This window comes from Sceloporus occidentalis, unplaced genomic scaffold (genome assembly GCF_023333645.1).
Source record: "Sceloporus occidentalis isolate IW3139 unplaced genomic scaffold, rSceOcc1.0.p SCAF_196, whole genome shotgun sequence".
NCBI classification, from domain to species: Eukaryota; Metazoa; Chordata; class Lepidosauria; order Squamata; family Phrynosomatidae; genus Sceloporus; species Sceloporus occidentalis.
In genome coordinates, this window is record NW_028317176.1 from 1,305,029 (window position 1) to 1,376,596 (window position 71,568).

The following is a 71,568-nucleotide window of genomic DNA, read 5'->3' on the forward strand; positions in this document are numbered from 1 at the left end:
GAACTTTATTGGTAAGCATGTGTTCACAAATTATGCATATTGATTTTAAACCTCCAGAATCCCCCTTTGAGTGCTATGCGAATAAACATAAAATACTAAGACTTTACTATCATGTCTTCTGCTGCCATAGAATACAAAGGTGTTTCCTCACAATTACCACACAACTTCTTTTAAGCTAATATACATTGGACCCCTCTGTCTGATCCCATAAACTTTTTAGGCATCCATTTTCTGATTATGGACAAATTAAATCTACATTAAAGAAAGTCATTACAGCTATTAACAGTACTATCAATGGGGTTTCTAGCATTGTGAAATACAGATCTGCAGGTGGGACAGCATTTTTAATTGTACTGAGAAAGTCGGATCATAGTTTAAAAAATAAGTAGAAAATAAATTTACATGCATTCATAGTAATGATTTTTTCTATTTAAGTTCAAAATGTATTTGCTACTGTAATGTTGTCCTGTATTCCCAATATGTTGAATGTAACCTGTAAAACTGTAACATATTTTGAATTTTTTCCTATGGAGTTATTTTTCAAAAGTAGGTGTTCTCTGAATCATGGGCTTCTGCATATACTATGTATTTCCAAGTAAGAGTCTTCTTTGGTATGTTTTTGCTAAACCTAACTGTAAATTATGTATTGTAAATACATTTGTTTGAATTAAACTGTAAACAATGCCTGTTTCCATGTTTTATTGCAGTGTTTGGATATGCATACTTACTGGTGTATATCTTTTAGAAAAGCTTTGGAGTATCCTGAACAGAATTGTTCATAAGGTTTGCGAATAGTCCTGGCCCAGTGTTCCCATACATGAGAAGTACACTATCTACCAGGCATGTAGGAATGGCTAATTGTGTGGGTCTTTGTTTTTCTGAAGAATCTTTGGTTTCATTTCCTTGGGCAGGTTTCCTCAATGGAGGTGGTGAAACGTCAGCACTAAAGTGGGCAGCAACACTGGCAGATAAGTCTGTGGAAAGGTTACACTGTTGCATGTATTACACTAGTCAAGTATATGGTCTATACCTAGTTTTGACATGGGGCTTACACATCTTAATGGGTGTATATTTAGTTTGACTTCAAGGAGTAGTTCTTAGACAACCATTAACTTTGCAGAGAGGCCAGGCTACACAAACATTATTTGTGCGTAAACCTTATTTTCCTTGATATTAAAATTAGTGTTGATTGATACAGGTCTGTCCTGTAACACATTTTACACAATCCAGTACACAAACATTTTCAATATTCAAATGGGGCTGTGCATCAAAATGCAGGTGAATGGATATCTGGACTTGGGAAAATAGCACAAACAGAACAATATTGGCATAGAAAATCAATTACAGATTTCTTTTCCTTTTTTCTGGTCTCACCATGGCACAAATCCTGTTGAATGACTTGCAACAAGTAACCTCTTCTGCATATCAATGATTCAAGTATGACATTATTCTGTATGGTTTCCTGGGTCATTAGGAAGGACATCAAAGGTATGCACCTAAATTACTGTTTACATGCATTTGCCAGACTTATGCACAACTGAGGGAGGGATTGAGTCTATTAGATTCCATGGTCTATGCTACAGAAGTGCTTGTTTCTGAATATTTCAATTTTAATCTTTCGACATACTAAATTTAGATGACCTGTTAGATGCAACTAGTTTGAGTGCAACTTCGAGGCTATAGGAAATCCATCACACAGTATCTGTATAATGTGTAATGCATAATAGTCAGAAAATGTAGCGGATGCTGGAGGTCCTTTGGGACTTTGTGGAAGCTGCAGTAGCACAATCATGATATATTATATCATACCAACCTTGGTAAACTAAAAATCATTGTGTAGAGGGCTATTGTAACGTTTGGCCACTTACTATGAGGTCGTGGACAAATATGCTGTGTGAAGTAGAATTTTTCGACAGCAGCGTCGCAATATGCCATTTAGGAATGACCAATATTTAAGTTTACTACCACCTTACAAGCACTTTTTCAATTATCTTAAATGTTTACTAGTGGTACAAGCATTGTTATAGCTTGAATACAAAAACATACAAATTGAGCTGAATGTTTATGCCTTACCTGTAGCCTTCACCTCTTACACCCAAAACCACCTACGAACCCAGCGTTTGGAGGAAAGGTTGGATGATACCATTCTATATGGGCGCGTACACTCCACTGTATCTATGCATTTACATTTATAAAATATTTACCCAGCTTTTAATATTAACCAGAGTTAAACTGAACTGCAAAACGGTGATAGGGCTGCTCATAAGCTATGAGCAGTAACCCATGGTAGAAACATCAAAATTAAGATGCCAATTTTGGAGAGACTTTGGTTTTTCCTAGAGAATTATTTAGCCGATTTGAAACATGGTGCCATTAATTTTAACAGTACCCAATGTGCAGTATGTGTGTGTATGTATAGAAACCCTGTATGTGAAAAGACAAATATAAAATAAAAACCAAAACGATTTAGAGGAACGGCAAAGAGGATTAAGAAAAAAAATTCCTTCCCAGACACCAGGTTTTAAAATTTTAATAAAATTAGCACATCTGTCGTATCTTGATATTTACATTGGTAGTGGTACATCACTAATTGCCTTGTTATATATTGGTCTCATATCATCTAAATGTTACATGGAGTGGTACACCCTAACATATATACCTTGAAGTGGGAAAAGTTAGTTTGGTCTCTTGTTTGCGCGGGGATTGTTCATATACTTTCTTTAACAGATGTGTTCAAGCCATCTGTCCATGAGTCACATGCAAAGCCATGAGTAAAAATTATATTGAAAAACGACTACGGTTTATCTAATGTATTTGGATATGGGGGTATCCCTTTTTAACATTTTAACCCATCAGGTACATAGAAGACGGCTTCAAGGCACAAAGCTTCTCAGTCGTAAGACTTTTTGATTAGGTTCCACAATAAAGCCCATGTGATTTAGGATTAACGTAGGAAGACATTTAGAAGTTGTGTATGTGGAAGGAAAGGCCTGTGTGTCTATTGCTTTACTCGACAGATGTCGCAGCCTTGTCTTGTGGAAAAGTGAATCTCTGGCAATAGGGTTGTCAGCAGGTGTAAGGTAAGCAAAATGAGCTCTCTTGAATGGTTTCAGGATCCACAAAGATTGAGAGGAGCAGCAAAGAAAGTGAAGAAAAAAGTTTGTACCATCTTATGCCTTCTCTATCAGATCCCTTCAAGAGACAAAATATCGGACCTTTGCTGCCTAGGAAGACCTTGATAATAGGTGTTACTTTTGAACCTTGAGACCCGTGAATCATTTAGACGCAAAGGGTTTGGACAGAAAACACTGCTAATTTGAAATGTATGTGGTGAGGGGAAAGTTGTCTCTCTGCTTTGTGATTCACAGGTGGCAGACCATTATGACCCGAGTCAGTCTTGGAGAGGTGTGTTTTTTCCTTATTCCTTTCTTCCATTTCATGACTGTTGCAACAATGTATTTAGATATGTGGGTATCTCTTGTGAACATTTTAACCCATCAGGTACATAGAAGACGGCTTCAAGGCACAAAGCTTCTCAGTCGTAAGACATTTTGATTATGTATGTTCCACAATAAAGCCTGTGTGATTTAGGATTGAAATAGGAAGACATTTGGAAGTTGTGTATGTGGAAGGAAAGGCCTGTGTGTCTATTGCTTTACTCGACAGATGTCGCAGCCTTGTCTTGTGGAAAAGTGAATCTTGGTCAACAGGGTTTTCAGCTGGTGTAAGGTAAGCAACATGAGCTCTCTTGAATAGTTTCAGGATCCACACAGATTGAGAGGAGCAGCAAAGAAAGTGAAGAAAAAAGTTTGTACCATCTTATGTAGGAAGACATTTGGAAGTTGTGTTTGCGGAAGGAAAGAAAGGCCTGTGTGTCTATTGCTTTACTCGACAGATGTCGCAGCCTTGTCTTGTGGAAAAGTGTATCTTGGACTACAGGGATTTCAGCAGGTGTAAGGTAAGCAAAATGATCTTGCTTGAATAGTTTCAGGATCCACACAGATTGAGAGGAGCAGCAAAGATTTGTGGATCCTGAAACTATTCAAGAGAGCTCATTTTGCTTACCTTAGGCTAGGTTTCCACTTGGGTTTTTGTCCGGCGTTTTTTTTCTTGATGAAAAACGCCAAGAAAACTGCCACTGCATTTTCCTGCGTTTTGGCGTTTTTTTCTGGAGTTTTTTCTGGCGTTTTAGCCTTTCTGTGGAAATTGCTTTTTTTGACCTTAGGCAGTTTTTCCAGCCTTTACAAGTTAGAAGTTTCACCCAGCTAAAAGGGATTAGGATAAATGGCAAGTATCTGCCCTCTCCTGATGTCATTTACTTGGTAGACCCTTTTGTCACTTTTCTGTGGTTTGTAAGGCATGCTTTATTCCGAATGTCTGCTCCTCTGGGAAGATTGGCCCCAAATGATGGTGCAAATTGTTTGCTGTTGCTTTTGGCACGCAGGATCCGGTCGCGTATGTTTGTTTGTAATGGCATGTTTGTTCCAAATGGTGTAAAATTCAATATGAACCAGTCCAGGACTTTGTTTTGTGTGAAACTGTTTGTTTTCAGCCTATTTCTCGTAGGACACACAGATACTGGGTCCATCCTCTGCATTGTAACTGTGGAAAAAACGCCAAGGCAATAAACCCACATGGCTTTTTCATGGCGTTTTTTCTCTCCCATAGACTTCTATTGGAGAAAAAAAGCCAAGATTTCTTGCAAAAAACGCCAGAGTGTGAACATGCTGCAGTTTTGAAAAACTGCCACAGAGCCCAAAAAAGCAGAAAAACGCCAAAGAGGATTGAAAAAACGCCAAACAGAAAAACGCCAAGTGGAAATGGCATTTTGCGATTTCCTATTGAATTACAGCTAACATCTGGCTGCAGCCGTTTTTCACAAAAAAAACGCCAGGTGGCGCTATTGGCGTTTTTATAGGCGTTTTTAGCAAAAAAAAACCAAATGGAAACCTAGCCTTACACCTGCTGAAATCCCTGTTGCCCAAGATACACTTTTCCACAAGACAAGGCTGCGACATCTGTCGAGTAAAGCAATAGACACACAGGCCTTTCTTTCCTTACGCAAACATAACTTCAAAATGTCTTCCTACATAAGATGGTACAAACTTTTTTCTTCACTTTATGTAGGAAGACATTTTGAAGTTATGTTTGCGTAAGGAAAGAAAGGCCTGTGTGTCTATTGCTTTACTCGACAGATGTCGCAGCCTTGTCTTGTGGAAAAGTGTATCTTGGGCAACAGGGATTTCAGCAGGTGTAAGGTAAGCAAAATGAGCTCTCTTGAATAGTTTCAGGATCCACAAAGATCGAGAGGAGCAGCAAAGAAAGTGAAGAAAAAAGTTTGTACCATCTCCTCAATCAGCATGTTTAGGAAGCTTTGTTTAGCAGTATTTGAAAAGAAGGTTCTTTGGGGAATTGAACAGATAGAGGAGACATGAATGAATATTGTTTCTGAGATGATGGCAAAAGCCAGTGTATCTTGTACTCAACACATGTGGCAGCAGTGTTCTGGGAGAGATGTGTCCCATGCCCTTAATATTAGAGCGTTGTGAGGTAAGCATATTGTACTGTTATGATCTCTTTCACAAGTCACTTTATTTAATTTGGAGCAACAAAGTTGATGGTAGGCATCACACGCTACACAGTCTGGTTTTTGCTGTAATTCCTTTTGAAAATGCCTTCTCTCATTTCATCACAAAATGATGTGCACCCAATCATGTGTACCTAACATTTCAAAAGGTCCATGAATTGTCAGTTGTGTCTCTTGTTTGTGCGGGGAATGTTCTTATGCCTTCTCTATCAGATCCCTTCAAGAGACAAAATATCGGACCTTTGCTGCCTAGGAAGACCTCGACAATAGGTGTTACCTTTGAACCTTGAGACCCGTGAATCATTTAGACGCAAAGGGTTTGGACAGAAAACACTGCTAATTTGAAATGTATGTGGTGAGGGGAAAGTTGTCTCTCTGCTTTGTGATTCACAGGTGGCAGACCATTATGACCCGAGTCAGTCTTGGAGAGGTGTGTTTTTTTTCTTATTCCTTTCTTCCATTTCATGACTGTTGCAACAATGTATTTGGATATGTGGGTATCTCTTGTGAACATTTTAACCCATCAGGTACATAGAAGACGGCTTCAAGGCACAAAGCTTCTCAGTCGTAAGACATTTTGATTATGTATGTTCCACAATAAAGCCCATGTGATTAAGGATTGAAATTGGAAGACATTTAGAAGTTGTGTATGTGGAAGGAAAGGCCTGTGTGTCTATTGCTTTACTCGACAGATGTCGGAGCCTTGTCTTGTGGAAAAGTGAATCTTGTGCAACAGGGTTTTCAGCTTGTGTAAGGTAAGCAACATGAGCTCTCTTGAATAGTTTCAGGATCCACACAGATTGAGAGGAGCAGCAAAGAAAGTGAAGAAAAAAGTTTGTACCATCTTATGTAGGAAGACATTTAGAAGTTGTGTATGTGGAAGGAAAGGCCTGTGTGTCTATTGCTTTACTCGACAGATGTCGCAGCCTTGTCTTGTGGAAAAGTGTATCTTGGACTACAGGGTTTTCAGCAGGTGTAAGGTAAGCAAAATGTTCTTGCTTGAATAGTTTCAGGATCCACAAAGATCGAGAGGAGCAGCAAAGAAAGTGAAGAAAAAAGTTTGTACCATCTTATGTAGGAAGACATTTTGAAGTTATGTTTGCGTAAGGAAAGAAAGGCCTGTGTGTCTATTGCTTTACTCGACAGATGTCGCAGCCTTGTGTTGTGGAAAAGTGTATCTTGGGCAACAGGGATTTCAGCAGGTGTTAAGGTAAGCAAAATGAGCTCTCTTGAATAGTTTCAGGATCCACAAAGATCGAGAGGAGCAGCAAAGAAAGTGAATAAAAAAGCTTGTACCATCTCCTCAATCAGCATGTTTAGGAAGCTTTGTTTAGCAGTATTTGAAAAGAAGGTTCTTTGGGGAATTGAACAGATAGAGGAGACATGAATGAATATTGTTTCTGAGATGATGGCAAAAGCCAGTGTATCTTGTACTCAACACATGTGGCAGCAGTGTTCTGGGAGAGATGTGTCCCATGCCCTTAATATTAGAGCGTTGTGAGGTAAGCATATTGTACTGTTATGATCTCTTTCACAAGTCACTTTATTTAATTTGGAGCAACAAAGTTGATGGTAGGCATCACACGCTACACAGTCTGGTTTTTGCTGTAATTCCTTTTGAAAATGCCTTCTCTCATTTCATCACAAAATGATGTGCACCCAATCATGTGTACCTAACATTTCAAAAGGTCCATGAATTGTCAGTTGTGTCTCTTGTTTGTGCGGGGAATGTTCTTATGCCTTCTCTATCAGATCCCTTCAAGAGACAAAATATCGGACCTTTGCTGCCTAGGAAGACCTCGACAATAGGTGTTACCTTTGAACCTTGAAACCCGTGAATCATTTAGACGCAAAGGGTTTGGACAGAAAACACTGCTAATTTGAAATGTATGTGGTGAGGGGAAAGTTGTCTCTCTGCTTTGTGATTCACAGGTGGCAGACCATTATGACCCGAGTCAGTCTTGGAGAGGTGTGTTTTTTTTCTTATTCCTTTCTTCCATTTCATGACTGTTGCAACAATGTATTTGGATATGTGGGTATCTCTTGTGAACATTTTAACCCATCAGGTACATAGAAGACGGCTTCAAGGCACAAAGCTTCTCAGTCGTAAGACATTTTGATTATGTATGTTCCACAATAAAGCCCATGTGATTTAGGATTGAAATAGGAAGACATTTAGAAGTTGTGTATGTGGAAGGAAAGGCCTGTGTGTCTATTGCTTTACTCGACAGATGTCGGAGCCTTGTCTTGTGGAAAAGTGAATCTTGTGCAACAGGGTTTTCAGCTTGTGTAAGGTAAGCAACATGAGCTCTCTTGAATAGTTTCAGGATCCACACAGATTGAGAGGAGCAGCAAAGAAAGTGGAAGAAAAAAGTTTGTACCATCTTATGTAGGAAGACATTTGGAAGTTGTGTTTGCAGAAGGAAAGAAAGGTCTGTGTGTCTATTGCTTTACTCGACAGATGTCGCAGCCTTGTCTTGTGGAAAAGTGAATCTTGGGCAACAGGGATTTCAGCAGGTGTAAGGTAAGCAAAATGATCTTGCTTGAATAGTTTCAGGATCCACACAGATTGAGAGGAGCAGCAAAGAAAGTGAAGAAAAAAGTTTGTACCATCTTATGTAGGAAGACATTTGGAAGTTGTGTTTGCGGAAGGAAAGTAAGGCCTGTGTGTCTATTGCTTTACTTGACAGTTGTCGCAGCCTTGTCTTGTGGAAAAGTGTATCTTGGACTACAGGGTTTTCAACAGGTGTAAGGTAAGCAAAATGTTCTTGCTTGAATAGTTTCAGGATCCACAAAGATTGAGAGGAGCAGCAAAGAAAGTGAAGAAAAAAATTTGTACCATTTTATGTAGGAAGACATTTGGAAGTTGTGTTTGCAGAAGGAAAGAAAGGCCTGTGTGTCTATTGCTTTACTCGACAGATGTCGCAGCCTTGTCTTGTGGAAAAGCGAATCTTGGGCAACAGGGATTTCAGCAGGTGTAAGGTAAGCAAAATGATCTTGCTTGAATAGTTTCAGGATCCACAAAGATCGAGAGGAGCAGCAAAGAAAGTGAAGAAAAAAGTTTGTACCATCTTATGTAGGAAGACATTTGGAAGTTGTGTATGTGGAAGGAAAGGCCTGTGTGTCTATTGCTTTACTCGACAGATGTCGGAGCCTTGTCTTGTGGAAAAGCGTATCTTGGTCAACAGGGTTTTCAGCTGGTGTAAGGTAAGCAACATGAGCTCTCTTGAATAGTTTCAGGATCCACACAGATTGAGAGGAGTAGCAAATAAAGTGAAGAAAAAAGTTTGTACCATCTTATGTAGGAAGACATTTGGAAGTTGTATATGTGGATGGAAAGGCCTGTGTGTCTATTGCTTTACTCGACAGATGTCGCAGCCTTGTCTTGTGGAAAAGTGAATCTTGGGCAACAGGGATTTCAGCAGGTGTAAGGTAAGCAAAATGAGCTCTCTTGAATAGTTTCAGGATCCACACAGATTGAGAGGAGTAGCAAAGAAAGTGAAGAAAAAAGTTTGTACCATCTTATGTAGGAAGACATTTGGAAGTTGTATATGTGGATGGAAAGGCCTGTGTGTCTATTGCTTTACTCGACAGATGTCGCAGCCTTGTGTTGTGGAAAAGTGTATCTTGGACTACAGGGTTTTCAGCAGGTGTAAGGTAAGCAAAATGTTCTTGCTTGAATAGTTTCAGGATCCACAAAGATCGAGAGGAGCAGCAAAGAAAGTGAAGAAAAAAGTTTGTACTATCTTATGTAGGAAGACATTTTGAAGTTATGTTTGCGTAAGGAAAGAAAGGCCTGTGTGTCTATTGCTTTACTCGACAGATGTCGCAGCCTTGTCTTGTGGAAAAGTGTATCTTGGGCAACAGGGATTTCAGCAGGTGTAAGGTAAGCAAAATGATCTTGCTTGAATAGTTTCAGGATCCACACAGATTGAGAGGAGCAGCAAAGAAAGTGAAGAAAAAAGTTTGTACCATCTTATGTAGGAAGACATTTGGAAGTTGTGTATGTGGAAGGAAAGGCCTGTGTGTCTATTGCTTTACTCGACAGATGTCGCAGCGTTGTCTTGTGGAAAAGTGTATCTTGGGCAACAGGGATTTCAGCAGGTGTAAGGTAAGCAAAATGATCTTGCTTGAATAGTTTCAGGATCCACACAGATTGAGAGGAGCAGCAAAGAAAGTGAAGAAAAAAGTTTGTACCATCTTATGTAGGAAGACATTTGGAAGTTGTGTATGTGGAAGGAAAGGCCTGTGTGTCTATTGCTTTACTCGACAGATGTCGCAGCCTTGTCTTGTGGAAAAGTGTATCTTGGACTACAGGGTTTTCAACAGGTGTAAGGTAAGCAACATGAGCTCTCTTGAATGGTTTCAGGATCCACAAAGATTGAGAGGAGCAGCTAAGAAATTGAAGAAAAAAGTTTGTACCATCTTACGTAGGAAGACATTTTGAAGTTGTGTTTGCGTAAGGAAAGAAAGGCCTGTGTGTCTATTGCTTTACTCGACAGATGTCGCAGCCTTGTCTTGTGGAAAAGTGAATCTTGGGCAACAGGGATTTCAGCAGGTGTAAGGTAAGCAAAATGAGCTCTCTTGAATAGTTTCAGGATCCACACAGATTGAGAGGAGTAGCAAAGAAAGTGAAGAAAAAAGTTTTTTACCATCTTATGTAGGAAGACATTTGGAAGTTGTGTATGTGGAAGGAAAGGCCTGTGTGTCTATTGCTTTACTCGACAGATGTCGCAGCCTTGTGTTGTGGAAAAGTGTATCTTGGACTACAGGGTTTTCAGCAGGTGTAAGGTAAGCAAAATGTTCTTGCTTGAATAGTTTCAGGATCCACAAAGATCGAGAGGAGCAGCAAAGAAAGTGAAGAAAAAAGTTTGTACCATCTCCTCAATCAGCATGTTTAGGAAGCTTTGTTTAGCAGTATTTGAAAAGAAGGTTCTTTGGGGAATTGAACAGATAGAGGAGACATGAATGAATATTGTTTCTGAGATGATGGCAAAAGCCAGTGTATCTTGTACTCAACACATGTGGCAGCAGTGTTCTGGGAGAGATGTGTCCCATGCCCTTAATATTAGAGCGTTGTGAGGTAAGCATATTGTACTGTTATGATCTCTTTCACAAGTCACTTTATTTAATTTGGAGCAACAAAGTTGATGGTAGGCATCACACGCTACACAGTCTGGTTTTTGCTGTAATTCCTTTTGAAAATGCCTTCTCTCATTTCATCACAAAATGATGCGCACCCAATCATGTGTACCTAACATTTCAAAAGGTCCATGAATTGTCAGTTGTGTCTCTTGTTTGTGCGGGGAATGTTCTTATGCCTTCTCTATCAGATCCCTTCAAGAGACAAAATATCGGACCTTTGCTGCCTAGGAAGACCTCGACAATAGGTGTTACCTTTGAACCTTGAAACCCGTGAATCATTTAGACGCAAAGGGTTTGGACAGAAAACACTGCTAATTTGAAATGTATGTGGTGAGGGGAAAGTTGTCTCTCTGCTTTGTGATTCACAGGTGGCAGACCATTATGACCCGAGTCAGTCTTGGAGAGGTGTGTTTTTTTTCTTATTCCTTTCTTCCATTTCATGACTGTTGCAACAATGTATTTGGATATGTGGGTATCTCTTGTGAACATTTTAACCCATCAGGTACATAGAAGACGGCTTCAAGGCACAAAGCTTCTCAGTCGTAAGACATTTTGATTATGTATGTTCCACAATAAAGCCCATGTGATTTAGGATTGAAATAGGAAGACATTTAGAAGTTGTGTATGTGGAAGGAAAGGCCTGTGTGTCTATTGCTTTACTCGACAGATGTCGCAGCCTTGTCTTGTGGAAAAGTGAATCTTGTGCAACAGGGTTTTCAGCTTGTGTAAGGTAAGCAACATGAGCTCTCTTGAATAGTTTCAGGATCCACACAGATTGAGAGGAGCAGCAAAGAAAGTGGAAGAAAAAAGTTTGTACCATCTTATGTAGGAAGACATTTGGAAGTTGTGTTTGCAGAAGGAAAGAAAGGTCTGTGTGTCTATTGCTTTACTCGACAGATGTCGCAGCCTTGTCTTGTGGAAAAGTGAATCTTGGGCAACAGGGATTTCAGCAGGTGTAAGGTAAGCAAAATGATCTTGCTTGAATAGTTTCAGGATCCACCCAGATTGAGAGGAGCAGCAAAGAAAGTGAAGAAAAAAGTTTGTACCATCTTATGTAGGAAGACATTTGGAAGTTGTGTTTGCGGAAGGAAAGAAAGGCCTGTGTGTCTATTGCTTTACTCGACAGATGTCGCAGCCTTGTCTTGTGGAAAAGTGTATCTTGGACTACAGGGTTTTCAGCAGGTGTAAGGTAAGCAAAATGTTCTTGCTTGAATAGTTTCAGGATCCACAAAGATTGAGAGGAGCAGCAAAGAAAGTGAAGAAAAACGTTTGTACCATCTTACGTAGGAAGACATTTTGAAGTTGTGTTTGCGTAAGGAAAGAAAGGCCTGTGTGTCTATTGCCTTACTCGACAGATGTCGCAGCCTTGTCTTGTGGAAAAGTGTATCTTGGGCAACAGGGATTTCAGCAGGTGTAAGGTAAGCAAAATGATCTTGCTTGAATAGTTTCAGGATCCACACAGATTGAGAGGAGCAGCAAAGAAAGTGAAGAAAAAAGTTTGTACCATCTTATGTAGGAAGACATTTGGAAGTTGTGTTTGCGTAAGGAAAGAAAGGCCTGTGTGTCTATTGCTTTACTCGACAGTTGTCGCAGCCTTGTCTTGTGGAAAAGTGTATCTTGGACTACAGGGTTTTCAACAGGTGTAAGGTAAGCAAAATGTTCTTGCTTGAATAGTTTCAGGATCCACAAAGATTGAGAGGAGCAGCAAAGAAAGTGAAGAAAAAAATTTGTACCATTTTATGTAGGAAGACATTTGGAAGTTGTGTTTGCAGAAGGAAAGAAAGGCCTGTGTGTCTATTGCTTTACTCGACAGATGTCGCAGCCTTGTCTTGTGGAAAAGCGAATCTTGGGCAACAGGGATTTCAGCAGGTGTAAGGTAAGCAAAATGATCTTGCTTGAATAGTTTCAGGATCCACAAAGATCGAGAGGAGCAGCAAAGAAAGTGAAGAAAAAAGTTTGTACCATCTTATGTAGGAAGACATTTGGAAGTTGTGTATGTGGAAGGAAAGGCCTGTGTGTCTATTGCTTTACTCGACAGATGTCGGAGCCTTGTCTTGTGGAAAAGCGTATCTTGGTCAACAGGGTTTTCAGCTGGTGTAAGGTAAGCAACATGAGCTCTCTTGAATAGTTTCAGGATCCACACAGATTGAGAGGAGTAGCAAAGAAAGTGAAGAAAAAAGTTTGTACCATCTTATGTAGGAAGACATTTGGAAGTTGTATATGTGGATGGAAAGGCCTGTGTGTCTATTGCTTTACTCGACAGATGTCGCAGCCTTGTCTTGTGGAAAAGTGAATCTTGGGCAACAGGGATTTCAGCAGGTGTAAGGTAAGCAAAATGAGCTCTCTTGAATAGTTTCAGGATCCACACAGATTGAGAGGAGTAGCAAAGAAAGTGAAGAAAAAAGTTTTTTACCATCTTATGTAGGAAGACATTTGGAAGTTGTGTATGTGGAAGGAAAGGCCTGTGTGTCTATTGCTTTACTCGACAGATGTCGCAGCCTTGTCTTGTGGAAAAGTGAATCTCGGGCAACAGGGTTTTCAGCTGGTGTAAGGTAAGCAACATGAGCTCTCTTGAATAGTTTCAGGATCCACACAGATTGAGAGGAGTAGCAAAGAAAGTGAAGAAAAAAGTTTGTACCATCTTATGTAGGAAGACATTTTGAAGTTATGTTTGCGTAAGGAAAGAAAGGCCTGTGTGTCTATTGCTTTACTCGACAGATGTCGCAGCCTTGTGTTGTGGAAAAGTGTATCTTGGACTACAGGGTTTTCAACAGGTGTAAGGTAAGCAAAATGTTCTTGCTTGAATAGTTTCAGGATCCACAAAGATTGAGAGGAGCAGCAAAGAAAGTGAAGAAAAAAATTTGTACCATTTTATGTAGGAAGACATTTGGAAGTTGTGTTTGCAGAAGGAAAGAAAGGCCTGTGTGTCTATTGCTTTACTCGACAGATGTCGCAGCCTTGTCTTATGGAAAAGCGAATCTTGGGCAACAGGGATTTCAGCAGGTGTAAGGTAAGCAAAATGATCTTGCTTGAATAGTTTCAGGATCCACAAAGATCGAGAGGAGCAGCAAAGAAAGTGAAGAAAAAAGTTTGTACCATCTTATGTAGGAAGACATTTGGAAGTTGTGTATGTGGAAGGAAAGGCCTGTGTGTCTATTGCTTTACTCGACAGATGTCGGAGCCTTGTCTTGTGGAAAAGCGTATCTTGGTCAACAGGGTTTTCAGCTGGTGTAAGGTAAGCAACATGAGCTCTCTTGAATAGTTTCAGGATCCACACAGATTGAGAGGAGTAGCAAAGAAAGTGAAGAAAAAAGTTTGTACCATCTTATGTAGGAAGACATTTGGAAGTTGTATATGTGGATGGAAAGGCCTGTGTGTCTATTGCTTTACTCGACAGATGTCGCAGCCTTGTCTTGTGGAAAAGTGAATCTTGGGCAACAGGGATTTCAGCAGGTGTAAGGTAAGCAAAATGAGCTCTCTTGAATAGTTTCAGGATCCACACAGATTGAGAGGAGTAGCAAAGAAAGTGAAGAAAAAAGTTTTTTACCATCTTATGTAGGAAGACATTTGGAAGTTGTGTATGTGGAAGGAAAGGCCTGTGTGTCTATTGCTTTACTCGACAGATGTCGCAGCCTTGTGTTGTGGAAAAGTGTATCTTGGACTACAGGGTTTTCAGCAGGTGTAAGGTAAGCAAAATGTTCTTGCTTGAATAGTTTCAGGATCCACAAAGATCGAGAGGAGCAGCAAAGAAAGTGAAGAAAAAAGTTTGTACCATCTTATGTAGGAAGACATTTTGAAGTTATGTTTGCGTATGGAAAGAAAGGCCTGTGTGTCTATTGCTTTACTCGACAGATGTCGCAGCCTTGTGTTGTGGAAAAGTGTATCTTGGGCAACAGGGATTTCAGCAGGTGTTAAGGTAAGCAAAATGAGCTCTCTTGAATAGTTTCAGGATCCACAAAGATCGAGAGGAGCAGCAAAGAAAGTGAATAAAAAAGTTTGTACCATCTCCTCAATCAGCATGTTTAGGAAGCTTTGTTTAGCAGTATTTGAAAAGAAGGTTCTTTGGGGAATTGAACAGATAGAGGAGACATGAATGAATATTGTTTCTGAGATGATGGCAAAAGCCAGTGTATCTTGTACTCAACACATGTGGCAGCAGTGTTCTGGGAGAGATGTGTCCCATGCCCTTAATATTAGAGCGTTGTGAGGTAAGCATATTGTACTGTTAGGATCTCTTTCACAAGTCACTTTATTTAATTTGGAGCAACAAAGTTGATGGTAGGCATCACACGCTACACAGTCTGGTTTTTGCTGTAATTCCTTTTGAAAATGCCTTCTCTCATTTCATCACAAAATGATGTGCACCCAATCATGTGTACCTAACATTTCAAAAGGTCCATGAATTGTCAGTTGTGTCTCTTGTTTGTGCGGGGAATGTTCTTATGCCTTCTCTATCAGATCCCTTCAAGAGACAAAATATCGGACCTTTGCTGCCTAGGAAGACCTCGACAATAGGTGTTACCTTTGAACCTTGAAACCCGTGAATCATTTAGACGCAAAGGGTTTGGACAGAAAACACTGCTAATTTGAAATGTATGTGGTGAGGGGAAAGTTGTCTCTCTGCTTTGTGATTCACAGGTGGCAGACCATTATGACCCGAGTCAGTCTTGGAGAGGTGTGTTTTTTTTCTTATTCCTTTCTTCCATTTCATGACTGTTGCAACAATGTATTTGGATATGTGGGTATCTCTTGTGAACATTTTAACCCATCAGGTACATAGAAGACGGCTTCAAGGCACAAAGCTTCTCAGTCGTAAGACATTTTGATTATGTATGTTCCACAATAAAGCCCATGTGATTTAGGATTGAAATAGGAAGACATTTAGAAGTTGTGTATGTGGAAGGAAAGGCCTGTGTGTCTATTGCTTTACTCGACAGATGTCGCAGCCTTGTCTTGTGGAAAAGTGAATCTTGTGCAACAGGGTTTTCAGCTTGTGTAAGGTAAGCAACATGAGCTCTCTTGAATAGTTTCAGGATCCACACAGATTGAGAGGAGCAGCAAAGAAAGTGGAAGAAAAAAGTTTGTACCATCTTATGTAGGAAGACATTTGGAAGTTGTATATATGGATGGAAAGGCCTGTGTGTCTATTGCTTTACTCGACAGATGTCGCAGCCTTGTCTTGTGGAAAAGTGTATCTTGGGCAACAGGGATTTCAGCAGGTGTAAGGTAAGCAAAATGATCTTGCTTGAATAGTTTCAGGATCCACACAGATTGAGAGGAGCAGCAAAGAAAGTGAAGAAAAAAGTTTGTACCATCTTATGTAGGAAGACATTTGGAAGTTGTGTATGTGGAAGGAAAGGCCTGTGTGTCTATTGCTTTACTCGACAGATGTCGCAGCCTTGTCTTGTGGAAAAGTGAATCTTGGGCAACAGGGATTTCAGCAGGTGTAAGGTAAGCAAAATTATCTTGCTTGAATAGTTTCAGGATCCACACAGATTGAGAGGAGCAGCAAAGAAAGTGAAGAAAAAAGTTTGTACCATCTTATGTAGGAAGACATTTGGAAGTTGTGTATGTGGAAGGAAAGGCCTGTGTGTCTATTGCTTTACTCGACAGATGTCGCAGCCTTGTCTTGTGGAAAAGTGTATCTTGGACTACAGGGTTTTCAGCAGGTGTAAGGTAAGCAAAATGATCTTGCTTGAATAGTTTCAGGATCCACACAGATTGAGAGGAGCAGCAAAGAAAGTGAAGAAAAAGGTTTGTACCATTTTATGTAGGAAGACATTTGGAAGTTGTGTTTGCAGAAGGAAAGAAAGGCCTGTGTGTCTATTGCTTTACTCGACAGATTTCGCAGCCTTGTCTTGTGGAAAAGTGAATCTTGGGCAATAGGGTTGTCAGCAGGTGTAAGGTAAGCAACATGAGCTCTCTTGAATGGTTTCAGGATCCACAAAGATTGAGAGGAGCAGCTAAGAAATTGAAGAAAAAAGTTTGTACCATCTTACGTAGGAAGACATTTTGAAGTTGTGTTTGCGTAAGGAAAGAAAGGCCTGTGTGTTTATTGCTTTACTCGACAGATGTCGCAGCCTTGTCTTGTGGAAAAGTGAATCTTGGGCAACAGGGATTTCAACAGGTGTAAGGTTAGCAAAATGATCTTGCTTGAATAGTTTCAGGATCCACAAAGATCGAGAGGAGCAGCAAAGAAAGTGAAGAAAAAAGTTTGTACCATCTCCTCAATCAGCATGTTTAGGAAGCTTTGTTTAGCAGTATTTGAAAAGAAGGTTCTTTGGGGAATTGAACAGATAGAGGAGACATGAATGAATATTGTTTCTGAGATGATGGCAAAAGCCAGTGTATCTTGTACTCAACACATGTGGCAGCAGTGTTCTGGGAGAGATGTGTCCCATGCCCTTAATATTAGAACGTTGTGAGGTAAGCATATTGTACTGTTATGATCTCTTTCACAAGTCACTTTATTTAATTTGGAGCAACAAAGTTGATGGTAGGCATCACACGCTACACAGTCTGGTTTTTGCTGTAATTCCTTTTGAAAATGCCTTCTCTCATTTCATCACAAAATGATGTGCACCCAATCATGTGTACCTAACATTTCAAAAGGTCCATGAATTGTCAGTTGTGTCTCTTGTTTGTGCGGGGAATGTTCTTATGCCTTCTCTATCAGATCCCTTCAAGAGACAAAATATCGGACCTTTGCTGCCTAGGAAGACCTCGACAATAGGTGTTACCTTTGAACCTTGAAACCCGTGAATCATTTAGACGCAAAGGGTTTGGACAGAAAACACTGCTAATTTGAAATGTATGTGGTGAGGGGAAAGTTGTCTCTCTGCTTTGTGATTCACAGGTGGCAGTCCATTATGACCCGAGTCAGTCTTGGAGAGGTGTGTTTTTTTTCTTATTCCTTTCTTCCATTTCATGACTGTTGCAACAATGTATTTGGATATGTGGGTATCTCTTGTGAACATTTTAACCCATCAGGTACATAGAAGACGGCTTCAAGGCACAAAGCTTCTCAGTCGTAAGACATTTTGATTATGTATGTTCCACAATAAAGCCCATGTGATTTAGGATTGAAATAGGAAGACATTTAGAAGTTGTGTATGTGGAAGGAAAGGCCTGTGTGTCTATTGCTTTACTCGACAGATGTCGGAGCCTTGTCTTGTGGAAAAGTGAATCTTGTGCAACAGGGTTTTCAGCTTGTGTAAGGTAAGCAACATGAGCTCTCTTGAATAGTTTCAGGATCCACACAGATTGAGAGGAGCAGCAAAGAAAGTGGAAGAAAAAAGTTTGTACCATCTTATGTAGGAAGACATTTGGAAGTTGTGTTTGCAGAAGGAAAGAAAGGTCTGTGTGTCTATTGCTTTACTCGACAGATGTCGCAGCCTTGTCTTGTGGAAAAGTGAATCTTGGGCAACAGGGATTTCAGCAGGTGTAAGGTAAGCAAAATGATCTTGCTTGAATAGTTTCAGGATCCACCCAGATTGAGAGGAGCAGCAAAGAAAGTGAAGAAAAAAGTTTGTACCATCTTATGTAGGAAGACATTTGGAAGTTGTGTTTGCGGAAGGAAAGAAAGGCCTGTGTGTCTATTGCTTTACTCGACAGATGTCGCAGCCTTGTCTTGTGGAAAAGTGTATCTTGGACTACAGGGTTTTCAGCAGGTGTAAGGTAAGCAAAATGTTCTTGCTTGAATAGTTTCAGGATCCACAAAGATTGAGAGGAGCAGCAAAGAAAGTGAAGAAAAACGTTTGTACCATCTTACGTAGGAAGACATTTGGAAGTTGTGTTTGCGGAAGGAAAGAAAGGCCTGTGTGTCTATTGCTTTACTCGACAGATGTCGCAGCCTTGTCTTGTGGAAAAGTGTATCTTGGGCAACAGGGATTTCAGCAGGTGTAAGGTAAGCAACATGAGCTCTCTTGAATAGTTTCAGGATCCACACAGATTGAGAGGAGCAGCAAAGAAAGTGAAGAAAAAAGTTTGTACCATCTTATGTAGGAAGACATTTAGAAGTTGTGTATGTGGAAGGAAAGGCCTGTGTGTCTATTGCTTTACTCGACAGATGTCGCAGCCTTGTCTTGTGGAAAAGTGTATCTTGGACTACAGGGTTTTCAGCAGGTGTAAGGTAAGCAAAATGTTCTTGCTTGAATAGTTTCAGGATCCACAAAGATCGAGAGGAGCAGCAAAGAAAGTGAAGAAAAAAGTTTGTACCATCTTATGTAGGAAGACATTTTGAAGTTATGTTTGCGTAAGGAAAGAAAGGCCTGTGTGTCTATTGCTTTACTCGACAGATGTCGCAGCCTTGTGTTGTGGAAAAGTGTATCTTGGGCAACAGGGATTTCAGCAGGTGTTAAGGTAAGCAAAATGAGCTCTCTTGAATAGTTTCAGGATCCACAAAGATCGAGAGGAGCAGCAAAGAAAGTGAATAAAAAAGTTTGTACCATCTCCTCAATCAGCATGTTTAGGAAGCTTTGTTTAGCAGTATTTGAAAAGAAGGTTCTTTGGGGAATTGAACAGATAGAGGAGACATGAATGAATATTGTTTCTGAGATGATGGCAAAAGCCAGTGTATCTTGTACTCAACACATGTGGCAGCAGTGTTCTGGGAGAGATGTGTCCCATGCCCTTAATATTAGAGCGTTGTGAGGTAAGCATATTGTACTGTTATGATCTCTTTCACAAGTCACTTTATTTAATTTGGAGCAACAAAGTTGATGGTAGGCATCACACGCTACACAGTCTGGTTTTTGCTGTAATTCCTTTTGAAAATGCCTTCTCTCATTTCATCACAAAATGATGTGCACCCAATCATGTGTACCTAACATTTCAAAAGGTCCATGAATTGTCAGTTGTGTCTCTTGTTTGTGCGGGGAATGTTCTTATGCCTTCTCTATCAGATCCCTTCAAGAGACAAAATATCGGACCTTTGCTGCCTAGGAAGACCTCGACAATAGGTGTTACCTTTGAACCTTGAAACCCGTGAATCATTTAGACGCAAAGGGTTTGGACAGAAAACACTGCTAATTTGAAATGTATGTGGTGAGGGGAAAGTTGTCTCTCTGCTTTGTGATTCACAGGTGGCAGACCATTATGACCCGAGTCAGTCTTGGAGAGGTGTGTTTTTTTTCTTATTCCTTTCTTCCATTTCATGACTGTTGCAACAATGTATTTGGATATGTGGGTATCTCTTGTGAACATTTTAACCCATCAGGTACATAGAAGACGGCTTCAAGGCACAAAGCTTCTCAGTCGTAAGACATTTTGATTATGTATGTTCCACAATAAAGCCCATGTGATTTAGGATTGAAATAGGAAGACATTTAGAAGTTGTGTATGTGGAAGGAAAGGCCTGTGTGTCTATTGCTTTACTCGACAGATGTCGCAGCCTTGTCTTGTGGAAAAGTGAATCTTGTGCAACAGGGTTTTCAGCTTGTGTAAGGTAAGCAACATGAGCTCTCTTGAATAGTTTCAGGATCCACACAGATTGAGAGGAGCAGCAAAGAAAGTGGAAGAAAAAAGTTTGTACCATCTTATGTAGGAAGACATTTGGAAGTTGTATATATGGATGGAAAGGCCTGTGTGTCTATTGCTTTACTCGACAGATGTCGCAGCCTTGTCTTGTGGAAAAGTGTATCTTGGGCAACAGGGATTTCAGCAGGTGTAAGGTAAGCAAAATGATCTTGCTTGAATAGTTTCAGGATCCACACAGATTGAGAGGAGCAGCAAAGAAAGTGAAGAAAAAAGTTTGTACCATCTTATGTAGGAAGACATTTGGAAGTTGTGTATGTGGAAGGAAAGACCTGTGTGTCTATTGCTTTACTCGACAGATGTCGCAGCCTTGTCTTGTGGAAAAGTGAATCTTGGGCAACAGGGATTTCAGCAGGTGTAAGGTAAGCAAAATTATCTTGCTTGAATAGTTTCAGGATCCACACAGATTGAGAGGAGCAGCAAAGAAAGTGAAGAAAAAAGTTTGTACCGTCTTATGTAGGAAGACATTTGGAAGTTGTGTATGTGGAAGGAAAGGCCTGTGTGTCTATTGCTTTACTCGACAGATGTCGCAGCCTTGTCTTGTGGAAAAGTGTATCTTGGACTACAGGGTTTTCAGCAGGTGTAAGGTAAGCAAAATGATCTTGCTTGAATAGTTTCAGGATCCACACAGATTGAGAGGAGCAGCAAAGAAAGTGAAGAAAAAGGTTTGTACCATTTTATGTAGGAAGACATTTGGAAGTTGTGTTTGCAGAAGGAAAGAAAGGCCTGTGTGTCTATTGCTTTACTCGACAGATTTCGCAGCCTTGTCTTGTGGAAAAGTGAATCTTGGGCAATAGGGTTGTCAGCAGGTGTAAGGTAAGCAACATGAGCTCTCTTGAATGGTTTCAGGATCCACAAAGATTGAGAGGAGCAGCTAAGAAATTGAAGAAAAAAGTTTGTACCATCTTACGTAGGAAGACATTTTGAAGTTGTGTTTGCGTAAGGAAAGAAAGGCCTGTGTGTTTATTGCTTTACTCGACAGATGTCGCAGCCTTGTCTTGTGGAAAAGTGAATCTTGGGCAACAGGGATTTCAGCAGGTGTAAGGTTAGCAAAATGATCTTGCTTGAATAGTTTCAGGATCCACAAAGATCGAGAGGAGCAGCAAAGAAAGTGAAGAAAAAAGTTTGTACCATCTCCTCAATCAGCATGTTTAGGAAGCTTTGTTTAGCAGTATTTGAAAAGAAGGTTCTTTGGGGAATTGAACAGATAGAGGAGACATGAATGAATATTGTTTCTGAGATGATGGCAAAAGCCAGTGTATCTTGTACTCAACACATGTGGCAGCAGTGTTCTGGGAGAGATGTGTCCCATGCCCTTAATATTAGAACGTTGTGAGGTAAGCATATTGTACTGTTATGATCTCTTTCACAAGTCACTTTATTTAATTTGGAGCAACAAAGTTGATGGTAGGCATCACACGCTACACAGTCTGGTTTTTGCTGTAATTCCTTTTGAAAATGCCTTCTCTCATTTCATCACAAAATGATGTGCACCCAATCATGTGTACCTAACATTTCAAAAGGTCCATGAATTGTCAGTTGTGTCTCTTGTTTGTGCGGGGAATGTTCTTATGCCTTCTCTATCAGATCCCTTCAAGAGACAAAATATCGGACCTTTGCTGCCTAGGAAGACCTCGACAATAGGTGTTACCTTTGAACCTTGAAACCCGTGAATCATTTAGACGCAAAGGGTTTGGACAGAAAACACTGCTAATTTGAAATGTATGTGGTGAGGGGAAAGTTGTCTCTCTGCTTTGTGATTCACAGGTGGCAGACCATTATGACCCGAGTCAGTCTTGGAGAGGTGTGTTTTTTTTCTTATTCCTTTCTTCCATTTCATGACTGTTGCAACAATGTATTTGGATATGTGGGTATCTCTTGTGAACATTTTAACCCATCAGGTACATAGAAGACGGCTTCAAGGCACAAAGCTTCTCAGTCGTAAGACATTTTGATTATGTATGTTCCACAATAAAGCCCATGTGATTTAGGATTGAAATAGGAAGACATTTAGAAGTTGTGTATGTGGAAGGAAAGGCCTGTGTGTCTATTGCTTTACTCGACAGATGTCGGAGCCTTGTCTTGTGGAAAAGTGAATCTTGTGCAACAGGGTTTTCAGCTTGTGTAAGGTAAGCAACATGAGCTCTCTTGAATAGTTTCAGGATCCACACAGATTGAGAGGAGCAGCAAAGAAAGTGGAAGAAAAAAGTTTGTACCATCTTATGTAGGAAGACATTTGGAAGTTGTGTTTGCAGAAGGAAAGAAAGGTCTGTGTGTCTATTGCTTTACTCGACAGATGTCGCAGCCTTGTCTTGTGGAAAAGTGAATCTTGGGCAACAGGGATTTCAGCAGGTGTAAGGTAAGCAAAATGATCTTGCTTGAATAGTTTCAGGATCCACCCAGATTGAGAGGAGCAGCAAAGAAAGTGAAGAAAAAAGTTTGTACCATCTTATGTAGGAAGACATTTGGAAGTTGTGTTTGCGGAAGGAAAGAAAGGCCTGTGTGTCTATTGCTTTACTCGACAGATGTCGCAGCCTTGTCTTGTGGAAAAGTGTATCTTGGACTACAGGGTTTTCAGCAGGTGTAAGATAAGCAAAATGTTCTTGCTTGAATAGTTTCAGGATCCACAAAGATTGAGAGGAGCAGCAAAGAAAGTGAAGAAAAACGTTTGTACCATCTTACGTAGGAAGACATTTTGAAGTTGTGTTTGCGTAAGGAAAGAAAGGCCTGTGTGTCTATTGCTTTACTCGACAGATGTCGCAGCCTTGTCTTGTGGAAAAGTGTATCTTGGGCAACAGGGATTTCAGCAGGTGTAAGGTAAGCAAAATGATCTTGCTTGAATAGTTTCAGGATCCACACAGATTGAGAGGAGCAGCAAAGAAAGTGAAGAAAAAAGTTTGTACCATCTTATGTAGGAAGACATTTGGAAGTTGTGTTTGCGGAAGGAAAGTAAGGCCTGTGTGTCTATTGCTTTACTCGACAGTTGTCGCAGCCGTGTCTTGTGGAAAAGTGTATCTTGGACTACAGGGTTTTCAACAGGTGTAAGGTAAGCAAAATGTTCTTGCTTGAATAGTTTCAGGATCCACAAAGATTGAGAGGAGCAGCAAAGAAAGTGAAGAAAAAAATTTGTACCATTTTATGTAGGAAGACATTTGGAAGTTGTGTTTGCAGAAGGAAAGAAAGGCCTGTGTGTCTATTGCTTTACTCGACAGATGTCGCAGCCTTGTCTTGTGGAAAAGCGAATCTTGGGCAACAGGGATTTCAGCAGGTGTAAGGTAAGCAAAATGATCTTGCTTGAATAGTTTCAGGATCCACAAAGATCGAGAGGAGCAGCAAAGAAAGTGAAGAAAAAAGTTTGTACCATCTTATGTAGGAAGACATTTGGAAGTTGTGTATGTGGAAGGAAAGGCCTGTGTGTCTATTGCTTTACTCGACAGATGTCGGAGCCTTGTCTTGTGGAAAAGCGTATCTTGGTCAACAGGGTTTTCAGCTGGTGTAAGGTAAGCAACATGAGCTCTCTTGAATAGTTTCAGGATCCACACAGATTGAGAGGAGTAGCAAAGAAAGTGAAGAAAAAAGTTTGTACCATCTTATGTAGGAAGACATTTGGAAGTTGTATATGTGGATGGAAAGGCCTGTGTGTCTATTGCTTTACTCGACAGATGTCGCAGCCTTGTCTTGTGGAAAAGTGAATCTTGGGCAACAGGGATTTCAGCAGGTGTAAGGTAAGCAAAATGAGCTCTCTTGAATAGTTTCAGGATCCACACAGATTGAGAGGAGTAGCAAAGAAAGTGAAGAAAAAAGTTTTTTACCATCTTATGTAGGAAGACATTTGGAAGTTGTATATGTGGATGGAATGGCCTGTGTGTCTATTGCTTTACTCGACAGATGTCGCAGCCTTGTGTTGTGGAAAAGTGTATCTTGGAGTACAGGGTTTTCAGCAGGTGTAAGGTAAGCAAAATGTTCTTGCTTGAATAGTTTCAGGATCCACAAAGATCGAGAGGAGCAGCAAAGAAAGTGAAGAAAAAAGTTTGTACCATCTTATGTAGGAAGACATTTTGAAGTTATGTTTGCGTAAGGAAAGAAAGGCCTGTGTGTCTATTGCTTTACTCGACAGATGTCGCAGCGTTGTCTTGTGGAAAAGTGTATCTTGGGCAACAGGGATTTCAGCAGGTGTAAGGTAAGCAAAATGATCTTGCTTGAATAGTTTCAGGATCCACACAGATTGAGAGGAGCAGCAAAGAAAGTGAAGAAAAAAGTTTGTACCATCTTATGTAGGAAGACATTTGGAAGTTGTGTATGTGGAAGGAAAGGCCTGTGTGTCTATTGCTTTACTCGACAGATGTCGCAGCCTTGTCTTGTGGAAAAGTGTATCTTGGACTACAGGGTTTTCAACAGGTGTAAGGTAAGCAACATGAGCTCTCTTGAATGGTTTCAGGATCCACAAAGATTGAGAGGAGCAGCTAAGAAATTGAAGAAAAAAGTTTGTACCATCTTACGTAGGAAGACATTTTGAAGTTGTGTTTGCGTAAGGAAAGAAAGGCCTGTGTGTTTATTGCTTTACTCGACAGATGTCGCAGCCTTGTCTTGTGGAAAAGTGAATCTTGGGCAACAGGGATTTCAGCAGGTGTAAGGTAAGCAAAATGATCTTGCTTGAATAGTTTCAGGATCCACAAAGATCGAGAGGAGCAGCAAAGAAAGTGAAGAAAAAAGTTTGTACCATCTCCTCAATCAGCATGTTTAGGAAGCTTTGTTTAGCAGTATTTGAAAAGAAGGTTCTTTGGGGAATTGAACAGATAGAGGAGACATGAATGAATATTGTTTCTGAGATGATGGCAAAAGCCAGTGTATCTTGTACTCAACACATGTGGCAGCAGTGTTCTGGGAGAGATGTGTCCCATGCCCTTAATATTAGAGCGTTGTGAGGTAAGCATATTGTACTGTTATGATCTCTTTCACAAGTCACTTTATTTAATTTGGAGAAACAAAGTTGATGGTAGGCATCACACGCTACACAGTCTGGTTTTTGCTGTAATTCCTTTTGAAAATGCCTTCTCTCATTTCATCACAAAATGATGTGCACCCAATCATGTGTACCTAACATTTCAAAAGGTCCATGAATTGTCAGTTGTGTCTCTTGTTTGTGCGGGGAATGTTCTTATGCCTTCTCTATCAGATCCCTTCAAGAGACAAAATATCGGACCTTTGCTGCCTAGGAAGACCTCGACAATAGGTGTTACCTTTGAACCTTGAAACCCGTGAATCATTTAGACGCAAAGGGTTTGGACAGAAAACACTGCTAATTTGAAATGTATGTGGTGAGGGGAAAGTTGTCTCTCTGCTTTGTGATTCACAGGTGGCAGACCATTATGACCCGAGTCAGTCTTGGAGAGGTGTGTTTTTTTTCTTATTCCTTTCTTCCATTTCATGACTGTTGCAACAATGTATTTGGATATGTGGGTATCTCTTGTGAACATTTTAACCCATCAGGTACATAGAAGACGGCTTCAAGGCACAAAGCTTCTCAGTCGTAAGACATTTTGATTATGTATGTTCCACAATAAAGCCCATGTGATTTAGGATTGAAATAGGAAGACATTTAGAAGTTGTGTATGTGGAAGGAAAGGCCTGTGTGTCTATTGCTTTACTCGACAGATGTCGCAGCCTTGTCTTGTGGAAAAGTGAATCTTGGGCAACAGGGATTTCAGCAGGTGTAAGGTATGCAAAATGATCTTGCTTGAATAGTTTCAGGATCCACAAAGATCGAGAGGAGCAGCAAAGAAAGTGAAGAAAAAAGTTTGTACCATCTTATGTAGGAAGACATTTGGAAGTTGTATATATGGATGGAAAGGCCTGTGTGTCTATTGCTTTACTCGACAGATGTCGCAGCCTTGTCTTGTGGAAAAGTGTATCTTGGGCAACAGGGATTTCAGCAGGTGTAAGGTAAGCAAAATGATCTTGCTTGAATAGTTTCAGGATCCACACAGATTGAGAGGAGCAGCAAAGAAAGTGAAGAAAAAAGTTTGTACCATCTTATGTAGGAAGACATTTGGAAGTTGTGTATGTGGAAGGAAAGGCCTGTGTGTCTATTGCTTTACTCGACAGATGTCGCAGCCTTGTCTTGTGGAAAAGTGAATCTTGGGCAACAGGGATTTCAGCAGGTGTAAGGTAAGCAAAATTATCTTGCTTGAATAGTTTCAGGATCCACACAGATTGAGAGGAGCAGCAAAGAAAGTGAAGAAAAAAGTTTGTACCATCTTATGTAGGAAGACATTTGGAAGTTGTGTATGTGGAAGGAAAGGCCTGTGTGTCTATTGCTTTACTCGACAGATGTCGCAGCCTTGTCTTGTGGAAAAGTGTATCTTGGACTACAGGGTTTTCAGCAGGTGTAAGGTAAGCAAAATGATCTTGCTTGAATAGTTTCAGGATCCACACAGATTGAGAGGAGCACCAAAGAAAGTGAAGAAAAAGGTTTGTACCATTTTATGTAGGAAGACATTTGGAAGTTGTGTTTGCAGAAGGAAAGAAAGGCCTGTGTGTCTATTGCTTTACTCGACAGATTTCGCAGCCTTGTCTTGTGGAAAAGTGAATCTTGGGCAATAGGGTTGTCAGCAGGTGTAAGGTAAGCAACATGAGCTCTCTTGAATGGTTTCAGGATCCACAAAGATTGAGAGGAGCAGCTAAGAAATTGAAGAAAAAAGTTTGTACCATCTTACGTAGGAAGACATTTTGAAGTTGTGTTTGCGTAAGGAAAGAAAGGCCTGTGTGTTTATTGCTTTACTCGACAGATGTCGCAGCCTTGTCTTGTGGAAAAGTGAATCTTGGGCAACAGGGATTTCAGCAGGTGTAAGGTTAGCAAAATGATCTTGCTTGAATAGTTTCAGGATCCACAAAGATCGAGAGGAGCAGCAAAGAAAGTGAAGAAAAAAGTTTGTACCATCTCCTCAATCAGCATGTTTAGGAAGCTTTGTTTAGCAGTATTTGAAAAGAAGGTTCTTTGGGGAATTGAACAGATAGAGGAGACATGAATGAATATTGTTTCTGAGATGATGGCAAAAGCCAGTGTATCTTGTACTCAACACATGTGGCAGCAGTGTTCTGGGAGAGATGTGTCCTATGCCCTTAATATTAGAACGTTGTGAGGTAAGCATATTGTACTGTTATGATCTCTTTCACAAGTCACTTTATTTAATTTGGAGCAACAAAGTTGATGGTAGGCATCACACGCTACACAGTCTGGTTTTTGCTGTAATTCCTTTTGAAAATGCCTTCTCTCATTTCATCACAAAATGATGTGCACCCAATCATGTGTACCTAACATTTCAAAAGGTCCATGAATTGTCAGTTGTGTCTCTTGTTTGTGCGGGGAATGTTCTTATGCCTTCTCTATCAGATCCCTTCAAGAGACAAAATATCGGACCTTTGCTGCCTAGGAAGACCTCGACAATAGGTGTTACCTTTGAACCTTGAAACCCGTGAATCATTTAGACGCAAAGGGTTTGGACAGAAAACACTGCTAATTTGAAATGTATGTGGTGAGGGGAAAGTTGTCTCTCTGCTTTGTGATTCACAGGTGGCAGACCATTATGACCCGAGTCAGTCTTGGAGAGGTGTGTTTTTTTTCTTATTCCTTTCTTCCATTTCATGACTGTTGCAACAATGTATTTGGATATGTGGGTATCTCTTGTGAACATTTTAACCCATCAGGTACATAGAAGACGGCTTCAAGGCACAAAGCTTCTCAGTCGTAAGACATTTTGATTATGTATGTTCCACAATAAAGCCCATGTGATTTAGGATTGAAATAGGAAGACATTTAGAAGTTGTGTATGTGGAAGGAAAGGCCTGTGTGTCTATTGCTTTACTCGACAGATGTCGGAGCCTTGTCTTGTGGAAAAGTGAATCTTGTGCAACAGGGTTTTCAGCTTGTGTAAGGTAAGCAACATGAGCTCTCTTGAATAGTTTCAGGATCCACACAGATTGAGAGGAGCAGCAAAGAAAGTGGAAGAAAAAAGTTTGTACCATCTTATGTAGGAAGACATTTGGAAGTTGTGTTTGCAGAAGGAAAGAAAGGTCTGTGTGTCTATTGCTTTACTCGACAGATGTCGCAGCCTTGTCTTGTGGAAAAGTGAATCTTGGGCAACAGGGATTTCAGCAGGTGTAAGGTAAGCAAAATGATCTTGCTTGAATAGTTTCAGGATCCACCCAGATTGAGAGGAGCAGCAAAGAAAGTGAAGAAAAAAGTTTGTACCATCTTATGTAGGAAGACATTTGGAAGTTGTGTTTGCGGAAGGAAAGAAAGGCCTGTGTGTCTATTGCTTTACTCGACAGATGTCGCAGCCTTGTCTTGTGGAAAAGTGTATCTTGGACTACAGGGTTTTCAGCAGGTGTAAGGTAAGCAAAATGTTCTTGCTTGAATAGTTTCAGGATCCACAAAGATTGAGAGGAGCAGCAAAGAAAGTGAAGAAAAACGTTTGTACCATCTTACGTAGGAAGACATTTTGAAGTTGTGTTTGCGTAAGGAAAGAAAGGCCTGTGTGTCTATTGCTTTACTCGACAGATGTCGCAGCCTTGTCTTGTGGAAAAGTGTATCTTGGGCAACAGGGATTTCAGCAGGTGTAAGGTAAGCAAAATGATCTTGCTTGAATAGTTTCAGGATCCACACAGATTGAGAGGAGCAGCAAAGAAAGTGAAGAAAAAAGTTTGTACCATCTTATGTAGGAAGACATTTGGAAGTTGTGTTTGCGGAAGGAAAGTAAGGCCTGTGTGTCTATTGCTTTACTCGACAGTTGTCGCAGCCGTGTCTTGTGGAAAAGTGTATCTTGGACTACAGGGTTTTCAACAGGTGTAAGGTAAGCAAAATGTTCTTGCTTGAATAGTTTCAGGATCCACAAAGATTGAGAGGAGCAGCAAAGAAAGTGAAGAAAAAAATTTGTACCATTTTATGTAGGAAGACATTTGGAAGTTGTGTTTGCAGAAGGAAAGAAAGGCCTGTGTGTCTATTGCTTTACTCGACAGATGTCGCAGCCTTGTCTTGTGGAAAAGTGAATCTTGGGCAACAGGGATTTCAGCAGGTGTAAGGTAAGCAAAATGAGCTCTCTTGAATAGTTTCAGGATCCACACAGATTGAGAGGAGTAGCAAAGAAAGTGAAGAAAAAAGTTTTTTACCATCTTATGTAGGAAGACATTTGGAAGTTGTATATGTGGATGGAAAGGCCTGTGTGTCTATTGCTTTACTCGACAGATGTCGCAGCCTTGTGTTGTGGAAAAGTGTATCTTGGACTACAGGGTTTTCAGCAGGTGTAAGGTAAGCAAAATGTTCTTGCTTGAATAGTTTCAGGATCCACAAAGATCGAGAGGAGCAGCAAAGAAAGTGAAGAAAAAAGTTTGTACCATCTTATGTAGGAAGACATTTTGAAGTTATGTTTGCGTAAGGAAAGAAAGGCCTGTGTGTCTATTGCTTTACTCGACAGATGTCGCAGCGTTGTCTTGTGGAAAAGTGTATCTTGGGCAACAGGGATTTCAGCAGGTGTAAGGTAAGCAAAATGATCTTGCTTGAATAGTTTCAGGATCCACACAGATTGAGAGGAGCAGCAAAGAAAGTGAAGAAAAAAGTTTGTACCATCTTATGTAGGAAGACATTTGGAAGTTGTGTATGTGGAAGGAAAGGCCTGTGTGTCTATTGCTTTACTCGACAGATGTCGCAGCCTTGTCTTGTGGAAAAGTGTATCTTGGACTACAGGGTTTTCAACAGGTGTAAGGTAAGCAACATGAGCTCTCTTGAATGGTTTCAGGATCCACAAAGATTGAGAGGAGCAGCTAAGAAATTGAAGAAAAAAGTTTGTACCATCTTACGTAGGAAGACATTTTGAAGTTGTGTTTGCGTAAGGAAAGAAAGGCCTGTGTGTTTATTGCTTTACTCGACAGATGTCGCAGCCTTGTCTTGTGGAAAAGTGAATCTTGGGCAACAGGGATTTCAGCAGGTGTAAGGTAAGCAAAATGATCTTGCTTGAATAGTTTCAGGATCCACAAAGATCGAGAGGAGCAGCAAAGAAAGTGAAGAAAAAAGTTTGTACCATCTCCTCAATCAGCATGTTTAGGAAGCTTTGTTTAGCAGTATTTGAAAAGAAGGTTCTTTGGGGAATTGAACAGATAGAGGAGACATGAATGAATATTGTTTCTGAGATGATGGCAAAAGCCAGTGTATCTTGTACTCAACACATGTGGCAGCAGTGTTCTGGGAGAGATGTGTCCCATGCCCTTAATATTAGAGCGTTGTGAGGTAAGCATATTGTACTGTTATGATCTCTTTCACAAGTTACTTTATTTAATTTGGAGCAACAAAGTTGACGGTAGGCATCACACGCTACACAGTCTGGTTTTTGCTGTAATTCCTTTTGAAAATGCCTTCTCTCATTTCATCACAAAATGATGTGCACCCAATCATGTGTACCTAACATTTCAAAAGGTCCATGAATTGTCAGTTGTGTCTCTTGTTTGTGCGGGGAATGTTCTTATGCCTTCTCTATCAGATCCCTTCAAGAGACAAAATATCGGACCTTTGCTGCCTAGGAAGACCTCGACAATAGGTGTTACCTTTGAACCTTGAAACCCGTGAATCATTTAGACGCAAAGGGTTTGGACAGAAAACACTGCTAATTTGAAATGTATGTGGTGAGGGGAAAGTTGTCTCTCTGCTTTGTGATTCACAGGTGGCAGACCATTATGACCCGAGTCAGTCTTGGAGAGGTGTGTTTTTTTTCTTATTCCTTTCTTCCATTTCATGACTGTTGCAACAATGTATTTGGATATGTGGGTATCTCTTGTGAACATTTTAACCCATCAGGTACATAGAAGACGGCTTCAAGGCAGAAAGCTTCTCAGTCGTAAGACATTTTGATTATGTATGTTCCACAATAAAGCCCATGTGATTTAGGATTGAAATAGGAAGACATTTAGAAGTTGTGTATGTGGAAGGAAAGGCCTGTGTGTCTATTGCTTTACTCGACAGATGTCGGAGCCTTGTCTTGTGGAAAAGTGAATCTTGTGCAACAGGGTTTTCAGCTTGTGTAAGGTAAGCAACATGAGCTCTCTTGAATAGTTTCAGGATCCACACAGATTGAGAGGAGCAGCAAAGAAAGTGGAAGAAAAAAGTTTGTACCATCTTATGTAGGAAGACATTTGGAAGTTGTATATATGGATGGAAACGCCTGTGTGTCTATTGCTTTACTCGACAGATGTCGCAGCCTTGTCTTGTGGAAAAGTGTATCTTGGGCAACAGGGATTTCAGCAGGTGTAAGGTAAGCAAAATGATCTTGCTTGAATAGTTTCAGGATCCACACAGATTGAGAGGAGCAGCAAAGAAAGTGAAGAAAAAAGTTTGTACCATCTTATGTAGGAAGACATTTGGAAGTTGTGTATGTGGAAGGAAAGGCCTGTGTGTCTATTGCTTTACTCGACAGATGTCGCAGCCTTGTCTTGTGGAAAAGTGAATCTTGGGCAACAGGGATTTCAGCAGGTGTAAGGTAAGCAAAATTATCTTGCTTGAATAGTTTCAGGATCCACACAGATTGAGAGGAGCAGCAAAGAAAGTGAAGAAAAAACTTTGTACCATCTTATGTAGGAAGACATTTGGAAGTTGTGTATGTGGAAGGAAAGGCCTGCGTGTCTATTGCTTTACTCGACAGATGTCGCAGCCTTGTCTTGTGGAAAAGTGTATCTTGGGCAACAGGGATTTCAGCAGGTGTAAGGTAAGCAAAATGAGCTCTCTTGAATAGTTTCAGGATCCACAAAGATCGAGAGGAGCAGCAAAGAAAGTGAAGAAAAAAGTTTGTACCATCTCCTCAATCAGCATGTTTAGGAAGCTTTGTTTAGCAGTATTTGAAAAGAAGGTTCTTTGGGGAATTGAACAGATAGAGGAGACATGAATGAATATTGTTTCTGAGATGATGGCAAAAGCCAGTGTATCTTGTACTCAACACATGTGGCAGCAGTGTTCTGGGAGAGATGTGTCCCATGCCCTTAATATTAGAGCGTTGTGAGGTAAGCATATTGTACTGTTATGATCTCTTTCACAAGTCACTTTATTTAATTTGGAGCAACAAAGTTGATGGTAGGCATCACACGCTACACAGTCTGGTTTTTGCTGTAATTCCTTTTGAAAATGCCTTCTCTCATTTCATCACAAAATGATGTGCACCCAATCATGTGTACCTAACATTTCAAAAGGTCCATGAATTGTCAGTTGTGTCTCTTGTTTGTGCGGGGAATGTTCTTATGCCTTCTCTATCAGATCCCTTCAAGAGACAAAATATCGGACCTTTGCTGCCTAGGAAGACCTCGACAATAGGTGTTACCTTTGAACCTTGAAACCCGTGAATCATTTAGACGCAAAGGGTTTGGACAGAAAACACTGCTAATTTGAAATGTATGTGGTGAGGGGAAAGTTGTCTCTCTGCTTTGTGATTCACAGGTGGCAGACCATTATGACCCGAGTCAGTCTTGGAGAGGTGTGTTTTTTTTCTTATTCCTTTCTTCCATTTCATGACTGTTGCAACAATGTATTTGGATATGTGGGTATCTCTTGTGAACATTTTAACCCATCAGGTACATAGAAGACGGCTTCAAGGCACAAAGCTTCTCAGTCGTAAGACATTTTGATTATGTATGTTCCACAATAAAGCCCATGTGATTTAGGATTGAAATAGGAAGACATTTAGAAGTTGTGTATGTGGAAGGAAAGGCCTGTGTGTCTATTGCTTTACTCGACAGATGTCGCAGCCTTGTCTTGTGGAAAAGTGAATCTTGGGCAACAGGGATTTCAGCAGGTGTAAGGTAAGCAAAATGATCTTGCTTGAATAGTTTCAGGATCCACAAAGATCGAGAGGAGCAGCAAAGAAAGTGAAGAAAAAAGTTTGTACCATCTTATGTAGGAAGACATTTGGAAGTTGTATATATGGATGGAAAGGCCTGTGTGTCTATTGCTTTACTCGACAGATGTCGCAGCCTTGTCTTGTGGAAAAGTGTATCTTGGGCAACAGGGATTTCAGCAGGTGTAAGGTAAGCAAAATGAGCTCTCTTGAATAGTTTCAGGATCCACAAAGATCGAGAGGAGCAGCAAAGAAAGTGAAGAAAAAAGTTTGTACCATCTCCTCAATCAGCATGTTTAGGAAGCTTTGTTTAGCAGTATTTGAAAAGAAGGTTCTTTTGGAATTGAACAGATAGAGGAGACATGAATGAATATTGTTTCTGAGATGATGGCAAAAGCCAGTGTATCTTGTACTCAACACATGTGGCAGCAGTGTTCTGGGAGAGATGTGTCCCATGCCCTTAATATTAGAGCGTTGTGAGGTAAGCATATTGTACTGTTATGATCTCTTTCACAAGTCACTTTATTTAATTTGGAGCAACAAAGTTGATGGTAGGCATCACACGCTACACAGTCTGGTTTTTGCTGTAATTCCTTTTGAAAATGCCTTCTCTCATTTCATCACAAAATGATGTGCACCCAATCATGTGTACCTAACATTTCAAAAGGTCCATGAATTGTCAGTTGTGTCTCTTGTTTGTGCGGGGAATGTTCTTATGCCTTCTCTATCAGATCCCTTCAAGAGACAAAATATCGGACCTTTGCTGCCTAGGAAGACCTCGACAATAGGTGTTACCTTTGAACCTTGAAACCCGTGAATCATTTAGACGCAAAGGGTTTGGACAGAAAACACTGCTAATTTGAAATGTATGTGATGAGGGGAAAGTTGTCTCTCTGCTTTGTGATTCACAGGTGGCAGACCATTATGACCCGAGTCAGTCTTGGAGAGGTGTGTTTTTTTTCTTATTCCTTTCTTCCATTTCATGACTGTTGCAACAATGTATTTGGATATGTGGGTATCTCTTGTGAACATTTTAACCCATCAGGTACATAGAAGACGGCTTCAAGGCACAAAGCTTCTCAGTCGTAAGACATTTTGATTATGTATGTTCCACAATAAAGCCCATGTGATTTAGGATTGAAATAGGAAGACATTTAGAAGTTGTGTATGTGGAAGGAAAGGCCTGTGTGTCTATTGCTTTACTCGACAGATGTCGCAGCCTTGTCTTGTGGAAAAGTGAATCTTGTGCAACAGGGTTTTCAGCTTGTGTAAGGTAAGCAACATGAGCTCTCTTGAATAGTTTCAGGATCCACACAGATTGAGAGGAGCAGCAAAGAAAGTGGAAGAAAAAAGTTTGTACCATCTTATGTAGGAAGACATTTGGAAGTTGTATATATGGATGGAAAGGCCTGTGTGTCTATTGCTTTACTCGACAGATGTCGCAGCCTTGTCTTGTGGAAAAGTGTATCTTGGGCAACAGGGATTTCAGCAGGTGTAAGGTAAGCAAAATGATCTTGCTTGAATAGTTTCAGGATCCACACAGATTGAGAGGAGCAGCAAAGAAAGTGAAGAAAAAAGTTTGTACCATCTTATGTAGGAAGACATTTGGAAGTTGTGTATGTGGAAGGAAAGGCCTGTGTGTCTATTGCTTTACTCGACAGATGTCGCAGCCTTGTCTTGTGGAAAAGTGAATCTTGGGCAACAGGGATTTCAGCAGGTGTAAGGTAAGCAAAATTATCTTGCTTGAATAGTTTCAGGATCCACACAGATTGAGAGGAGCAGCAAAGAAAGTGAAGAAAAAAGTTTGTACCATCTTATGTAGGAAGACATTTGGAAGTTGTGTATGTGGAAGGAAAGGCCTGTGTGTCTATTGCTTTACTCGACAGATGTCGCAGCCTTGTCTTGTGGAAAAGTGTATCTTGGACTACAGGGTTTTCAGCAGGTGTAAGGTAAGCAAAATGATCTTGCTTGAATAGTTTCAGGATCCACACAGATTGAGAGGAGCAGCAAAGAAAGTGAAGAAAAAAGTTTGTACCATCTTATGTAGGAAGACATTTGGAAGTTGTGTATGTAGAAGGAAAGGCCTGTGTGTCTATTGCTTTACTCGACAGATGTCGCATCCTTGTCTTGTGGAAAAGTGTATCTTGGACTACAGGGTTTTCAACAGGTGTAAGGTAAGCAAAATGTTCTTGCTTGAATAGTTTCAGGATCCACGAAGATTGAGAGGAGCAGCAAAGAAAGTGAAGAAAAAGGTTTGTACCATTTTATGTAGGAAGACATTTGGAAGTTGTGTTTGCAGAAGGAAAGAAAGGCCTGTGTGTCTATTGCTTTACTCGACAGATTTCGCAGCCTTGTCTTGTGGAAAAGTGAATCTTGGGCAATAGGGTTGTCAGCAGGTGTAAGGTAAGCAACATGAGCTCTCTTGAATGGTTTCAGGATCCACAAAGATCGAGAGGAACAGCTAAGAAATTGAAGAAAAAAGTTTGTACCATCTTACGTAGGAAGACATTTGGAAGTTGTGTTTGCGTAAGGAAAGAAAGGCCTGTGTGTTTATTGCTTTACTCGACAGATGTCGCAGCCTTGTCTTGTGGAAAAGTGAATCTTGGGCAACAGGGATTTCAGCAGGTGTAAGGTAAGCAAAATGATCTTGCTTGAATACTTTCAGGATCCACAAAGATCGAGGGGAGCAGCAAAGAAAGTGAAGAAAAAAGTTTGTACCATCTTATGTAGGAAGACATTTTGAAGTTGTGTTTGCGTAAGGAAAGAAAGGCCTGTGTGTCTATTGCTTTACTCGACAGATGTCGCAGCCTTGTCTTGTGGAAAGGTGAATCTTGGGCAACAGGGATTTCAGCAGGTGTAAGGTAAGCAAAATGATCTTGCTTGAATAGTTTCAGGATCCACAAAGATTGAGAGGAGCAGCAAAGAAAGTGAAGAAAAACGTTTGTACCATTTTATGTAGGAAGACATTTGGAAGTTGTGTTTGCGGAAGGAAAGAAAGGCCTGTGTGTTTATTGCTTTACTCGACAGATGTCGCAGCCTTGTCTTGTGGAAAAGTGTATCTTGGGCAACAGGGATTTCAGCAGGTGTAAGGTAAGCAAAATGATCTTGCTTGAATAGTTTCAGGATCCACACAGATTGAGAGGAGCAGCAAAGAAAATGAAGAAAAAAGTTTGTACCATCTTATGTAGGAAGACATTTGGAAGTTGTGTATGTGGAAGGAAAGTCCTGTGTGTCTATTGCTTTACTCGACAGATGTCGCAGCCTTGTCTTGTGGAAAAGTGAATCTTGGGCAACAGGGATTTCAGCAGGTGTAAGGTAAGCAAAATGATCTTGCTTGAATAGTTTCAGGATCCACAAAGATCGAGAGGAGCAGCAAAGAAAGTGAAGAAAAAAGTTTGTACCATCTTATGTAGGAAGACATTTGGAAGTTGTGTATGTGGAAGGAAAGGCCTGTGTGTCTATTGCTTTACTCGACAGATGTCGCAGCCTTGTGTTGTGGAAAAGTGTATCTTGGACTACAGGGTTTTCAGCAGGTGTAAGGTAAGCAAAATGTTCTTGCTTGAATAGTTTCAGGATCCACAAAGATCGAGAGGAGCAGCAAAGAAAGTGAAGAAAAAAGTTTGTACCATCCTTTGTAGGAAGACATTTTGAAGTTATGTTTGCGTAAGGAAAGAAAGGCCTGTGTGTCTATTGCTTTACTCGACAGATGTCGCAGCCTTGTCTTGTGGAAAAGTGAATCTTGTGCAACAGGGTTTTCAGCTTGTGTAAGGTAAGCAACATGAGCTCTCTTGAATAGTTTCAGGATCCACACAGATTGAGAGGAGCAGCAAAGAAAGTGGAAGAAAAAAGTTTGTACCATCTTATGTAGGAAGACATTTGGAAGTTGTGTTTGCAGAAGGAAAGAAAGGTCTGTGTGTCTATTGCTTTACTCGAGAGATGTCGCAGCCTTGTCTTGTGGAAAAGTGAATCTTGGGCAATAGGGTTGTCAGCAGGTGTAAGGTAAGCAACATGAGCTCTCTTGAATGGTTTCAGGATCCACAAAGATTGAGAGGAGCAGCTAAGAAAGTGAAGAAAAAAGTTTGTACCATCTTACGTAGGAAGACATTTTGAAGTTGTGTTTGCGTAAGGAAAGAAAGGCCTGTGTGTCTATTGCTTTACTCGACAGATGTCGCAGCCTTGTCTTGTGGAAAAGTGTATCTTGGACTACAGGGTTTTCAGCAGGTGTAAGGTAAGCAAAATGATCTTGCTTGAATAGTTTCAGGATCCACACAGATTGAGAGGAGCAGCAAAGAAAGTGAAGAAAAACGTTTGTTCCATCTTATGTAGGAAGACATTTGGAAGTTGTGTTTGCGGAAGGAAAGAAAGGCCTGTGTGTCTATTGCTTTACTCGACAGATGTCGCAGCCTTGTCTTGTGGAAAAGTGAATCTTGGGCAACAGGGATTTCAGCAGGTGTAAGGTAAGCAAAATGAGCTCTCTTGAATAGTTTCAGGATCCACTGAGATTGAGAGGAGCAGCAAAGAAAGTGAAGAAAAAAGTTTGTACCATCTTATGTAGGAAGACATTTGGAAATTGTGTTTGCGGAAGGAAAGAAAGGCCTGTGTGTCTATTGCTTTACTCGACAGTTGTCGCAGCCTTGTCTTGTGGAAAAGTGTATCTTGGACTACAGGGTTTTCAACAGGTGTAAGGTAAGCAAAATGATCTTGCTTGAATAGTTTCAGGATCCACACAGATTGAGAGGAGCAGCAAAGAAAGTGAAGAAAAAAGTTTGTACCATCTTATATAGGAAGACATTTGTAAGTTGTGTTTGCGGAAGGAAAGAAAGGCCTGTGTGTCTATTGCTTTACTCGACAGATGTCGCAGCCTTGTCTTGTGGAAAAGTGAATCTTGGGCAACAGGGATTTCAGCAGGTGTAAGGTAAGCAAAATGATCTTGCTTGAATAGTTTCAGGATCCACACAGATTGAGAGGAGCAGCAAAGAAAGTGAAGAAAAAAGTTTGTACCATCTTATGTAGGAAGACATTTGGAAGTTGTGTTTGCGGAAGGAAAGAAAGGCCTGTGTGTCTATTGCTTTACTCGACAGATGTCGCAGCCTTGTCTTGTGGAAAAGTGAATCTTGGGCAACAGGGATTTCAGCAGGTGTAAGGTAAGCAAAATGATCTTGCTTGAATAGTTTCAGGATCCACAAAGATTGAGAGGAGCAGCAAAGAAAGTGAAGAAAAACGTTTGTACCATCTTATGTAGGAAGACATTTGGAAGTTGTGTATGTGGAAGGAAAGGCCTGTGTGTCTATTGCTTTACTCGACAGATGTCGCAGCCTTGTGTTGTGGAAAAGTGTATCTTGGACTACAGGGTTTTCAGCAGGTGTAAGGTAAGCAAAATGTTCTTGCTTGAATAGTTTCAGGATCCACAAAGATCGAGAGGAGCAGCAAAGAAAGTGAAGAAAAAAGTTTGTACCATCTTATGTAGGAAGACATTTTGAAGTTATGTTTGCGTAAGGAAAGAAAGGCCTGTGTGTCTATTGCTTTACTCGACAGATGTCGCAGCCTTGTGTTGTGGAAAAGTGTGTCTTGGGCAACAGGGATTTCAGCAGGTGTTAAGGTAAGCAAAATGAGCTCTCTTGAATAGTTTCAGGATCCACAAAGATTGAGAGGAGCAGCAAAGAAAGTGAAGAATAAAGTTTGTACCATCTTATGTTGGAAGACATTTGGAAGTTGTGCATGTGGAAGGAAAGTCCTGTGTGTCTATTGCTTTACTCGACAGATGTCGCAGCCTTGTCTTGTGGAAAAGTGTATCTTGGACTACAGGGTTTTCAGCAGGTGTAAGGTAAGCAAAATGATTTTGCTTGAATAGTTTCAGGATCCACACAGATTGAGAGGAGCAGCAAAGAAAGTGAAGAAAAACGTTTGTACCATTTTATGTAGGAAGACATTTGGAAGTTGTGTTTGCGGAAGGAAAGAAAGGCCTGTGTGTCTATTGATTTACTCGACAGATGTCGCAGCCTTGTCTTGTGGAAAAGTGAATCTTGGGCAATAGGGTTGTCAGCAGGTGTAAGGTAAGCAACATGAGCTCTCTTGAATGGTTTCAGGATCCACACAGATTGAGAGGAGCAGCAAAGAAAGTGAAGAAAAACGTTTGTACCATCTTATGTAGGAAGACATTTGGAAGTTGTGTTTGCGGAAGGAAAGAAAGGCCTGTGTGTCTATTGCTTTACTCGACAGATGTCGCAGCCTTGTCTTGTGGAAAAGTGAATCTTGGGCAACAGGGATTTCAGCAGGTGTAAGGTAAGCAAAATGATCTTGCTTGAATAGTGTCAGGATCCACACAGATTGAGAGGAGCAGCAAAGAAAGTGAAGAAAAAAGTTTGTACCATCTTATATAGGAAGACATTTGTAAGTTGTGTTTGCGGAAGGAAAGAAAGGCCTGTGTGTCTATTGCTTTACTCGACAGATGTCGCAGCCTTGTCTTGTGGAAAAGTGAATCTTGGGCAACAGGGATTTCAGCAGGTGTAAGGTAAGCAAAATGTTCTTGCTTGAATAGTTTCAGGATCCACAAAGATTGAGAGGAGCAGCAAAGAAAGTGAAGAAAAACGTTTCTACCATCTTATGTAGGAAGACATTTGGAAGTTGTGTATGTGGAAGGAAAGGCCTGTGTGTCTATTGCTTTACTCGACAGATGTCGCAGCCTTGTCTTGTGGAAAAGTGAATCTTGGGCAACAGGGATTTCAGCAGGTGTAAGGTAAGCAAAATGATCTTGCTTGAATAGTTTCAGGATCCACAAAGATCGAGAGGAGCAGCAAAGAAAGTGAAGAAAAAAGTTTGTACCATCTTATGTAGGAAGACATTTGGAAGTTGTGTATGTGGAAGGAAAGGCCTGTGTGTCTATTGCTTTACTCGACAGATGTCGCAGCCTTGTGTTGTGGAAAAGTGTATCTTGGACTACAGGGTTTTCAGCAGGTGTAAGGTAAGCAAAATGTTCTTGCTTGAATAGTTTCAGGATCCACAAAGATCGAGAGGAGCAGCAAAGAAAGTGAAGAAAAAAGTTTGTACCATCCTTTGTAGGAAGACATTTTGAAGTTATGTTTGCGTAAGGAAAGAAAGACCTGTGTGTCTATTGCTTTACTCGACAGATGTCGCAGCCTTGTCTTGTGGAAAAGTGAATCTTGGGCAACAGGGATTTCAGCAGGTGTAAGGTAAGCAAAATTATCTTGCTTGAATAGTTTCAGGATCCACACAGATTGAGAGGAGCAGCAAAGAAAGTGAAGAAAAAAGTTTGTACCATCTTATGTAGGAAGACATTTGGAAGTTGTGTATGTGGAAGGAAAGGCCTGCGTGTCTATTGCTTTACTCGACAGATGTCGCAGCCTTGTCTTGTGGAAAAGTGTATCTTGGGCAACAGGGATTTCAGCAGGTGTAAGGTAAGCAAAATGAGCTCTCTTGAATAGTTTCAGGATCCACAAAGATCGAGAGGAGCAGCAAAGAAAGTGAAGAAAAAAGTTTGTACCATCTCCTCAATCAGCATGTTTAGGAAGCTTTGTTTAGCAGTATTTGAAAAGAAGGTTCTTTGGGGAATTGAACAGATAGAGGAGACATGAATGAATATTGTTTCTGAGATGATGGCAAAAGCCAGTGTATCTTGTACTCAACACATGTGGCAGCAGTGTTCTGGGAGAGATGTGTCCCATGCCCTTAATATTAGAGCGTTGTGAGGTAAGCATATTGTACTGTTATGATCTCTTTCACAAGTCACTTTATTTAATTTGGAGCAACAAAGTTGATGGTAGGCATCACACGCTACACAGTCTGGTTTTTGCTGTAATTCCTTTTGAAAATGCCTTCTCTCATTTCATCACAAAATGATGTGCACCCAATCATGTGTACCTAACATTTCAAAAGGTCCATGAATTGTCAGTTGTGTCTCTTGTTTGTGCGGGGAATGTTCTTATGCCTTCTCTATCAGATCCCTTCAAGAGACAAAATATCGGACCTTTGCTGCCTAGGAAGACCTCAACAATAGGTGTTACCTTTGAACCTTGAGACCCGTGAATCATTTAGACGCAAAGGGTTTGGACAGAAAACACTGCTAATTTGAAATGTATGTAGTGAGGGGAAAGTTGTCTCTCTGCTTTGTGATTCACAGGTGGCAGACCATTATGACCCGAGTCAGTCTTGGAGAGGTGTGTTTTTTTTCTTATTCCTTTCTTCCATTTCATGACTGTTGCAACAATGTATTTGGATATGTGGGTATCTCTTGTGAACATTTTAACCCATCAGGTACATAGAAGACGGCTTCAAGGCACAAAGCTTCTCAGTCGTAAGACATTTTGATTATGTATGTTCCACAATAAAGCCCATGTGATTAAGGATTGAAATTGGAAGACATTTAGAAGTTGTGTATGTGGAAGGAAAGGCCTGTGTGTCTATTGCTTTACTCGACAGATGTCGCAGCCTTGTGTTGTGGAAAAGTGTATCTTGGACTACAGGGTTTTCAGCAGGTGTAAGGTAAGCAAAATGTTCTTGCTTGAATAGTTTCAGGATCCACAAAGATCGAGAGGAGCAGCAAAGAAAGTGAAGAAAAAAGTTTGTACCATCTTATGTAGGAAGACATTTTGAAGTTATGTTTGCGTAAGGAAAGAAAGGCCTGTGTGTCTATTGCTTTACTCGACAGATGTCGCAGCCTTGTGTTGTGGAAAAGTGTATCTTGGGCAACAGGGATTTCAGCAGGTGTTAAGGTAAGCAAAATGAGCTCTCTTGAATAGTTTCAGGATCCACAAAGATCGAGAGGAGCAGCAAAGAAAGTGAATAAAAAAGTTTGTACCATCTCCTCAATCAGCATGTTTAGGAAGCTTTGTTTAGCAGTATTTGAAAAGAAGGTTCTTTGGGGAATTGAACAGATAGAGGAGACATGAATGAATATTGTTTCTGAGATGATGGCAAAAGCCAGTGTATCTTGTACTCAACACATGTGGCAGCAGTGTTCTGGGAGAGATGTGTCCCATGCCCTTAATATTAGAGCGTTGTGAGGTAAGCATATTGTACTGTTATGATCTCTTTCACAAGTCACTTTATTTAATTTGGAGCAACAAAGTTGATGGTAGGCATCACACGCTACACAGTCTGGTTTTTGCTGTAATTCCTTTTGAAAATGGCTTCTCTCATTTCATCACAAAATGATGTGCACCCAATCATGTGTACCTAACATTTCAAAAGGTCCATGAATTGTCAGTTGTGTCTCTTGTTTGTGCGGGGAATGTTCTTATGCCTTCTCTATCAGATCCCTTCAAGAGACAAAATATCGGACCTTTGCTGCCTAGGAAGACCTCGACAATAGGTGTTACCTTTGAACCTTGAGACCCGTGAATCATTTAGACGCAAAGGGTTTGGACAGAAAACACTGCTAATTTGAAATGTATGTAGTGAGGGGAAAGTTGTCTCTCTGCTTTGTGATTCACAGGTGGCAGACCATTATGACCCGAGTCAGTCTTGGAGAGGTGTGTTTTTTTTCTTATTCCTTTCTTCCATTTCATGACTGTTGCAACAATGTATTTGGATATGTGGGTATCTCTTGTGAACATTTTAACCCATCAGGTACATAGAAGACGGCTTCAAGGCACAAAAAAAGTGTATCTTGGGCAACAGGGATTTCAGCAGGTGTAAGGTAAGCAAAATGATCTTGCTTGAATAGTTTCAGGATCCACACAGATTGAGAGGAGCAGCAAAGAAAGTGAAGAAAAAAGTTTGTACCATCTTATGTAGGAAGACATTTGGAAGTTGTGTATGTGGAAGGAAAGGCCTGTGTGTCTATTGCTTTACTCGACAGATGTCGCAGCCTTGTCTTGTGGAAAAGTGTATCTTGGACTACAGGGTTTTCAGCAGGTGTAAGGTAAGCAAAATGTTCTTGCTTGAATAGTTTCAGGATCCACAAAGATTGAGAGGAGCAGCAAAGAAAGTGAAGAAAAACGTTTGTACCATCTTACGTAGGAAGACATTTTGAAGTTGTGTTTGCGTAAGGAAAGAAAGGCCTGTGTGTCTATTGCTTTACTCGACAGATGTCGCAGCCTTGTCTTGTGGAAAAGTGTATCTTGGGCAACAGGGATTTCAGCAGGTGTAAGGTAAGCAAAATGATCTTGCTTGAATAGTTTCAGGATCCACACAGATTGAGAGGAGCAGCAAAGAAAGTGAAGAAAAAAGTTTGTACCATCTTATGTAGGAAGACATTTGGAAGTTGTGTTTGCGGAAGGAAAGTAAGGCCTGTGTGTCTATTGCTTTACTCGACAGTTGTCGCAGCCTTGTCTTGTGGAAAAGTGTATCTTGGACTACAGGGTTTTCAACAGGTGTAAGGTAAGCAAAATGTTCTTGCTTGAATAGTTTAGGATCCACAAAGATTGAGAGGAGCAGCAAAGAAAGTGAAGAAAAAAGTTTGTACCATTTTATGTAGGAAGACATTTGGAAGTTGTGTTTGCAGAAGGAAAGAAAGGCCTGTGTGTCTATTGCTTTACTCGACAGATGTCGCAGCCTTGTCTTGTGGAAAAGCGAATCTTGGGCAACAGGGATTTCAGCAGGTGTAAGGTAAGCAAAATGATCTTGCTTGAATAGTTTCAGGATCCACACGGATTGAGAGGAGTAGCAAAGAAAGTGAAGAAAAAAGTTTGTACCATCTTATGTAGGAAGACATTTGGAAGTTGTATATGTGGATGGAAATGCCTGTGTGTCTATTGCTTTACTCGACAGATGTCGCAGCCTTGTCTTGTGGAAAAGTGAATCTTGGGCAACAGGGATTTCAGCAGGTGTAAGGTAAGCAAAATGAGCTCTCTTGAATAGTTTCAGGATCCACACAGATTGAGAGGAGTAGCAAAGAAAGTGAAGAAAAAAGTTTTTTACCATCTTATGTAGGAAGACATTTGGAAGTTGTGTATGTGGAAGGAAAGGCCTGTGTGTCTATTGCTTTACTCGACAGATGTCGCAGCCTTGTGTTGTGGAAAAGTGTATCTTGGACTACAGGGTTTTCAGCAGGTGTAAGGTAAGCAAAATGTTCTTGCTTGAATAGTTTCAGGATCCACAAAGATCGAGAGGAGCAGCAAAGAAAGTGAAGAAAAAAGTTTGTACCATCTTATGTAGGAAGACATTTTGAAGTTATGTTTGCGTAAGGAAAGAAAGGCCTGTGTGTCTATTGCTTTACTCGACAGATGTCTTAGCCTTGTGTTGTGGAAAAGTGTGTCTTGGGCAACAGGGATTTCAGCAGGTGTTAAGGTAAGCAAAATGAGCTCTCTTGAATAGTTTCAGGATCCACAAAGATCGAGAGGAGCAGCAAAGAAAGTGAATAAAAAAGTTTGTACCATCTCCTCAATCAGCATGTTTAGGAAGCTTTGTTTAGCAGTATTTGAAAAGAAGGTTCTTTGGGGAATTGAACAGATAGAGGAGACATGAATGAATATTGTTTCTGAGATGATGGCAAAAGCCAGTGTATCTTGTACTCAACACATGTGGCAGCAGTGTTCTGGGAGAGATGTGTCCCATGCCCTTAATATTAGAGCGTTGTGAGGTAAGCATATTGTACTGTTATGATCTCTTTCACAAGTCACTTTATTTAATTTGGAGCAACAAAGTTGATGGTAGGCATCACACGCTACACAGTCTGGTTTTTGCTGTAATTCCTTTTGAAAATGCCTTCTCTCATTTCATCACAAAATGATGTGCACCCAATCATGTGTACCTAACATTTCAAAAGGTCCATGAATTGTCAGTTGTGTCTCTTGTTTGTGCGGGGAATGTTCTTATGCCTTCTCTATCAGATCCCTTCAAGAGACAAAATATCGGACCTTTGCTGCCTAGGAAGACCTCGACAATAGGTGTTACCTTTGAACCTTGAGACCCGTGAATCATTTAGACGCAAAGGGTTTGGACAGAAAACACTGCTAATTTGAAATGTATGTAGTGAGGGGAAAGTTGTCTCTCTGCTTTGTGATTCACAGGTGGCAGACCATTATGACCCGAGTCAGTCTTGGAGAGGTGTGTTTTTTTTCTTATTCCTTTCTTCCATTTCATGACTGTTGCAACAATGTATTTGGATATGTGGGTATCTCTTGTGAACATTTTAACCCATCAGGTACATAGAAGACGGCTTCAAGGCACAAAAAAAGTGTATCTTGGGCAACAGGGATTTCAGCAGGTGTAAGGTAAGCAAAATGATCTTGCTTGAATAGTTTCAGGATCCACACAGATTGAGAGGAGCAGCAAAGAAAGTGAAGAAAAAAGTTTGTACCATCTTATGTAGGAAGACATTTGGAAGTTGTGTATGTGGAAGGAAAGGCCTGTGTGTCTATTGCTTTACTCGACAGATGTCGCAGCCTTGTCTTGTGGAAAAGTGTATCTTGGACTACAGGGTTTTCAGCAGGTGTAAGGTAAGCAAAATGTTCTTGCTTGAATAGTTTCAGGATCCACAAAGATTGAGAGGAGCAGCAAAGAAAGTGAAGAAAAACGTTTGTACCATCTTACGTAGGAAGACATTTTGAAGTTGTGTTTGCGTAAGGAAAGAAAGGCCTGTGTGTCTATTGCTTTACTCGACAGATGTCGCAGCCTTGTCTTGTGGAAAAGTGTATCTTGGGCAACAGGGATTTCAGCAGGTGTAAGGTAAGCAAAATGATCTTGCTTGAATAGTTTCAGGATCCACACAGATTGAGAGGAGCAGCAAAGAAAGTGAAGAAAAAAGTTTGTACCATCTTATGTAGGAAGACATTTGGAAGTTGTGTTTGCGGAAGGAAAGTAAGGCCTGTGTGTCTATTGCTTTACTCGACAGTTGTCGCAGCCTTGTCTTGTGGAAAAGTGTATCTTGGACTACAGGGTTTTCAACAGGTGTAAGGTAAGCAAAATGTTCTTGCTTGAATAGTTTAGGATCCACAAAGATTGAGAGGAGCAGCAAAGAAAGTGAAGAAAAAAGTTTGTACCATTTTATGTAGGAAGACATTTGGAAGTTGTGTTTGCAGAAGGAAAGAAAGGCCTGTGTGTCTATTGCTTTACTCGACAGATGTCGCAGCCTTGTCTTGTGGAAAAGCGAATCTTGGGCAACAGGGATTTCAGCAGGTGTAAGGTAAGCAAAATGATCTTGCTTGAATAGTTTCAGGATCCACACGGATTGAGAGGAGTAGCAAAGAAAGTGAAGAAAAAAGTTTGTACCATCTTATGTAGGAAGACATTTGGAAGTTGTATATGTGGATGGAAATGCCTGTGTGTCTATTGCTTTACTCGACAGATGTCGCAGCCTTGTCTTGTGGAAAAGTGAATCTTGGGCAACAGGGATTTCAGCAGGTGTAAGGTAAGCAAAATGAGCTCTCTTGAATAGTTTCAGGATCCACACAGATTGAGAGGAGTAGCAAAGAAAGTGAAGAAAAAAGTTTTTTACCATCTTATGTAGGAAGACATTTGGAAGTTGTGTATGTGGAAGGAAAGGCCTGTGTGTCTATTGCTTTACTCGACAGATGTCGCAGCCTTGTGTTGTGGAAAAGTGTATCTTGGACTACAGGGTTTTCAGCAGGTGTAAGGTAAGCAAAATGTTCTTGCTTGAATAGTTTCAGGATCCACAAAGATCGAGAGGAGCAGCAAAGAAAGTGAAGAAAAAAGTTTGTACCATCTTATGTAGGAAGACATTTTGAAGTTATGTTTGCGTAAGGAAAGAAAGGCCTGTGTGTCTATTGCTTTACTCGACAGATGTCTTAGCCTTGTGTTGTGGAAAAGTGTGTCTTGGGCAACAGGGATTTCAGCAGGTGTTAAGGTAAGCAAAATGAGCTCTCTTGAATAGTTTCAGGATCCACAAAGATCGAGAGGAGCAGCAAAGAAAGTGAATAAAAAAGTTTGTACCATCTCCTCAATCAGCATGTTTAGGAAGCTTTGTTTAGCAGTATTTGAAAAGAAGGTTCTTTGGGGAATTGAACAGATAGAGGAGACATGAATGAATATTGTTTCTGAGATGATGGCAAAAGCCAGTGTATCTTGTACTCAACACATGTGGCAGCAGTGTTCTGGGAGAGATGTGTCCCATGCCCTTAATATTAGAGCGTTGTGAGGTAAGCATATTGTACTGTTATGATCTCTTTCACAAGTCACTTTATTTAATTTGGAGCAACAAAGTTGATGGTAGGCATCACACGCTACACAGTCTGGTTTTTGCTGTAATTCCTTTTGAAAATGCCTTCTCTCATTTCATCACAAAATGATGTGCACCCAATCATGTGTACCTAACATTTCAAAAGGTCCATGAATTGTCAGTTGTGTCTCTTGTTTGTGCGGGGAATGTTCTTATGCCTTCTCTATCAGATCCCTTCAAGAGACAAAATATCGGACCTTTGCTGCCTAGGAAGACCTCGACAATAGGTGTTACCTTTGAACCTTGAGACCCGTGAATCATTTAGACGCAAAGGGTTTGGACAGAAAACACTGCTAATTTGAAATGTATGTGGTGAGGGGAAAGTTGTCTCTCTGCTTTGTGATTCACAGGTGGCAGACCATTATGACCCGAGTCAGTCTTGGAGAGGTGTGTTTTTTTTCTTATTCCTTTCTTCCATTTCATGACTGTTGCAACAATGTATTTGGATATGTGGGTATCTCTTGTGAACATTTTAACCCATCAGGTACATAGAAGACGGCTTCAAGGCACAAAGCTTCTCAGTCGTAAGACGTTTTGATTATGTATGTTCCACAATAAAGCCCATGTGATTTAGGATTGAAATAGGAAGACATTTAGAAGTTGTGTATGTGGAAGGAAAGGCCTGTGTGTCTATTGCTTTACTCGACAGATGTCGGAGCCTTGTCTTGTGGAAAAGTGAATCTTGTGCAACAGGGTTTTCAGCTTGTGTAAGGTAAGCAACATGAGCTCTCTTGAATAGTTTCAGGATCCACAAAGATTGAGAGGAGCAGCAAAGAAAGTGAAGAAAAACGTTTGTACCATCTTACGTAGGAAGACATTTTGAAGTTGTGTTTGCGTAAGGAAAGAAAGGCCTGTGTGTCTATTGCCTTACTCGACAGATGTCGCAGCCTTGTCTTGTGGAAAAGTGTATCTTGGGCAACAGGGATTTCAGCAGGTGTAAGGTAAGCAAAATGATCTTGCTTGAATAGTTTCAGGATCCACACAGATTGAGAGGAGCAGCAAAGAAAGTGAAGAAAAAAGTTTTTACCATCTTATGTAGGAAGACATTTGGAAGTTGTGTTTGTGGAAGGAAAGTAAGGCCTGTGTGTCTATTGCTTTACTCGACAGATGTCGCAGCCTTGTCTTGTGGAAAAGTGTATCTTGGACTACAGGGTTTTCAACAGGTGTAAGGTAAGCAAAATGTTCTTGCTTGTATAGTTTCAGGATCCACAAAGATTGAGAGGAGCAGCAAAGAAAGTGAAGAAAAAAAATTGTACCATTTTATGTAGGAAGACATTTGGAAGTTGTGTTTGCAGAAGGAAAGAAAGGTCTGTGTGTCTATTGCTTTACTCGACAGATGTCGCAGCCTTGTCTTGTGGAAAAGTGAATCTTGGGCAACAGGGATTTCAGCAGGTGTAAGGTAAGCAAAATGATCTTGCTTGAATAGTTTCAGGATCCACAAAGATTGAGAGGAGCAGCAAAGAAAGTGAAGAAAAACGTTTGTACCATCTTATGTAGGAAGACATTTGGAAGTTGTATATGTGGATGGAAAGGCCTGTGTGTCTATTGCTTTACTCGACAGATGTCGCAGCCTTGTCTTGTGGAAAAGTGTATCTTGGACTACAGGGTTTTCAGCAGGTGTAAGGTAAGCAAAATGATCTTGCTTGAATAGTTTCAGGATCCACACAGATTGAGAGGAGCAGCAAAGAAAGTGAAGAAAAAAGTTTGTACCATCTTACGTAGGAAGACATTTTGAAGTTGTGCTTGCGTAAGGAAAGAAAGGCCTGTGTGTCTATTGCTTTACTCGACAGATGTCGCAGCCTTGTCTTGTGGAAAAGTGTATCTTGGGCAACAGGGATTTCAGCAGGTGTAAGGTAAGCAAAATGATCTTGCTTGAATAGTTTCAGGATCCACACAGATTGAGAGGAGCAGCAAAGAAAGTGAAGAAAAAAGTTTGTACCATCTTATGTAGGAAGACATTTGGAAGTTGTGTTTGCGGAAGGAAAGTAAGGCCTGTGTGTCTATTGCTTTACTCGACAGTTGTCGCAGCCTTGTCTTGTGGAAAAGTGTATCTTGGACTACAGGGTTTTAAACAGGTGTAAGGTAAGCAAAATGTTCTTGCTTGAATAGTTTCAGGATCCACAAAGATTGAGAGGAGCAGCAAAGAAAGTGAAGAAAAAAGTTTGTACCATTTTATGTAGGAAGACATTTGGAAGTTGTGTTTGCAGAAGGAAAGAAAGGCCTGTGTGTCTATTGCTTTACTCGACAGATGTCGCAGCCTTGTCTTGTGGAAAAGCGAATCTTGGGCAACAGGGATTTCAGCAGGTGTAAGGTAAGCAAAATGATCTTGCTTGAATAGTTTCAGGATCCACAAAGATCGAGAGGAGCAGCAAAGAAAGTGAAGAAAAAAGTTTGTACCATCTTATGTAGGAAGACATTTGGAAGTTGTGTATGTGGAAGGAAAGGCCTGTGTGTCTATTGCTTTACTCGACAGATGTCGGAGCCTTGTCTTGTGGAAAAGCGTATCTTGGTCAACAGGGTTTTCAGCTGGTGTAAGGTAAGCAACATGAGCTCTCTTGAATAGTTTCAGGATCCACACAGATTGAGAGGAGTAGCAAAGAAAGTGAAGAAAAAAGTTTGTACCATCTTATGTAGGAAGACATTTGGAAGTTGTATATGTGGATGGAAAGGCCTGTGTGTCTATTGCTTTACTCGACGGATGTCGCAGCCTTGTCTTGTGGAAAAGTGAATCTTGGGCAACAGGGATTTCAGCAGGTGTAAGGTAAGCAAAATGAGCTCTCTTGAATAGTTTCAGGATCCACACAGATTGAGAGGAGTAGCAAAGAAAGTGAAGAAAAAAGTTTTTTACCATCTTATGTAGGAAGACATTTGGAAGTTGTGTATGTGGAAGGAAAGGCCTGTGTGTCTATTGCTTTACTCGACAGATGTCGCAGCCTTGTGTTGTGGAAAAGTGTATCTTGGACTACAGGGTTTTCAGCAGGTGTAAGGTAAGCAAAATGTTCTTGCTTGAATAGTTTCAGGATCCACAAAGATCGAGAGGAGCAGCAAAGAAAGTGAAGAAAAAAGTTTGTACCATCTTATGTAGGAAGACATTTTGAAGTTATGTTTGCGTAAGGAAAGAAAGGCCTGTGTGTCTATTGCTTTACTCGACAGATGTCGCAGCCTTGTGTTGTGGAAAAGTGTATCTTGGGCAACAGGGATTTCAGCAGGTGTTAAGGTAAGCAAAATGAGCTCTCTTGAATAGTTTCAGGATCCACAAAGATCGAGAGGAGCAGCAAAGAAAGTGAATAAAAAAGTTTGTACCATCTCCTCAATCAGCATGTTTAGGAAGCTTTGTTTAGCAGTATTTGAAAAGAAGGTTCTTTGGGGAATTGAACAGATAGAGGAGACATGAATGAATATTGTTTCTGAGATGATGGCAAAAGCCAGTGTATCTTGTACTCAACACATGTGGCAGCAGTGTTCTGGGAGAGATGTGTCCCATGCCCTTAATATTAGAGCGTTGTGAGGTAAGCATATTGTACTGTTATGATCTCTTTCACAAGTCACTTTATTTAATTTGGAGCAACAAAGTTGATGGTAGGCATCACACGCTACACAGTCTGGTTTTTGCTGTAATTCCTTTTGAAAATGCCTTCTCTCATTTCATCACAAAATGATGTGCACCCAAACATGTGTACCTAACATTTCAAAAGGTCCATGAATTGTCAGTTGTGTCTCTTGTTTGTGCGGGGAATGTTCTTATGCCTTCTCTATCAGATCCCTTCAAGAGACAAAATATCGGACCTTTGCTGCCTAGGAAGACCTCGACAATAGGTGTTACCTTTGAACCTTGAAACCCGTGAATCATTTAGACGCAAAGGGTTTGGACAGAAAACACTGCTAATTTGAAATGTATGTGGTGAGGGGAAAGTTGTCTCTCTGCTTTGTGATTCACAGGTGGCAGACCATTATGACCCGAGTCAGTCTTGGAGAGGTGTGTTTTTTTTCTTATTCCTTTCTTCCATTTCATGACTGTTGCAACAATGTATTTGGCTATGTGGGTATCTCTTGTGAACATTTTAACCCATCAGGTACATAGAAGACGGCTTCAAGGCACAAAGCTTCTCAGTCGTAAGACATTTTGATTATGTATGTTCCACAATAAAGCCCATGTGATTTAGGATTGAAATAGGAAGACATTTAGAAGTTGTGTATGTGGAAGGAAAGGCCTGTGTGTCTATTGCTTTACTCGACAGATGTCGGAGCCTTGTCTTGTGGAAAAGTGAATCTTGTGCAACAGGGTTTTCAGCTTGTGTAAGGTAAGCAACATGAGCTCTCTTGAATAGTTTCAGGATCCACACAGATTGAGAGGAGCAGCAAAGAAAGTGGAAGAAAAAAGTTTGTACCATCTTATGTAGGAAGACATTTGGAAGTTGTATATATGGATGGAAAGGCCTGTGTGTCTATTGCTTTACTCGACAGATGTCGCAGCCTTGTCTTGTGGAAAAGTGTATCTTGGGCAACAGGGATTTCAGCAGGTGTAAGGTAAGCAAAATGATCTTGCTTGAATAGTTTCAGGATCCACACAGATAGAGAGGAGCAGCAAAGAAAGTGAAGAAAAAAGTTTGTACCATCTTATGTAGGAAGACATTTGGAAGTTGTGTATGTGGAAGGAAAGGCCTGTGTGTCTATTGCTTTACTCGACAGATGTCGCAGCCTTGTCTTGTGGAAAAGTGAATCTTGGGCAACAGGGATTTCAGCAGGTGTAAGGTAAGCAAAATTATCTTGCTTGAATAGTTTCAGGATCCACACAGATTGAGAGGAGCAGCAAAGAAAGTGAAGAAAAAAGTTTGTACCATCTTATGTAGGAAGACATTTGGAAGTTGTGTATGTGGAAGGAAAGGCCTGCGTGTCTATTGCTTTACTCGACAGATGTCGCAGCCTTGTCTTGTGGAAAAGTGTATCTTGGGCAACAGGGATTTCAGCAGGTGTAAGGTAAGCAAAATGAGCTCTCTTGAATAGTTTCAGGATCCACAAAGATCGAGAGGAGCAGCAAAGAAAGTGAAGAAAAAAGTTTGTACCATCTCCTCAATCAGCATGTTTAGGAAGCTTTGTTTAGCAGTATTTGAAAAGAAGGTTCTTTGGGGAATTGAACAGATAGAGGAGACATGAATGAATATTGTTTCTGAGATGATGGCAAAAGCCAGTGTATCTTGTACTCAACACATGTGGCAGCAGTGTTCTGGGAGAGATGTGTCCCATGCCCTTAATATTAGAGCGTTGTGAGGTAAGCATATTGTGCTGTTATGATCTCTTTCACAAGTCACTTTATTTAATTTGGAGCAACAAAGTTGATGGTAGGCATCACACGCTACACAGTCTGGTTTTTGCTGTAATTCCTTTTGAAAATGCCTTCTCTCATTTCATCACAAAATGATGTGCACCCAAACATGTGTACCTAACATTTCAAAAGGTCCATGAATTGTCAGTTGTGTCTCTTGTTTGTGCGGGGAATGTTCTTATGCCTTCTCTATCAGATCCCTTCAAGAGACAAAATATCGGACCTTTGCTGCCTATTAAGACCTCGACAATAGGTGTTACCTTTGAACCTTGAGACCCGTGAATCATTTAGACGCAAAGGGTTTGGACAGAAAACACTGCTAATTTGAAATGTATGTGGTGAGGGGAAAGTTGTCTCTCTGCTTTGTGATTCACAGGTGTCAGACCATTATGACCCGAGTCAGTCTTGGAGAGGTGTGTTTTTTTTCTTATTCCTTTCTTCCATTTCATGACTGTTGCAACAATGTATTTGGATATGTGGGTATCTCTTGTGAACATTTTAACCCATCAGGTACATAGAAGACGGCTTCAAGGCACAAAGCTTCTCAGTCGTAAGACATTTTGATTATGTATGTTCCACAATAAAGCCCATGTGATTTAGGATTGAAATAGGAAGACATTTAGAAGTTGTGTATGTGGAAGGAAAGGCCTGTGTGTCTATTGCTTTACTCGACAGATGTCGGAGCCTTGTCTTGTGGAAAAGTGAATCTTGTGCAACAGGGTTTTCAGCTTGTGTAAGGTAAGCAACATGAGCTCTCTTGAATAGTTTCAGGATCCACACAGCTTGAGAGGAGCAGCAAAGAAAGTGGAAGAAAAAAGTTTGTACCATCTTATGTAGGAAGACATTTGGAAGTTGTGTTTGCGGAAGGAAAGAAAGGCCTGTGTGTCTATTGCTTTACTCGACAGATGTCACAGCCTTGTCTTGTGGAAAAGTGTATCTTGGACTACAGGGTTTTCAGCAGGTGTAAGGTAAGCAAAATGTTCTTGCTTGAATAGTTTCAGGATCCACAAAGATTGAGAGGAGCAGCAAAGAAAGTGAAGAAAAACGTTTGTACCATCTTATGTAGGAAGACATTTGGAAGTTGTGTATGTGGAAGGAAAGGCCTGTGTGTGTATTGCTTTACTCGACAGATGTCGCAGCCTTGTCTTGTGGAAAAGTGTATCTTGGACTACAGGGTTTTCAGCAGGTGTAAGGTAAGCAAAATGATCTTGCTTGAATAGTTTCAGGATCCACACAGATAGAGAGGAGCAGCAAAGAAAGTGAAGAAAAAAGTTTGTACCATCTTATGTAGGAAGACATTTGGAAGTTGTGTATGTGGAAGGAAAGGCCTGTGTGTCTATTGCTTTACTCGACAGATGTCGCAGCCTTGTGTTGTGGAAAAGTGTATCTTGGACTACAGGGTTTTCAGCAGGTGTAAGGTAAGCAAAATGTTCTTGCTTGAATAGTTTCAGGATCCACAAAGATCGAGAGGAGCAGCAAAGAAAGTGAAGAAAAAAGTTTGTACCATCTTATGTAGGAAGACATTTTGAAGTTATGTTTGCGTAAGGAAAGAAAGGCCTGTGTGTCTATTGCTTTACTCGACAGATGTCGCAGCCTTGTGTTGTGGAAAAGTGTATCTTGGGCAACAGGGATTTCAGCAGGTGTTAAGGTAAGCAAAATGAGCTCTCTTGAATAGTTTCAGGATCCACAAAGATCGAGAGGAGCAGCAAAGAAAGTGAATAAAAAAGTTTGTACCATCTCCTCAATCAGCATGTTTAGGAAGCTTTGTTTAGCAGTATTTGAAAAGAAGGTTCTTTGGGGAATTGAACAGATAGAGGAGACATGAATGAATATTGTTTCTGAGATGATGGCAAAAGCCAGTGTATCTTGTACTCAACACATGTGGCAGCAGTGTTCTGGGAGAGATGTGTCCCATGCCCTTAATATTAGAGCGTTGTGAGGTAAGCATATTGTGCTGTTATGATCTCTTTCACAAGTCACTTTATTTAATTTGGAGCAACAAAGTTGATGGTAGGCATCACACGCTACACAGTCTGGTTTTTGCTGTAATTCCTTTTGAAAATGCCTTCTCTCATTTCATCACAAAATGATGTGCACCCAATCATGTGTACCTAACATTTCAAAAGGTCCATGAATTGTCAGTTGTGTCTCTTGTTTGTGCGGGGAATGTTCTTATGCCTTCTCTATCAGATCCCTTCAAGAGACAAAATATCGGACCTTTGCTGCCTAGGAAGACCTCGACAATAGGTGTTACCTTTGAACCTTGAAACCCGTGAATCATTTAGACGCAAAGGGTTTGGACAGAAAACACTGCTAATTTGAAATGTATGTGGTGAGGGGAAAGTTGTCTCTCTGCTTTGTGATTCACAGGTGGCAGACCATTATGACCCGAGTCAGTCTTGGAGAGGTGTGTTTTTTTTCTTATTCCTTTCTTCCATTTCATGACTGTTGCAACAATGTATTTGGATATGTGGGTATCTCTTGTGAACATTTTAACCCATCAGGTACATAGAAGACGGCTTCAAGGCACAAAGCTTCTCAGTCGTAAGACATTTTGATTATGTATGTTCCACAATAAAGCCCATGTGATTTAGGATTGAAATAGGAAGACATTTAGAAGTTGTGTATGTGGAAGGAAAGGCCTGTGTGTCTATTGCTTTACTCGACAGATGTCGGAGCCTTGTCTTGTGGAAAAGTGAATCTTGTGCAACAGGGTTTTCAGCTTGTGTAAGGTAAGCAACATGAGCTCTCTTGAATAGTTTCAGGATCCACACAGATTGAGAGGAGCAGCAAAGAAAGTGGAAGAAAAAAGTTTGTACCATCTTATGTAGGAAGACATTTGGAAGTTGTGTTTGCAGAAGGAAAGAAAGGTCTGTGTGTCTATTGCTTTACTCGACAGATGTCGCAGCCTTGTCTTGTGGAAAAGTGAATCTTGGGCAACAGGGTTTTCAGCAGGTGTAAGGTAAGCAAAATGATCTTCCTTGAATAGTTTCAGGATCCACCCAGATTGAGAGGAGCAGCAAAGAAAGTGAAGAAAAACGTTTGTACCATCTTATGTAGGAAGACATTTGGAAGTTGTGTATGTGGATGGAAAGGCCTGTGTGTCTATTGCTTTACTCGACAGATGTCGCAGCCTTGTCTTGTGGAAAAGTGTATCTTGGACTAAAGGGTTTTCAGCAGGTGTAAGGTAAGCAAAATGTTCTTGCTTGAATAGTTTCAGGATCCACAAAGATTGAGAGGAGCAGCAAAGAAAGTGAAGAAAAAAGTTTGTACCATCTTATGTAGGAAGACATTTTGAAGTTGTGTTTGCGTAAGGAAAGAAAGGCCTGTGTGTCTATTGCTTTACTCGACAGATGTCGCAGCCTTGTCTTGTGGAAAAGTGTATCTTGGACTACAGGGTTTTCAACAGGTGTAAGGTAAGCAAAATGTTCTTGCTTGAATAGTTTCAGGATCCACACAGATTGAGAGAAGCAGCAAAGAAAGTGAAGAAAAAAGTTTGTACCATTTTTTGTAGGAAGACATTTGGAAGTTGTGTTTGCAGAAGGAAAGAAAGGTCTGTGTGTCTATTGCTTTACTCGACAGATGTCGCAGCCTTGTGTTGTGGAAAAGTGTATCTTGGGCAACAGGGATTTCAGCAGGTGTTAAGGTAAGCAAAATGAGCTCTCTTGAATAGTTTCAGGATCCACAAAGATCGAGAGGAGCAGCAAAGAAAGTGAAGAAAAAAGTTTGTACCATCTCCTCAATCAGCATGTTTAGGAAGCTTTGTTTAGCAGTATTTGAAAAGAAGGTTCTTTGGGGAATTGAACAGATAGAGGAGACATGAATGAATATTGTTTCTGAGATGATGGCAAAAGCCAGTGTATCTTGTACTCAACACATGTGGCAGCAGTGTTCTGGGAGAGATGTGTCCCATGCCCTTAATATTAGAGCGTTGTGAGGTAAGCATATTGTGCTGTTATGATCTCTTTCACAAGTCACTTTATTTAATTTGGAGCAACAAAGTTGATGGTAGGCATCACACGCTACACAGTCTGGTTTTTGCTGTAATTCCTTTTGAAAATGCCTTCTCTCATTTCATCACAAAATGATGTGCACCCAATCATGTGTACCTAACATTTCAAAAGGTCCATGAATTGTCAGTTGTGTCTCTTGTTTGTGCGGGGAATGTTCTTATGCCTTCTCTATCAGATCCCTTCAAGAGACAAAATATCGGACCTTTGCTGCCTAGGAAGACCTCGACAATAGGTGTTACCTTTGAACCTTGAGACCCGTGAATCATTTAGACGCAAAGGGTTTGGACAGAAAACACTGCTAATTTGAAATGTATGTGGTGAGGGGAAAGTTGTCTCTCTGCTTTGTGATTCACAGGTGGCAGACCATTATGACCCGAGTCAGTCTTGGAGAGGTGTGTTTTTTTTCTTATTCCTTTCTTCCATTTCATGACTGTTGCAACAATGTATTTGGATATGTGGGTATCTCTTGTGAACATTTTAACCCATCAGGTACATAGAAGACGGCTTCAAGGCACAAAGCTTCTCAGTCGTAAGACGTTTTGATTATGTATGTTCCACAATAAAGCCCATGTGATTTAGGATTGAAATAGGAAGACATTTAGAAGTTGTGTATGTGGAAGGAAAGGCCTGTGTGTCTATTGCTTTACTCGACAGATGTCGCAGCCTTGTCTTGTGGAAAAGTGAATCTTGTGCAACAGGGTTTTCAGCTTGTGTAAGGTAAGCAACATGAGCTCTCTTGAATAGTTTCAGGATCCACACAGATTGAGAGGAGCAGCAAAGAAAGTGAAGAAAAACGTTTGTACCATCTTATGTAGGAAGACATTTGGAAGTTGTGTTTGCGGAAGGAAAGAAAGGCCTGTGTGTCTATTGCTTTACTCGACAGATGTCGCAGCCTTGTCTTGTGGAAAAGTGTATCTTGGACTACAGGGTTTTCAGCAGGTGTAAGGTAAGCAAAATGTTCTTGCTTGAATAGTTTCAGGATCCACAAAGATTGAGAGGAGCAGCAAAGAAAGTGAAGAAAAACGTTTGTACCATCTTATGTAGGAAGACATTTGGAAGTTGTATATGTGGATGGAAAGGCCTGTGTGTCTATTGCTTTACTCGACAGATGTCGCAGCCTTGTCTTGTGGAAAAGTGTATCTTGGACTACAGGGTTTTCAGCAGGTGTAAGGTAAGCAAAATGATCTTGCTTGAATAGTTTCAGGATCCACACAGATTGAGAGGAGCAGCAAAGAAAGTGAAGAAAAAAGTTTGTACCATCTTACGTAGGAAGACATTTTGAAGTTGTGTTTGCGTAAGGAAAGAAAGGCCTGTGTGTCTATTGCTTTACTCGACAGATGTCGCAGCCTTGTCTTGTGGAAAAGTGTATCTTGGACTACAGGGTTTTCAACAGGTGTAAGGTAAGCAAAATGATCTTGCTTGAATAGTTTCAGGATCCACACAGATTGAGAGGAGCAGCAAAGAAAGTGAAGAAAAAAGTTTGTACCATCTTATGTAGGAAGACATTTTGAAGTTATGTTTGCGTAAGGAAAGAAAGGCCTGTGTGTCTATTGCTTTACTCGACAGATGTCGCAGCCTTGTGTTGTGGAAAAGTGTATCTTGGGCAACAGGGATTTCAGCAGGTGTAAGGTAAGCAAAATGATCTTGCTTGAATAGTTTCAGGATCCACAAAGATTGAGAGGAGCAGCAAAGAAAGTGAAGAAAAACGTTTGTACCATCTTATGTAGGAAGACATTTGGAAGTTGTATATGTGGATGGAAAGGCCAGTGTGTCTATTGCTTTACTCGACAGATGTCGCAGCCTTGTCTTGTGGAAAAGTGTATCTTGGACTACAGGGTTTTCAGCAGGTGTAAGGTAAGCAAAATGATCTTGCTTGAATAGTTTCAGGATCCACACAGATTGAGAGGAGCAGCAAAGAAAGTGAAGAAAAAAGTTTGTACCATCTTAAGTAGGAAGACATTTTGAAGTTGTGTTTGCGTAAGGAAAGAAAGGCCTGTGTGTCTATTGCTTTACTCGACAGATGTCGCAGCCTTGTCTTGTGGAAAAGTGTATCTTGGGCAACAGGGATTTCAGCAGGTGTAAGGTAAGCAAAATGATCTTGCTTGAATAGTTTCAGGATCCACACAGATTGAGAGGAGCAGCAAAGAAAGTGAAGAAAAAAGTTTGTACCATCTTATGTAGGAAGACATTTGGACGTTGTGTTTGCGGAAGGAAAGTAAGGCCTGTGTGTGTATTGCTTTACTCGACAGTTGTCGCAGCCTTGTCTTGTGGAAAAGTGTATCTTGGACTACAGGGTTTTCAACAGGTGTAAGGTAAGCAAAATGTTCTTGCTTCAATAGTTTCAGGATCCACAAAGATTGAGAGGAGCAGCAAAGAAAGTGAAGAAAAAAGTTTGTACCATTTTATGTAGGAAGACATTTGGAAGTTGTGTTTGCAGAAGGAAAGAAAGGCCTGTGTGTCTATTGCTTTACTCGACAGATGTCGCAGCCTTGTCTTGTGGAAAAGTGAATCTTGGGCAATAGGGTTGTCAGCAGGTGTAAGGTAAGCAACATGAGCTCTCTTGAATGGTTTCAGGATCCACAAAGATTGAGAGGAGCAGCTAAGAAATTGAAGAAAAAAGTTTGTATCATCTTACGTAGGAAGACATTTTGAAGTTGTGTTTGCGTAAGGAAAGAAAGGCCTGTGTGTCTATTGCTTTACTCGACAGATGTCGCAGCCTTGTCTTGTGGAAAAGCGTGTCTTGGTCAACAGGGTTTTCAGCTGGTGTAAGGTAAGCAACATGAGCTCTCTTGAATAGTTTCAGGATCCACACAGATTGAGAGGAGTAGCAAAGAAAGTGAAGAAAAAAGTTTGTACCATCTTATGTAGGAAGACATTTGGAAGTTGTATATGTGGATGGAAAGGCCTGTGTGTCTATTGCTTTACTCGACAGATGTCGCAGCCTTGTCTTGTGGAAAAGTGTATCTTGGACTACAGGGTTTTCAACAGGTGTAAGGTAAGCAAAATGTTCTTGCTTCAATAGTTTCAGGATCCACAAAGATTGAGAGGAGCAGCAAAGAAAGTGAAGAAAAAAGTTTGTACCATTTTATGTAGGAAGACATTTGGAAGTTGTGTTTGCAGAAGGAAAGAAAGGCCTGTGTGTCTATTGCTTTACTCGACAGATGTCGCACCCTTGTCTTGTGGAAAAGTGAATCTTGGGCAACAGGGTTGTCAGCAGGTGTAAGGTAAGCAACATGAGCTCTCTTGAATGGTTTCAGGATCCACAAAGATTGAGAGGAGCAGCTAAGAAATTGAAGAAAAAAGTTTGTACCATCTTATGTAGGAAGACATTTGGAAGTTGTGTATGTGGAAGGAAAGGCCTGTGTGTCTATTGCTTTACTCGACAGATGTTGCAGCCTTGTCTTGTGGAAAAGTGTATCTTGGACTACAGGGTTTTCAGCAGGTGTAAGGTAAGCAAAATGATCTTGCTTGAATAGTTTCAGGATCCACAAAGATTGAGAGAAGCAGCAAAGAAAGTGAAGAAAAAAGTTTGTACCATCTTATGTAGGAAGACATTTGGAAGTTGTGTTTGCGGAAGGAAAGTAAGGCCTGTGTGTCTATTGCTTTACTCGACAGTTGTCGCAGCCTTGTCTTGTGGAAAAGTGTATCTTGGACTACAGGGTTTTCAACAGGTGTAAGGTAAGCAAAATGTTCTTGCTTGAATAGTTTCAGGATCCACAAAGATTGAGAGGAGCAGCAAAGAAAGTGAAGAAAAAAGTTTGTACCATTTTATGTAGGAAGACATTTGGAAGTTGTGTTTGCAGAAGGAAAGAAAGCCCTGTGTGTCTATTGCTTTACTCGACAGATTTCGCAGCCTTGTCTTGTGGAAAAGTGAATCTTGGGCAATAGGGTTGTCAGCAGGTGTAAGGTAAGCAACATGAGCTCTCTTGAATGGTTTCAGGATCCACAAAGATTGAGAGGAGCAGCTACGAAATTGAAGAAAAAAGTTTGTACCATCTTACGTAGGAAGACATTTTGAAGTTGTGTTTGCGTAAGGAAAGAAAGGCCTGTGTGTTTATTGCTTTACTCGACAGATGTCGCAGCCTTGTCTTGTGGAAAAGTGAATCTTGGGCAACAGGGATTTCAGCAGGTGTAAGGTAAGCAAAATGATCTTGCTTGAATAGTTTCAGGATCCACAAAGATCGAGAGGAGCAGCAAAGAAAGTGAAGAAAAAAGTTTGTACCATCTTATGTAGGAAGACATTTGGAAGTTGTGTATGTGGAAGGAAAGGCCTGTGTGTCTATTGCTTTACTCGACAGATGTCGCAGCCTTGTCTTGTGGAAAAGTGTATCTTGGACTACAGGGTTTTCAGCAGGTGTAAGGTAAGCAAAATGATCTTGCTTGAATAGTTTCAGGATCCACAAAGATCGAGAGGAGCAGCAAAGAAAGTGAAGAAAAACGTTTGTACCATCTTATGTAGGAAGACATTTGGAAGTTGTATATGTGGATGGAAAGGCCTGTGTGTCTATTGCTTTACTTGACAGATGTCGCAGCCTTGTCTTGTGGAAAAGTGTATCTTGGGCAACAGGGATCTCAGCAGGTGTAAGGTAAGCAAAATGATCTTGCTTGAATAGTTTCAGGATCCACACAGATTGAGAGGAGCAGCAAAGAAAGTGAAGAAAAAAGTTTGTACCATCTTATGTAGGAAGACATTTGGAAGTTGTATATGTGGATGGAAAGGCCTGTGTGTCTATTGCTTTACTCGACAGATGTCGCAGCCTTGTCTTGTGGAAAAGTGTATCTTGGGCAACAGGGATTTCAGCAGGTGTAAGGTAAGCAAAATGATCTTGCTTGAATAGTTTCAGGATCCACACAGATTGAGAGGAGCAGCAAAGAAAGTGAAGAAAAACGTTTGTACCATCTTATGTAGGAAGACATTTGGAAGTTGTATATGTGGATGGAAAGGCCTGTGTGTCTATTGCTTTACTCGACAGATGTCGCAGCCTTGTCTTGTGGAAAAGTGAATCTTGGGCAACAGGGATTTCAGCAGGTGTAAGGTAAGCAAAATGATCTTGCTTGAATAGTTTCAGGATCCACAAAGATCGAGAGGAGCAGCAAAGAAAGTGAAGAAAAAAGTTTGTACCATCTTATGTAGGAAGACATTTGGAAGTTGTGTATGTGGAAGGAAAGGCCTGTGTGTCTATTGCTTTACTCGACAGATGTCGCAGCCTTGTCTTGTGGAAAAGTGTATCTTGGGCAACAGGGATTTCAGCAGGTGTTAAGGTAAGCAAAATGAGCTCTCTTGAATAGTTTCAGGATCCACAAAGATCGAGAGGAGCAGCAAAGAAAGTGAAGAAAAAGTTTGTTCCATCTCCTCAATCAGCATGTTTAGGAAGCTTTGTTTAGCAGTATTTGAAAAGAAGGTTCTTTGGGGAATTGAACAGATAGAGGAGACATGAATGAATATTGTTTCTGAGATGATGGCAAAAGCCAGTGTATCTTGTACTCAACACATGTGGCAGCAGTGTTCTGGGAGAGATGTGTCCCATGCCCTTAATATTAGAGCATTGTGAGGTAAGCATATTGTACTGTTATGATCTCTTTCACAAGTCACTTTATTTAATTTGGAGCAACAAAGTTGATGGTAGGCATCACACGCTACACAGTCTGGTTTTTGCTGTAATTCCTTTTGAAAATGCCTTCTCTCATTTCATCACAAAATGATGTGCACCCAATCATGTGTACCTAACATTTCAAAAGGTCCATGAATTGTCAGTTGTGTCTCTTGTTTGTGCGGGGAATGTTCTTATGCCTTCTCTATCAGATCCCTTCAAGAGACAAAATATCGGACCTTTGCTGCCTAGGAAGACCTCGACAATAGGTGTTACCTTTGAACCTTGAGACCCGTGAATCATTTAGACGCAAAGGGTTTGGACAGAAAACACTGCTAATTTGAAATGTATGTGGTGAGGGGAAAGTTGTCTCTCTGCTTTGTGATTCACAGGTGGCAGACCATTATGACCCGAGTCAGTCTTGGAGAGGTGTGTTTTTTTTCTTATTCCTTTCTTCCATTTCATGACTGTTGCAACAATGTATTTGGATATGTGGGTATCTCTTGTGAACATTTTAACCCATCAGATACATAGAAGACGGCTTCAAGGCACAAAGCTTCTCAGTCGTAAGACATTTTGATTATGTATGTTCCACAATAAAGCCCATGTGATTTAGGATTAAAATAGGAAGACATTTAGAAGTTGTGTATGTGGAAGGAAAGGCCTGTGTGTCTATTGCTTTACTCGACAGATGTCGGAGCCTTGTCTTGTGGAAAAGTGAATCTTGTGCAACAGGGTTTTCAGCTTGTGTAAGGTAAACAACATGAGCTCTCTTGAATAGTTTCAGGATCCACACAGATTGAGAGGAGCAGCAAAGAAAGTGGAAGAAAAAAGTTTGTACCATCTTATGTAGGAAGACATTTGGAAGTTGTGTTTGCAGAAGGAAAGAAAGGTCTGTGTGTCTATTGCTTTACTCGACAGATGTCGCAGCCTTGTCTTGTGGAAAAGTGAATCTTGGGCAACAGGGATTTCAGCAGGTGTAAGGTAAGCAAAATGATCTTGCTTGAATAGTTTCAGGATCCACCCAGATTGAGAGGAGCAGCAAAGAAAGTGAAGAAAAAAGTTTGTACCATCTTATGTAGGAAGACATTTGGAAGTTGTGTTTGCGGAAGGAAAGAAAGGCCTGTGTGTCTATTGCTTTACTCGACAGATGTCGCAGCCTTGTCTTGTGGAAAAGTGTATCTTGGACTACAGGGTTTTCAACAGGTGTAAGGTAAGCAACATGAGCTCTCTTGAATGGTTTCAGGATCCACAAAGATTGAGAGGAGCAGCTAAGAAATTGAAGAAAAAAGTTTGTACCATCTTACGTAGGAAGACATTTTGAAGTTGTGTTTGCGTAAGGAAAGAAAGGCCTGTGTGTCTATTGCTTTACTCGACAGATGTCGCAGCCTTGTCTTGTGGAAAAGTGAATCTTGGGCAACAGGGATTTCAGCAGGTGTAAGGTAAGCAAAATGATCTTGCTTGAATAGTTTCAGGGTCCACCCAGATTGAGAGGAGCAGCAAAGAAAGTGAAGAAAAAAGTTTGTACCATCTTATGTAGGTAGACATTTGGAAGTTGTATATGTTGATGGAAAGGCCTGTGTGTCTATTGCTTTACTCGACAGATGTCGCAGCCTTGTCTTGTGGAAAAGTGTATCTTGGGAAACATGGATCTCAGCAGGTGTAAGGTAAGCAAAATGATCTTGCTTGAATAGTTTCAGGATCCACACAGATTGAGAGGAGCAGCAAAGAAAGTGAAGAAAAAAGTTTGTACCATCTTATGTAGGAAGACATTTGGAAGTTGTGTTTGCGGAAGGAAAGAAAGGCCTGTGTGTCTATTGCTTTACTCGACAGATGTCGCAGCCTTGTCTTGTGGAAAAGTGTATCTTGGACTACAGGGTTTTCAGCAGGTGTAAGGTAAGCAAAATGATCTTGCTTGAATAGTTTCAGGATCCACACAGATTGAGAGGAGCAGCAAAGAAAGTGAAGAAAAAAGTTTGTACCATCTTATGTAGGAAGACATTTGGAAGTTGTGTTTGCGGAAGGAAAGTAAGGCCTGTGTGTCTATTGCTTTACTCGACAATTGTCGCAGCCTTGTCTTGTGGAAAAGTGTATCTTGGACTACAGGGTTTTCAACAGGTGTAAGGTAAGCAAAATGTTCTTGCTTGAATAGTTTCAGGATCCACAAAGATTGAGAGGAGCAGCAAAGAAAGTGAAGAAAAAAGTTTGTACCATTTTATCTAGGAAGACATTTGGAAGTTGTGTTTGCAGAAGGAAAGAAAGGCCTGTGTGTCTATTGCTTTACTCGACAGATTTCGCAGCCTGGTCTTGTGGAAAAGTGAATCTTGGGCAATAGGGTTGTCAGCAGGTGTAAGGTAAGCAACATGATCTCTCTTGAATGGTTTCAGGATCCACAAAGATTGAGAGGAGCAGCTAAGAAATTGAAGAAAAAAGTTTGTACCATCTTACGTAGGAAGACATTTTGAAGTTGTGTTTGCGTAAGGAAAGAAAGGTCTGTGTGTTTATTGCTTTACTCGACAGATGTCGCAGCCTTGTCTTGTGGAAAAGTGAATCTTGGGCAACAGGGATTTCAGCAGGTGTAAGGTAAGCAAAATGTTCTTGCTTGAATAGTTTCAGCATCCACAAAGATTGAGAGGAGCAGCAAAGAAAGTGAAGAAAAAAGTTTGTACCATTTTATGTAGGAAGACATTTGGAAGTTGTGTTTGCAGAAGGAAAGAAAGGCCTGTGTGTCTATTGCTTTACTCGACAGATGTCGCAGCCTTGTCTTGTGGAAAAGTGAATCTTGGGCAATAGGGTTGTCAGCAGGTGTAAGGTAAGCAACATGAGCTCTCTTGAATGGTTTCAGGATCCACAAAGATTGAGAGGAGCAGCTAAGAAATTGAAGAAAAAAGTTTGTATCATCTTACGTAGGAAGACATTTTGAAGTTGTGTTTGCGTAAGGAAAGAAAGGCCTGTGTGTCTATTGCTTTACTCGACAGATGTCGCAGCCTTGTCTTGTGGAAAAGCGTGTCTTGGTCAACAGGGTTTTCAGCTGGTGTAAGGTAAGCAACATGAGCTCTCTTGAATAGTTTCAGGATCCACACAGATTGAGAGGAGTAGCAAAGAAAGTGAAGAAAAAAGTTTGTACCATCTTATGTAGGAAGACATTTGGAAGTTGTATATGTGGATGGAAAGGCCTGTGTGTCTATTGCTTTACTCGACAGATGTCGCAGCCTTGTCTTGTGGAAAAGTGTATCTTGGACTACAGGGTTTTCAACAGGTGTAAGGTAAGCAAAATGTTCTTGCTTCAATAGTTTCAGGATCCACAAAGATTGAGAGGAGCAGCAAAGAAAGTGAAGAAAAAAGTTTGTACCATTTTATGTAGGAAGACATTTGGAAGTTGTGTTTGCAGAAGGAAAGAAAGGCCTGTGTGTCTATTGCTTTACTCGACAGATGTCGCACCCTTGTCTTGTGGAAAAGTGAATCTTGGGCAACAGGGTTGTCAGCAGGTGTAAGGTAAGCAACATGAGCTCTCTTGAATGGTTTCAGGATCCACAAAGATTGAGAGGAGCAGCTAAGAAATTGAAGAAAAAAGTTTGTACCATCTTATGTAGGAAGACATTTGGAAGTTGTGTATGTGGAAGGAAAGGCCTGTGTGTCTATTGCTTTACTCGACAGATGTTGCAGCCTTGTCTTGTGGAAAAGTGTATCTTGGACTACAGGGTTTTCAGCAGGTGTAAGGTAAGCAAAATGATCTTGCTTGAATAGTTTCAGGATCCACAAAGATCGAGAGGAGCAGCAAAGAAAGTGAAGAAAAAAGTTTGTACCATCTTATGTAGGAAGACATTTGGAAGTTGTGTATGTGGAAGGAAAGGCCTGTGTGTCTATTGCTTTACTCGACAGATGTCGCAGCCTTGTCTTGTGGAAAAGTGTATCTTGGACTACAGGGTTTTCAGCAGGTGTAAGGTAAGCAAAATGATCTTGCTTGAATAGTTTCAGGATCCACAAAGATCGAGAGGAGCAGCAAAGAAAGTGAAGAAAAACGTTTGTACCATCTTATGTAGGAAGACATTTGGAAGTTGTATATGTGGATGGAAAGGCCTGTGTGTCTATTGCTTTACTTGACAGATGTCGCAGCCTTGTCTTGTGGAAAAGTGTATCTTGGGCAACAGGGATCTCAGCAGGTGTAAGGTAAGCAAAATGATCTTGCTTGAATAGTTTCAGGATCCACACAGATTGAGAGGAGCAGCAAAGAAAGTGAAGAAAAAAGTTTGTACCATCTTATGTAGGAAGACATTTGGAAGTTGTATATGTGGATGGAAAGGCCTGTGTGTCTATTGCTTTACTCGACAGATGTCGCAGCCTTGTCTTGTGGAAAAGTGTATCTTGGGCAACAGGGATTTCAGCAGGTGTAAGGTAAGCAAAATGATCTTGCTTGAATAGTTTCAGGATCCACACAGATTGAGAGGAGCAGCAAAGAAAGTGAAGAAAAACGTTTGTACCATCTTATGTAGGAAGACATTTGGAAGTTGTATATGTGGATGGAAAGGCCTGTGTGTCTATTGCTTTACTCGACAGATGTCGCAGCCTTGTCTTGTGGAAAAGTGAATCTTGGGCAACAGGGATTTCAGCAGGTGTAAGGTAAGCAAAATGATCTTGCTTGAATAGTTTCAGGATCCACAAAGATCGAGAGGAGCAGCAAAGAAAGTGAAGAAAAAAGTTTGTACCATCTTATGTAGGAAGACATTTGGAAGTTGTGTATGTGGAAGGAAAGGCCTGTGTGTCTATTGCTTTACTCGACAGATGTCGCAGCCTTGTCTTGTGGAAAAGTGTATCTTGGGCAACAGGGATTTCAGCAGGTGTTAAGGTAAGCAAAATGAGCTCTCTTGAATAGTTTCAGGATCCACAAAGATCGAGAGGAGCAGCAAAGAAAGTGAAGAAAAAGTTTGTTCCATCTCCTCAATCAGCATGTTTAGGAAGCTTTGTTTAGCAGTATTTGAAAAGAAGGTTCTTTGGGGAATTGAACAGATAGAGGAGACATGAATGAATATTGTTTCTGAGATGATGGCAAAAGCCAGTGTATCTTGTACTCAACACATGTGGCAGCAGTGTTCTGGGAGAGATGTGTCCCATGCCCTTAATATTAGAGCATTGTGAGGTAAGCATATTGTACTGTTATGATCTCTTTCACAAGTCACTTTATTTAATTTGGAGCAACAAAGTTGATGGTAGGCATCACACGCTACACAGTCTGGTTTTTGCTGTAATTCCTTTTGAAAATGCCTTCTCTCATTTCATCACAAAATGATGTGCACCCAATCATGTGTACCTAACATTTCAAAAGGTCCATGAATTGTCAGTTGTGTCTCTTGTTTGTGCGGGGAATGTTCTTATGCCTTCTCTATCAGATCCCTTCAAGAGACAAAATATCGGACCTTTGCTGCCTAGGAAGACCTCGACAATAGGTGTTACCTTTGAACCTTGAGACCCGTGAATCATTTAGACGCAAAGGGTTTGGACAGAAAACACTGCTAATTTGAAATGTATGTGGTGAGGGGAAAGTTGTCTCTCTGCTTTGTGATTCACAGGTGGCAGACCATTATGACCCGAGTCAGTCTTGGAGAGGTGTGTTTTTTTTCTTATTCCTTTCTTCCATTTCATGACTGTTGCAACAATGTATTTGGATATGTGGGTATCTCTTGTGAACATTTTAACCCATCAGATACATAGAAGACGGCTTCAAGGCACAAAGCTTCTCAGTCGTAAGACATTTTGATTATGTATGTTCCACAATAAAGCCCATGTGATTTAGGATTAAAATAGGAAGACATTTAGAAGTTGTGTATGTGGAAGGAAAGGCCTGTGTGTCTATTGCTTTACTCGACAGATGTCGGAGCCTTGTCTTGTGGAAAAGTGAATCTTGTGCAACAGGGTTTTCAGCTTGTGTAAGGTAAACAACATGAGCTCTCTTGAATAGTTTCAGGATCCACACAGATTGAGAGGAGCAGCAAAGAAAGTGGAAGAAAAAAGTTTGTACCATCTTATGTAGGAAGACATTTGGAAGTTGTGTTTGCAGAAGGAAAGAAAGGTCTGTGTGTCTATTGCTTTACTCGACAGATGTCGCAGCCTTGTCTTGTGGAAAAGTGAATCTTGGGCAACAGGGATTTCAGCAGGTGTAAGGTAAGCAAAATGATCTTGCTTGAATAGTTTCAGGATCCACCCAGATTGAGAGGAGCAGCAAAGAAAGTGAAGAAAAAAGTTTGTACCATCTTATGTAGGAAGACATTTGGAAGTTGTGTTTGCGGAAGGAAAGAAAGGCCTGTGTGTCTATTGCTTTACTCGACAGATGTCGCAGCCTTGTCTTGTGGAAAAGTGTATCTTGGACTACAGGGTTTTCAACAGGTGTAAGGTAAGCAACATGAGCTCTCTTGAATGGTTTCAGGATCCACAAAGATTGAGAGGAGCAGCTAAGAAATTGAAGAAAAAAGTTTGTACCATCTTACGTAGGAAGACATTTTGAAGTTGTGTTTGCGTAAGGAAAGAAAGGCCTGTGTGTCTATTGCTTTACTCGACAGATGTCGCAGCCTTGTCTTGTGGAAAAGTGAATCTTGGGCAACAGGGATTTCAGCAGGTGTAAGGTAAGCAAAATGATCTTGCTTGAATAGTTTCAGGGTCCACCCAGATTGAGAGGAGCAGCAAAGAAAGTGAAGAAAAAAGTTTGTACCATCTTATGTAGGTAGACATTTGGAAGTTGTATATGTTGATGGAAAGGCCTGTGTGTCTATTGCTTTACTCGACAGATGTCGCAGCCTTGTCTTGTGGAAAAGTGTATCTTGGGAAACATGGATCTCAGCAGGTGTAAGGTAAGCAAAATGATCTTGCTTGAATAGTTTCAGGATCCACACAGATTGAGAGGAGCAGCAAAGAAAGTGAAGAAAAAAGTTTGTACCATCTTATGTAGGAAGACATTTGGAAGTTGTGTTTGCGGAAGGAAAGAAAGGCCTGTGTGTCTATTGCTTTACTCGACAGATGTCGCAGCCTTGTCTTGTGGAAAAGTGTATCTTGGACTACAGGGTTTTCAGCAGGTGTAAGGTAAGCAAAATGATCTTGCTTGAATAGTTTCAGGATCCACACAGATTGAGAGGAGCAGCAAAGAAAGTGAAGAAAAAAGTTTGTACCATCTTATGTAGGAAGACATTTGGAAGTTGTGTTTGCGGAAGGAAAGTAAGGCCTGTGTGTCTATTGCTTTACTCGACAATTGTCGCAGCCTTGTCTTGTGGAAAAGTGTATCTTGGACTACAGGGTTTTCAACAGGTGTAAGGTAAGCAAAATGTTCTTGCTTGAATAGTTTCAGGATCCACAAAGATTGAGAGGAGCAGCAAAGAAAGTGAAGAAAAAAGTTTGTACCATTTTATCTAGGAAGACATTTGGAAGTTGTGTTTGCAGAAGGAAAGAAAGGCCTGTGTGTCTATTGCTTTACTCGACAGATTTCGCAGCCTGGTCTTGTGGAAAAGTGAATCTTGGGCAATAGGGTTGTCAGCAGGTGTAAGGTAAGCAACATGATCTCTCTTGAATGGTTTCAGGATCCACAAAGATTGAGAGGAGCAGCTAAGAAATTGAAGAAAAAAGTTTGTACCATCTTACGTAGGAAGACATTTTGAAGTTGTGTTTGCGTAAGGAAAGAAAGGTCTGTGTGTTTATTGCTTTACTCGACAGATGTCGCAGCCTTGTCTTGTGGAAAAGTGAATCTTGGGCAACAGGGATTTCAGCAGGTGTAAGGTAAGCAAAATGTTCTTGCTTGAATAGTTTCAGCATCCACAAAGATTGAGAGGAGCAGCAAAGAAAGTGAAGAAAAAAGTTTGTACCATTTTATGTAGGAAGACATTTGGAAGTTGTGTTTGCAGAAGGAAAGAAAGGCCTGTGTGTCTATTGCTTTACTCGACAGATGTCGCAGCCTTGTCTTGTGGAAAAGTGAATCTTGGGCAATAGGGTTGTCAGCAGGTGTAAGGTAAGCAACATGAGCTCTCTTGAATGGTTTCAGGATCCACAAAGATTGAGAGGAGCAGCTAAGAAATTGAAGAAAAAAGTTTGTATCATCTTACGTAGGAAGACATTTTGAAGTTGTGTTTGCGTAAGGAAAGAAAGGCCTGTGTGTCTATTGCTTTACTCGACAGATGTCGCAGCCTTGTCTTGTGGAAAAGCGTGTCTTGGTCAACAGGGTTTTCAGCTGGTGTAAGGTAAGCAACATGAGCTCTCTTGAATAGTTTCAGGATCCACACAGATTGAGAGGAGTAGCAAAGAAAGTGAAGAAAAAAGTTTGTACCATCTTATGTAGGAAGACATTTGGAAGTTGTATATGTGGATGGAAAGGCCTGTGTGTCTATTGCTTTACTCGACAGATGTCGCAGCCTTGTCTTGTGGAAAAGTGTATCTTGGACTACAGGGTTTTCAACAGGTGTAAGGTAAGCAAAATGTTCTTGCTTCAATAGTTTCAGGATCCACAAAGATTGAGAGGAGCAGCAAAGAAAGTGAAGAAAAAAGTTTGTACCATTTTATGTAGGAAGACATTTGGAAGTTGTGTTTGCAGAAGGAAAGAAAGGCCTGTGTGTCTATTGCTTTACTCGACAGATGTCGCACCCTTGTCTTGTGGAAAAGTGAATCTTGGGCAACAGGGTTGTCAGCAGGTGTAAGGTAAGCAACATGAGCTCTCTTGAATGGTTTCAGGATCCACAAAGATTGAGAGGAGCAGCTAAGAAATTGAAGAAAAAAGTTTGTACCATCTTATGTAGGAAGACATTTGGAAGTTGTGTATGTGGAAGGAAAGGCCTGTGTGTCTATTGCTTTACTCGACAGATGTTGCAGCCTTGTCTTGTGGAAAAGTGTATCTTGGACTACAGGGTTTTCAGCAGGTGTAAGGTAAGCAAAATGATCTTGCTTGAATAGTTTCAGGATCCACAAAGATCGAGAGGAGCAGCAAAGAAAGTGAAGAAAAAAGTTTGTACCATCTTATGTAGGAAGACATTTGGAAGTTGTGTATGTGGAAGGAAAGGCCTGTGTGTCTATTGCTTTACTCGACAGATGTCGCAGCCTTGTCTTGTGGAAAAGTGTATCTTGGACTACAGGGTTTTCAGCAGGTGTAAGGTAAGCAAAATGATCTTGCTTGAATAGTTTCAGGATCCACAAAGATCGAGAGGAGCAGCAAAGAAAGTGAAGAAAAACGTTTGTACCATCTTATGTAGGAAGACATTTGGAAGTTGTATATGTGGATGGAAAGGCCTGTGTGTCTATTGCTTTACTTGACAGATGTCGCAGCCTTGTCTTGTGGAAAAGTGTATCTTGGGCAACAGGGATCTCAGCAGGTGTAAGGTAAGCAAAATGATCTTGCTTGAA